This window comes from Dioscorea cayenensis, unplaced genomic scaffold (genome assembly GCF_009730915.1).
Source record: "Dioscorea cayenensis subsp. rotundata cultivar TDr96_F1 unplaced genomic scaffold, TDr96_F1_v2_PseudoChromosome.rev07_lg8_w22 25.fasta BLBR01000810.1, whole genome shotgun sequence".
In the NCBI taxonomy this organism is placed as follows: domain Eukaryota; kingdom Viridiplantae; phylum Streptophyta; class Magnoliopsida; order Dioscoreales; family Dioscoreaceae; genus Dioscorea; species Dioscorea cayenensis.
Genome location: NW_024087201.1, coordinates 84,645 through 156,733, shown reverse-complemented (window position 1 = coordinate 156,733; position 72,089 = coordinate 84,645). Strand labels below are relative to the sequence as shown.

General features: G+C 34.3%; 1 protein-coding gene, 1 long non-coding RNA gene and 1 other non-coding gene across 3 annotated transcripts in view; 1 reads left to right on the top strand and 2 right to left on the bottom strand.

The window, feature by feature from the left end:
- Window positions 1-2,807, bottom strand: part of LOC120255060 — a 5,435-nt gene extending 2,628 nt beyond the window's left edge. The window contains exons 1-3 of the long non-coding RNA XR_005534891.1: window positions 2,721-2,807; window positions 1,671-1,852; window positions 692-739 (exon numbers count right to left, since the gene is read on the bottom strand). This is a non-coding gene — a long non-coding RNA (uncharacterized LOC120255060). The remainder of the gene's footprint in view (window positions 1-691; window positions 740-1,670; window positions 1,853-2,720) is intronic.
- Window positions 2,808-15,857: 13,050 nt separating this feature from the next.
- On the top strand, window positions 15,858-15,964 carry LOC120255064. Its single transcript, XR_005534893.1, has one exon. It is a non-coding gene; the product is annotated as a small nucleolar RNA R71 (small nucleolar RNA).
- A 25,938-nt stretch (window positions 15,965-41,902) lies between these two features.
- Window positions 41,903-47,879, bottom strand: LOC120255059 (GABA transporter 1-like). Its single transcript, XM_039262966.1, has 7 exons — window positions 47,450-47,879; window positions 46,803-46,925; window positions 45,210-45,304; window positions 44,935-45,121; window positions 44,563-44,693; window positions 42,561-42,776; window positions 41,903-42,451 (listed from the first exon to the last, which is right to left on the bottom strand). Exons 1-7 carry the CDS (start codon window positions 47,676-47,678, stop codon window positions 42,056-42,058), a joined length of 1,377 nt encoding a protein of 458 aa, XP_039118900.1. The 5' UTR covers window positions 47,679-47,879; the 3' UTR covers window positions 41,903-42,055.
- Between the last annotated feature and the right edge of the window lie 24,210 nt (window positions 47,880-72,089).

Genomic DNA, 72,089 nt, shown 5'->3' with positions numbered 1-72,089 from the left:
TAAATTATCAGTTAAGGACAGAAAGTATAACTCTTAAGGCATTCATATATATAGTTGCTTAAGTAAATAATATACCAGCAAATGTATATCGGCACAAAGTATAGTGTTCCTTTTTTTTATTTTTATACCCTAAATATGATCTTATACAAATGAGCTTTTTGTATAGAATTAGTGCTATAGTATATGCAGATGGTTTTTAATAGTTAATGACCATTAAAGGTCTTTAATAGTTAATAGCCATTTTGACTCACTTCTCATGTTCTTTATCATCTAAGACTTTTATACAACCACAAAGCATGTTGTACCTATATGTATAGATATTCCCATTGGGAAATATGTAATCATGCACATTGAATATAGATTTATGATATGTTTGTTCTAATGGATTAAAGCATTGCACATATTCCAAATAATATATTAAAATGTGCTAGCAACATTACAATGGGACAAAATACAAACCAACTAAATCTATAATTTCATGACACTAACTATGTTGATAAGGTGGATTAATGGGACTTTGTTCATAGCTCTTTTAAATAATATATATGGAGCAAAATTAATACTAGTGGAAGAATGAAAAACAAGGTGAGAGCCTTGGTTTTTTTATGTTGTTTATATCCCAACTTTCATATAAACAAAAAGGAAATGAAGTAAAGTAGTGGAAATAGAGAAACAAGTCAATGATGAGTACCTGTAGATATAACAACAGCAAAGATTGTTAAACAAAGCTAGTCCCAACCTATAATAATAAAGGAAAAAATGCTTCAGGACAAGTAATCACTAAAAACATAATTGAAGTAATCTTTCACTATGCTTGACACAAAATTGTTTTAGATAGAAAATTCAGAAATCATTATCTACTACATAAGGAAAAAAAAATTAAAGATGATTGATACATAACACAACTAAATAAAAAAACTAAAACCCAAGGCAAATTTAAACAAAATAAGGATTAAAAAAAGAACAATGAATATATAGATTAAGATACCAAAAGTCACTAAAAATGCAGTCATTATCTTGAAATTTCATATTGATAAGGCACTATGTCATGCCTCAACTCACAGTCAGGCACGGGACAACTGTCATGCTAATCTAAGTGGGATGAAGAACACCTTTTCTGAATTAGCACAACGCTAACAGAGAACCTGAACAAACCTACATCAGATTACAGCTAAGGAATTCACTAAACAAAAAAGCTGGAAAGAACACAATATACGTACATATATATAACAAAAATGTGAGTACATGATGTGATCTATATAGCTAAAATATACAACTCAACAGATCCATTCTATACAAGGAAGTTTAATACACAACATGCTCCAAAAGATGTGTACAAACCCAACTTAAAACAACACACAAACAGCTGCCCAGCATTGGAAAAAGGCACACATACTACTAAACTTGAGGAGGGAAAAATAAGAGTGATGAGTAATGCTATTAATCAGAGAGTGAATAAGCCACATACTTCGAACATAATCGAAATAAAACTAATGAGTATCATTAATGTCATAGTAATATTAATCCACGTACTTTTAGCTTTAACTTAGGTATAATCACGATCGAAGTAAAAAACATATTAAGAGAATATAAGCATTTTTAGACTACATAAATCACCAACAAATCATTCTTTTGAAAACTCATCAACTAGCCTTAAAGAATGAACCTACCAAGGTTAGTTTTAAGTATAACAAAATCAATCAAATAACCCTTCTTGGTGTTGGCCTATGAGATTCTCGTGTGGTGACCCTGAGTGTCTCAGCCAGCATTTGTCACATTCAAGCTCTATACGCCTCCTGATTTGGGCAATATAATAGTCAACCATGCTGCCTCTACAAGCTAGCTGTGAGACCTTCATTGCAGTGAATCATACAAAACATGTCATCATCAAATTACATGAAAGCATTTTCATAACATTTGCATAATTTCCATTCACAAGAACTACCATATTTTCAATACTACAACCTTTCCTTTCACAAAGAAGAATAAGGATCAAAATATCTCAACCCAACATGAATTATATAACCTTAAGATTAAAATCATGTACAAGTGTAAATACTCCTATTAGTTATCATTCAAATCCTACTTGATTATGTGTTTCGACAACACAAATTCACTCACAAATGAAGCCCAAAATGTGGTCAAAGATCCCTCCAAGGCCTTGTCTTTGCTAGGAGGCTAACATCCCACAAATACGAAAGCATTCCAAATAAGAAAATATAAGAACAAAATACAAAAATGAAACAACAAATGAAATAAATCAAATTAGATGCCGAAAACTAAGAATTTTGGCTTGCACTTAAGATGGTGGAATGACGACTCAATGAGGATTAAAACCCTAACTTCAAAGATTGCCAAACACAACGCCTAATTACTACAGTACCCAAAACAATCTCTGCAAGCCTCCTTAGGATACATCCCTCATCCAATAGGATTTTAAGAAAAAAAATAAAGGGATGTATAAACAACTTGTAGAGCATTCAAAGCCCATGCTTTCAATCCAAAATTCCATCTAAAAGAAGACATTCAAAACTTTCCACATAGAATCAAGAACAAGATAAACAAAACATGGAATTTAACACTTCTCTACTCAAAACAAGGACCCAATAACCTCCATACAAAAAATAAAACTTAGAAAGCTTAAAGAATCACTACAAAGTGCCAAAGACTCAAAGAGCATATACAAGAAAATAAAATCAATAACTTGCAAAGATACTCACTCTAATCAACTTTAATGAAGGAAGATTGATTCTTTAATTTCAAAGAAGCTTGAAAATTTTTGGAAACTCTAAGGAAAAGATGAACGACCAAAGAATTCAAAAATTTCTCTTAAGTCCAGCCAATTGGAGAAGATAAAGTCATAAAGGATAAGGTTAGAGGCAAAGTGACCCTTTTACCCTCACCACTCCAAATAAATCACTACAATGCCATTATACCAACAAAAGGTCAAGAATGCCCCTAACAAACAAAGAAATGACACATACACTCTAACATTGCATGCTAGAAGAAAAAGAACATAAAGGCAATGTATCACACTCTAGCTATCTACTCTAAACCCTTCCAATATGCACATTGAGTATATATGCCTCTATTTTACAGATTTTTGAAACTATAAACTAACGAATCAAACCAAGGAAATGCTTCTATTTTACAAGTTTCACAATAAACACAACAACAAACAAAGATCAAATCAAAGAATTCAATGAAGGATTTTTCACAAACTCACAGCAAGTGATGTTCATTGATGCATACCTAGGCAACAATCTTCAATAGAAAACTAGCGGATTGAGAGCATTGGTACAACTGTCAACGATCCTTACCAAACAAATAACACAAATCTAGAGTAGTAAGACAGCTGACAAAAATACTCAACGGATCCTGGCAAGTGGCAACTACGAGGAGAGGAAGCGTAGTTTTAGGTTTTCTTTTCATTTTACCCCTTTGTAATTGACAAATGATATCACTTGTCATTAGGCAATTATAACAAGGATAAAATTGTCCATAAAATATCAACTCTCCTCAACCCTCCAATTTGGAGGGTTGAGAACGTGGAGAAAAATGGGGGGTTTTTAACCCCCATTTACCTCTTAAACCTTTATCCCTTCCCCCAACTCTTCTGCCTAAACAAGGGTGAAGAGAACCATTACCTCTTAAACCCTCCAAAACCCCTCTCAACCCTTCACCCCAAGCAAGCCCAAAGTGACACTGACTAAGAGCAAAAGGTTCTGGCTAGTGGACTATCAATTTATATATTCTTCTAATTTAGTTAAAAAAAATTTATTTTTTTGAAAATATTTATTTCCTAACTTAAAAGTACCCTTTAAATAAATAAATAAATAAATAAATAAATAAATAAATATATATATATATATGAAATAAACAAACAAATAAATAAAGGTATAATTATCTTTAAGTAATCTTTTTATTTTTTTAAACTTATATTTTTAGTCCCTCTATTTTGAATTATAAATTTTTAATCTCTTTGTTATCTTAATTGAGCTATATCAGTCCCTTTTTCTCGAAAGTTTAAAGTTAGAGTTTAGGATTTATATGACTTAATTAAAATAGTAGAAAGACTAAAATATTATAATATAAAATAGATGGATTAAAAATGTAAGTTTGTAAAAAACAAAATTATTTAAAGAAGTATAAATTATTTTAAACTATCATGTGGTTTGTTTCTTTCTCAATTCAGTACTGTAGTTTGATTGTTAACACTGTAGTATTCTATGGTTTTAACCGTTTGTCAAAAGATGCCAAAACACTTAACTTTATTAATCCTTACTAACGTGGTATTTGAAAACACATGAATTTAAAAGTTATTATTTGCATGTTTTTAAATGCCACGTCAGCAAATATTAATGGAGTTACTAAAGTGTTAGCAATTTAACCACATGTACCGAATTAAAAAAGAAGATCGCAGTTTAAAATAATTTCCCCTTCAAAAATTATACTATAAATAAATGTCCATATACGGGTTTAATAACTGGACCGGTCGGTGAACCGGTTGGGATTCGACGGGCGATTAAACATTTTCCCGTTTTAATTTTTTTTTAATAAGTAAAATTTTAAAAAAATTTCATAAAATTATAATAAATCCAAAAAGTTGGGGGGGGGGAATAGAAATTTAATAAATATAAAATGCTTCGAATCACGATTGCTAAAGCATAGATGCATCATCTTTTTTATCATATAAAATGCAAATAACTCCCTCTTAGCTATATAAAAAAAATAAAATCACCTTTTAGGGCCCATTTGGTGCTTTGCAGTGAAAGACTTTCCCTGTAAAGTCTTTCCCTGCAATTACTTTTTTTGCAAAGTAGCAAAACAATGTTTGGTATATATAATAAAAAATGTAATTGAAATGCATGTAAAGTTAATTCCTTCGTTTGGTATGAATATGTTTATATGTAAAGTTATATACATTCTCAATTTTGCCTTTAATTACTCTAGTTAATAAAATTAAATATATATATATATATATATATATATAGTTAAAATCCCATCACCAAACCCTTGTAATATCAAATGAATTCATTAAACCATACAAAAAGTTAAAATCTATTTTAAAAAAATATAAAAATATAACTAAAAAACATTAAAAAAGTAAAAAAAGAAAAAAAAAATCTAATGAGTGATCTTTGTGATTGATCTACATTAAAAATGCAAATAAGGAGAATATTAAAGTGCTTAGCCGTAGGTTCATTAAAAATGTACAACAATAGCATTCTAAAAATAAGGAGAATATTAAACAATAAATGAGAAAAATCAATGCTCTAGCAAAAGCCCAAATAAAAAAGAATTAAAATTTAAATGCGTGTATGTGTGTAAATTCACTCATGTTAACTAAATGACCACTACTTAGGTTCTTTTTATTGAGGATTTATTTATACACAAAAAAAATTGGTAGTAGCTGCACACATCCTCTAAGGTAGCTCTTTCTTAAGAGGCCTCCCGGGTGGACTTCACACTTTTGTTGTAGTAGCTATTTCTACCGGGGGTGGTAGCATTTACACATCTTATTTGATAGCTCTTTCTCTCATTAGGGTATAGCTTGTATATATCTGACTTATGAGAATAGCTTCGTGCTTCATAGGTTGTAGATCCTTCCAACCCCTATGTACAATCCAAAATAACTTCCATTTTGTTTTTTTGACTAAAAGAATGCAATTATAGTCCAAAATACTGAACTAGAGTTTTTCACAGGTTGAATGAATAAGTAGTGTACAAGGTAAGCAATCAGACAAAAAATTTCTAAGGATTACAAGTAGAACTAGAGCATAATGGTATTCAATGTTCAAAATTTCCTATACTTAAGAATACAACCCTCACACATAAGGTGAACCGCCATTGGCTACATTAGCATGTACATGAAACACACAAATGTAAAATATGTGTAATGTGAGCTCCCCTCACACTTGAGATGTACATTGCTCTCAATATACGCATGTAAATACAATAAAGATAGTAATAATAAAAATAACACGTGAAGGTAGCCAATTGAAACAATACTCCTCTGAACTCCAAATGCAGAATTTGGTGGAGTTAAACATGGGGAGTTGAGTCCAATGGGTTGTGAAGATCACATGGTAATGTGAAAAATCCACACGGCCGTGTTTATTACTATTCCTCATCCACAAGACTCACAAGATCATCCGCACGTATACAAAAAGGGGTTTAGTTAAGCTTAACACTAACACAATAAAAACGAGTTCATAGAGATAATAGGATGGAGCACAAACTCGATACAAATAAACTAAGAAAACAGTAAGATAGAACTCAGAAGATAGAACCTTTTTGAGTGAACATGTCCAACAAAAGAAAATAAACATTAAAATAGTAAGAAAACAAGAAAATCCATGAGTAGAACACCACAAGCGTCAAAGTCGTCTGCTGGTGTTGCGGGAGATGTTGCTGGTGCTCGCGGTGCAGGAGACGAGGCCATAGCAGTGTCTCTCACCATCATCTACTGTAGCACGGTCAGTCGTACCATCATCTTTGTGTGATAATCTGCCATGAGAGCAAGTACATTAGAATGGTTCACTGTTTGAGTCATACGCATAGCTACAAGGTCGGCTTGGAGGAGCCTAGAACGTTTTCAAGCCTTTCTAAGCGATCATAAGCTCGTGGAGATGTGTGCGTGCAGAGATTGGAGATATCTTTTCGGCTGTTGGGGGAACCTCGGTCTCCATAGGCATAGGCTGGGATGATGAACCAGGCTGTGTATCCTCTGGCTCCTCGTTCTCGTTCCCTAAATCATCTAGAGGTACAACTAATGCATACTTGTCTAGAGCAGTCCTTTTTACTATACCTATAATGCGTAATGTATCCAAATCTAATGGTGAAGGGATGATGACACCTTCTCGGCTCCTTGAATGGCCTCGATAAGACCCATCCCCCGGTAGTACCCTTACACGAACATACTGACCTTGATGACTCAAATTGTCGGTCAGTATGTATCCTAAGTGAATAGGAAAACTCTGCACTATAGAGTAGAGATAGAGAACGTTTAGTCTGGTTAAGACGAGGGTGTTGCCTCCTCGCCTATTCATCGACCTGCTAAGAACGACATGAATGTACCTATGAGCCAGGCGAATGACTAGGGAAGCCTTCGAGGATCTTGGCTTGTACTCAACGTCTCCACACAGCATCCTACAAGCACGGCTGTGAGTTACTCTGAATGGGTAATCGGATGGTAACTGAGTGTACTCTGTGTGAATGAGACCCTGTCATGCAGTCCAAGTGTGGCAGAGAATTACGTCATGCTTATGCTATGGTACTCCCCAAATGTACGGAATCAGATCACGTCCTCCTGGTTGTAGTTGTGCGAACAGTTAAAATCGAAGGAGAGAAGGACTTCCAATGTAAGATCACAGATGGGTGGATCCTTGATAGATAGGAGTTTGTTCCAACCACCAATAGTAATGAGCTCGCGTATTTCGTCAGCTATTTCTTCTGTCCACACATGCTTAATCGCTACCAATACTTGCAAATCAGGAATTTGGTACTATTTAAACTTTTACCCTTGATAAACGCTCAAGTCTAACTTGATGTTTAGGTACTGCAAACTCCAATAGCTTGGGAGAAGCCTCACGGGGTGCATTGGGATGCTTATAAGCGAGCTTCTTGGTTCTAGGGGACATTTATGGAAAAAGAAAACCAAAATAATCAATTTGGCTTGAAAATAAGCTTGCGAGAACTTATATGGTCGTATCGAAATTCTATATGGTTGTGTTTTCCCGAGATTAGAAATTGCTACAATAACACGTGTTAATAAAATGCTACAGTAATTACTACAGTGCACGTGTCGAAATTTCAGGAAAAACATAACATGTACGTGTGGATTTGCGGCCGCGGTGAAAAGGCCGCGATTAATCCAATTTGGTCCGCAAAAACCCCTACAAACACCTCTAAATCATATCTAAAGCATAGATATATGATTTCTTATGAAAATAGCATACTAAAATGAAAGAAACAACACCAAAAATGAAGAAAAAGATCCATGGCAAAGTGAGGAAGAGAGAGGCTTACCGGAGAGGATGACGCTCAAACTTGGGATGAAACACTGGAAGAAACCTCATAAACTATTAAACTAGTCGAGAAAATGGTTAGGGAAGAGGATGAGGTACGTCCTTTGGTGTGGAGACATTTGGGATCGAAGAGACTCTTGATGGAAAATGAAAAGACAAGCCCCTTATTTCCTAAAAAATCCACATGGGTATATGGAATTGTGTTTTCTTTGGATGACCTTTATTTTTCTGAAACAATCCACATGCCCATGTGTTTTCTTTAGATGACAAAGAAGTGGGTTGAAGTAAATCCACATGGGCATGTGGAAATTTCAATGGCTATGTGTTTTTTTTGAATTACTCAAATCAATTATGAAACCATCCACATGGGTATGTGAAAATTCTACATGCATGTGTTTTCTCTAGATCAGCAGAAAATACAAAGAACTTATCCATATGAGCATGTGGAATCAGCATGTGGAATCCACATGCCCATTTGTTTCAATTTTCAGCCCGAAAATTACCCAAAATCTGCAGTAAACTTTGAAAACACATGCAAAAGCTGCAGAACTTTGAAATTTACCAAATAGACGACAGAAAAGTCACCTAAACACATGAAAAACGCCCAAAACTTTGCCAAACACATCAATATATATGAAAGCAGCAAACGACAATGAAAATTTCACAATACCAACAAAAATAAACAAGATGATTACTCAATGGAAATTATTTCTATAGAATAAAAAAAAACAAGCTGCAGTTAGGAAAACACTTGGGTTGCATCCCAAGAAGCATTTGTTTTACGTCACGAGCTTGACGCATCTGTTACTTACCTCAAGGTGGTTAATGAAGCAGAGATGCTTTCTTACATGCAACCTTAAAGCATAATGAACATAAATTTTGTGAGTTAGGGGAAGTGATAGAGCTTGTTAGCAAACGAGGGAGTGCCGCTCTTAGCTTGTGCGTGCTCATTCGCAGAAGTGTTGGAACGCTTCTTGCTGCGACTTCTCAATCTCTTAAGCTTTTGGATTATCTTCTTTATTATCCTCGAAGTAAGTTGTACTTTATCCACCATACCAAGTGATAAAATCTCTTTGTTCTTGACTTCTTTGTCCAGACATCCTTTAAATGGGTCTAGACATAATGTTTCCTGCACATAATCATCAATTATTTCATCAGTAGTGTCAAGAAATTATAAAGTATCATTAAAGTCAAAAGAATGTCACATAGCTTCAGCGAGGCGATATATTAATTTCTTGTCTCCGATCCTCAAAGTTTTCTTCCTGCCATTCATGTCAATAAAAGCCTTCGGAGTGCGCAAGAACATCATCAAAAGTATCAATGGTACATCAACATGCTCATTCACATCAAGCACCACAAAATATGCAAGAAATATGTACTTGTCCAACTTGACAAGTACATCTTTAATGATACCTTTCGGACATCTTATTGAACGGTTAGCTAACTAAAGCATCATTTGAGTGGGTCTTGGTTCTCCTAAATCAAGGTTTTGGAAGAAAGTATAAGGCATAATATTAATACTGTCCCCTTAGTCTGCCAATGCATTTTTTTTTTACCCAAGTTACCAATGTTGCATAGGATGATGAAGTTTCCAAGATCTTTGATCTTGTTTGGCATGTTCTTCTACAATACTGTTGAGCATGATGCATATAGGATCACAACCGCACCCTCCTCCATCTCCCTCTTGTTAGTCAAGAGGTCCTTCAAGCACTTCGCATAACGCGGCATTTGTGACAATACCTCCACGAATGGAATGGTGATGTGTAACTACTTGAATATGCCCAGAAACTTCTTGTATTGTTCATCATTTTGGTTATTTTTGCAGTTTTGAAGGTTAGGGGATCCTTAGTTTGTGAGGTGTAGGTGTCAACTCCTTCTTCTTACCCTTTTCCTCAATTTCCTTTTCCCTGGGGGAGTTATGTGCAACCTTCTAAACCTGGGAACTTACTCTCAAGTTTGCAACCACTCATTAAAGTGATTTCTTTCAGCTGCTCTCTTGAGTTTGTCTCTATATTGCTATGTATTTTTTTCTGGTTTTTGTTTGTATACAGATTGTTACTAGTATGTATTAATCTGTATTGTATTGATGTATTTTATTAGCATTTATTTATAATTATCAGTATTCCTGAGCAATAGATATATTTAATTCGGTGTTTATTTTATTATGTTTGGATACATAACTAAATATAACAAATCCTTGTATTAATACCTATTTGTACAGAGGTGGTTCATCCACTTTCCCAAGTACAATACAGAAGTAATGCATTCTTCAGTGTATTGTTGTACTGGCCAGTCTTCATTTCTGGCTCATCACGGAACACTGACCATACCGGATACCGAGTGGACAGTTTAATATACTGTCGTATGTCTTCAATATACGTGGCACCTGATTGATTAATTACAATTGTTTTCTTACATATAAGCGAGTATCTAGAACGTACAGATGTACGTATCAATGCATCGGCCGAGCAGTTATCACTAATATTAAATATCTTCTCGAATTTTGGCAATGTCGTTCCTCGTGGTCTCCTGTCTTTAATTACAAATACACCAACAACGCCCTGCAGTGAGTATGTTGCTTTATCATCAACGACTATCATATTCTGTTCTGGCAATTTCATAACCTTAACGGTTCCTGTTAAATACAAAGATCTCAATATTATGAATGGTTTGTCTCGCTCATCATCTTTTATACCAAAGGATGGTAGGCTGAGATAGTTCACTGACATATTATCGGGTTTAACAAGATTTGAACTGGACTTAATAGGTTCTGTAATATACTTAATCTTCGATCTAACAAATGGTTTCTTTGGAATGATCCCAGTCGGGAGGCCACGAGAGTATTGACGCCTACCGTAGTACGTCTGCCTGGATGGATATTTGTTCTTCATACATAATGTATTGTAACGAAAGCCAGTATATGGTTGCCTGTTCCTGTGAAACATATACATGGTAGGGATAACCATCTCTTCATCGAATAATAACTGTTGGCTAGTAATTTATACAGGTATTATACATCACTGTTATTTGCGTGGTTTCAAAGCAACCTGGCTATACCTAATAAGTATCAATACCTACTATCCTATACATCTAAAAGTTAATCATATTTAATAATAATAATATACAGTATTAACGGAAACATAGTTAAATTATAATTACGTAACAGAGACATTAATTCTTTAATCTGTCTCTTAAAACTAAATATCTACAGATAACACGTAGCGGGGCCCACATAACTATTTCTACATGGAGGCTACAGGATTAATACTTTAATTCAAACTAACCAATCAGGAGTAGACACGTGGCGGTACGGAGGGGGGCCATCCGCAGTGTTCCGGTTCCAACTTCAGAAATAGAAGGGCCAATTTGGTCAATATCCTTCATTACGTTTGAACCAAGATCTGGTAGAGATCCATATGCGTTAAATTCCCTATCCTTGTATGACTCTTCTGGAAGTAGATTTAAATAATTTGAAGTTGTTAGTGCTGAATTGCTACGGCATATAGCCTTACATACCTCTCCGTATTGTACATGTTTGAAATCTACATCCTTTAGTGTGTATTTAGGAGAGTGAATCTTAACCATTGGTCCTCTAAATGTCACGTGTCTCGCTTTGCGAGTAGCTGATAATTTTAATAACCCTTTTATTTTTGTGAAATGGGACCCAACCTTGATATTTGAATCTTCAGCTCGGAAATAAGCTCTCCATGGAATAGGGTCATTAACAGAAAAATATGAAGCAGAATAATAATGTAGATCAATTGGAAAATCTATTGGAAACCGGAACTCAGCCTTTAATGTATGACCTGTCATCATTCTTTCATCATGTATTTCTACAATCATTAATCCAGTTGCATTGAAAAATAATTGCGGATTATATTCTATTTTGCAGTGATCTATCTTTAAACAATGGCCGGTTAATTTGGCCAAGCTATTTCAGTCAGTTGTGGAAAAACAAGCTGAGTAGGTTGCAAGTCATAGGATAATCTGTACTCTGATCTTTTGGAAACATGATAATCTGAAGTAAGTGATATTAGCTATGAATCCATTATTGAAGAACATGCTCAGTAAGCTAAAGATTTAATAATCACTCAAATGTGACTTCAGTTTATTAACTAGTTATGATTTAATAAATTCAATGTGCAATAGACGAAACTTGGCCACCAAGTATCTTATATTAGCTAGAGTGGCATTCTCGTAATAAATGGGTTTACACTCTTGTAAATAGTATGTCACTACAATCTAAATTTTAAAGTGTGTAAGTGTATATGTGTATGTGTTGCTTGTTAGCCATCCGCATATTAATATTACTGCGGATGGCCCCGCTCCGTACCGCCACGTGGCCTTGCCAGATTGGTTATTTTGAATTAAAGTATTTATCCTGTAGCCTCCATGTAAAAATAGTATTGTGGGCCCGCCATGTGTTATCTATAGATATTTAGTTTTAGGCGACAGATTAAAGAATTAATGTCACTGTTACTTAATTATAATTTAACTACGTTTCCGTTAATAATGTCTATTATTAGTATTAAAATTGATTAACTTTTAGATGTATATGATAGTAGGTACTGATACTTATTAGGTATAGCCTGGTTGCTTTGAAACCACGTAAACAACAGTGATGTATAATACATGTATAAATTACTAGCCAACGGTTATTATTCGATGAAGAGATGGCTATCCCTAGCATGTATATGTATTACAGGAATAGGCAACCATATACTGGCTTTCGTTACAATACATTATATTTGAAGAACAAATATCCATCCAGGCAGACGTACTACGGTAGGCGTCAATACTCTCGTGGTCTCCTTTCTGGGATTATTCCAAAGAAACCATTTGTTCGATCGAAAATTAAGTATATTACAGAACCTATTAAGTCCAGTTCAAATCTTGTTAAACCCGGTAATAGGTCAGTGAACTATCTCAGCCTACCATCCGTTGGTATAAAAGATGATGAGCGAGACAAACCATTCATAATATTGAGATCTTTGTATTTAACTGGAACCGTTAAGGTTATGAAATTGCCAAAACAGAATATGATGGTCGTTGATGATAAAACAACATACTCACTGCAGGGTGTTGTTGGTGTATATGTAATTAAAGACAGGAGACCACGAGGAACGACATTACCAAAATTTGAGGAGATATTCAATATTAGTGATAACTGCTCAGCCGATGCATTGATACGGACATCAGTACGTTCTAGATACTCGCTTATATGTAAGAAGAAAATTGTAATTAATCAATCAGGTGTCACGTATATTGAAGATATACGACGGTATGTTAAACTGTCCACCTCTGTACAAATTGGTATTAATACAAGGATTGGTTATGTGTAGTTATGTATCCAAACATAATAAAATAAGCACTGAATTAAATATTTCTATTGCTCAGGAATACTGATAATTATAAATACATGCTAATAAAATACATCAGTACAATACAGATTAATACATACTATTAACAATCTGTATACAAACCAATACAAGAAAAAAATTACAAAATTACTTAAATAAGAACTGAAATCTACTACTCTTATTCATTATTGGCCATGGAGTTGCATACATTTTTAGATCGGTTTCTTTGGTGACGTAACAATCAGATTTTCTTGTAACCTCTGTATTGACTCTGAAATAGATTTACCAATGATTAATCCCAGTTAGGCCGGTTCCATGCTTATGCTGGTACGAGGATCATAGGATGTTCCCGTTCCAACTTCAGAAATATAAGGGCCAATTTGGTCAATATCCGTCATTACGTTTGAACCATGATCATCTAGAGATCCATATGCGTTAAATTCCCTATCCTTGTATGACTCTCCTGGAAGTAGATTTAAATAATTTGAAGTTGTTAGTGCTGAATTGCTACGGCATACAGCCTTACATACCTCTCTGTATTGTACATGTTTGAAATCTACATCCTTTAGTGTGTATTTAGGAGAGTGAATCTTAACCATTGGTCCTCTAAATGTCACGTGTCTCGCTTTGCGAGCAGCTGATAATTTTAATAACCCTTTTATTTTTGTGAAATGGGACCCAACCTTGATATTTGAATCTTCAGCTCGGAAATAAGCTCTCCATGGAATAGGGTCATTAACAGAAAAATACGAAGCAGAATAATAATGTAGATCAATTGGACAATCTATTGGAAACCGGAACTCAGCCTGTAATGTATGACCTGTCATCATTCTTTCATCATGTATTTCTACAATCATTAATCCAGTTGCATTGAAAGATAATTGTGGATTATATTCTATTTTGCAGTGATCTATCTTTAAACAATGGCCGGTTAATTTGGCCCAAGCTATTTCAGTCAGTTGTGGAAAAACAAGCTGAATAGGTTGCAAGTCATAGGATAATCTGTACTCTGATCTTTTGGAAACATGATAATCTGAAGTAAGTGATATTAGCTGTGAATCCATTATTGAAGAACAGGCTCAGTACGCTAAAGATTTAATAATCACTCAAATGTGACTTCAGTTTATTAACTAGTTATGATTTAATAAATTCAATGTGCAATAGACGAAACTTGGCCACCAAGTATCTTATATTAGCTAGAGTGGCATTCTCGTAATAAATGGGTTTACACTCTTGTGAATAGTATGGCACTACAATCTAAATTCTAAAGTGTGTAAGTGTATATGTGTATGTGTTGCTTGTTGCATAAGATGATGAAGTTTCCAGGATCTTTGATCTTGTTTGGCATGTTCTTCTACAATACTGTTGAGCATGATGCATATAGGATCACAACCGTACCCTCCTCCATCTTCCTCTTGTTAGTCAAGAGGTCCTTCAAGCACTTCGCATAACGCGACATTTGTGACAATACCTCCACGAATGGAATGGTGATGTGTAACTACTTGAATATGCCCTGAAACTTCTTGTATTGTTCATCATTTTGGTTATTTTTGCAGCTTTGAAGGTTAGGGGATCCTTAGTTTGTGAGGTGTAGGTGTCAACTCCTTCTTCTTACCCTTTTCCTCAATTTCCTTTTCCCTGGGGGAGTTATGTGCAACCTTCTAAACCTGGGAACTTACTCTCAAGTTTGCAACCACTCATTAAAGTGATTTCTTTCAGCTGCTCTCTTGAGTTTGTCTCTATATTGCTATGTAAATTTCCTTGAGGTCCCTCCAAAAGTGACTTAGCAGTCTGGCCCAATTGAATTTTTAAGTTGTGTAACGAACAGTGTGGTTGCGAAGTGTGGTCTCTACACACTGAGAGTGTGTGTTGACAATCTTGATGAATTTAGTTAGTGCAGTTTTCATCTCTATCATCTGATTCTATAGACCCAACACTAGATTTGCCAAATTCGGAGCCCGTGGTTGCTGAAAACTTGGTGGTGCAGAAGGTCTCGACTGCCTTTGGTTGCTCCAAGAAAATTTTTGGTGATGTCCCCACGCCGGATTGAAATTGTTACTATAAGGGTTATCTTGCCCTCTCATTGTATTCCCCACGAAGTCTTACTTGCTTAACAGGTGCTTTATCGCCGACAAAAATAGGACAATCAGATGAGGTATGTCCACTTCCATAACCATCACAGTTCATCACCGCTGCCACTCTTGTAGAAGTTAGAGTGTTTAACTTCTTACTCAATGTCTCGACTTGGGCTGCTAGAGATGTTACTGTATCAATCTCATGAAGACTGGCTACCTTTTTCTTGTTACGTGCATTCCATTGATAACTATTTATAGCCATCTCTTCTATGAGCTGTCAGGCAGCTTCTGAGATCTTACTTCCTAAGGCATCTTCAGCTGCAGCATCAAGTAGCTGTCTTGTGCTTGAGTTCAACACATTATAGAAGGTGTGTATAATCATCCACACAGGGAACTTATGTTGAGAAGATTTACACAGGAGACCCTTGAACCTTTCCCATGACTCAAAAAGAGAATCTCATTCCATTTGCACAAAAGAAGAGATCTCATTCCTCAGCTTCACAGATTTTCCTGGAGAGAAGTATTGAGCAAGAAAAGCCTTTACCATTTCCTCCCATATAGTTATCAATGCTCAAGTTAGTGACTAACCACTATTTTGCTCTCCCCTTTAAGGAATATGAGAAGGCCCTCAACCGAAGAACATCATTCGTTACCCCATTGATCTTGAGCATGTCATACACTTCTAAGAAGTTCTCAATGTGGTTGTTTAGATCCTCATCAGCCAAACCATTGAACTGTGTGGATTGTTGTGCCATCTAGATGAAGCCGGGCTTTAAGTTGTAATCAGTGGCCTGACAATGCTAGACTGCATGCCCCGAACTGTAGGTTTTATATAGTCTAAGAGTGTACTTTGTTGCTCATTCTGTTCGGCCATGTTATCAGACCCTTCAACTTCTATTTTAACTTGATGGTTCTGTTCTTATACAGGTTCATTTCCCCGCTTATGAATTCTTCGCTCAATCTCTGGATCACTTTCAACTAATTTCGAAATGCTACCATGGGTCATAACCTGGAGCTGAAATCAAGAAAAGAAGACAAATTAAAACGATCAAAGAATAAAATATATGAAATATAGTAGATAGTGAATGGTAAAAAGAGCAAAGTGTAAATGTTTCTAAACCGCCTATTCCCTGGTAACTTCGCTAAAAACTTGACACATCCTTGTATGTGTGTATCGTAAGTGCACGGGTGTCAAAGCAATAAAGTACCCAAATAGTGGGTAGTCGAATCCATATGGAATAAACTCTAAAAATAGTTAATTTTGCTAAATAGCCAAAGTGACAAATCAATTGATGGATGCTTAAGTTGTTATCAAAATATGGAAAACAAGTAAATAGGTAAGGGTAAGAGAAGGAGATAATGAATAAGAAAGTGGGGTATTCAGACAATGCTCCCCTAGGTTTCTTGTTTGAAGTGCAAGACTAAACTACTTTTCCCTAACTAAGATTTAATGAGTCGTGGAAACCCAAAAGCACAATGTCTCAAATCTAATGTCAACCATGGCTGGTTCACTATGAGGTCTCGGTGGAGAGGGAATTCTTGATGCTTCACACTACGTATGACTGCTTAAAGTTTTAGGGATTTCAAGTGATTAATCATATTCCAAAATCTAGATCAAACCCTTTGTCCAGGCGAAGGATCCCTAATCACAAATAAGTCCTAGCGGGGAGGGAACTCTTAACGCTTCACTCTGTTGAGATTATAAAGAACTCTTGGAATGTAGAGGTAGGATAAATCACATCGGAGGGGAAAGAGGACATTCCGCTACCGCTCGACTCACCCTCTCAACTCTCTTCATCCTCGGTCAATCTAATCCTAATGGTGATGATCATTTGTCAAAAGGATAATTAGAATAGATTCTCAACCTTAGCGTCACTTTATGTAAAAATCAAGCATCAAGCACACAAAATTGAAACTCAATTAAAAACTAAAAATTAAATGAAACACAATAAAGCTAAAGAAAAAAAATATAACTTAGGGTTTAAATGACAAAGTACTTACTAAAGGTTTAGTTCTTCCATGGAGTAATACAAAATAAAAAATGAAATCAAATAATTGTGCAAACAATCCATAAAGATAACCCTTTTCGTTCTGTAATGATGGTCTGTAAGAGTCACTTCTCCTTATTCAAAGACTTCTCCGTCGAGCCTAGGGTATATCTCACCGAATAAATATCGTTGAAAGCTCTCCAATAACTCTCCTTCGAAAAAAAATTAATGTTGAATCGCCTATAAACGCTTCAAAACCTTGCAAAAATTTCCTTAAAACCCTAGTTGCGCTCTCTCCCTAAGATAAGAAGATCCCCAAAATATCCATGTGTGTACCGAAGTGTGTACCGCAAGTGTCTTTTCATGTTTTAGGAAATGTCAAAAAATCCACATGGACATGTTAAAAACTTGACATGTATGTACCGCAAGATTGGAATTTCCATATGGGCATGTGTATACCGCAGATCCAAGTTGTGGACATGTGTCAGAGTTTTCGTACCGCAAGTTTTTAACATGCTCAAAAAATCTCAAACCATCCACATGGGCATGTGGAATTTCCAAATGCCCATGTGGATTTTTTAGGAAAGAAGGGGGTTGTCTTTTCATTTTCCATCAAGAGTCTTTTCGATCCGAAATGTCTCTATACCTAGGGACGCATCTCATCCTTTTTCCCAATCGTTTTCTTGACTAGTTTAAGAGTTTGTGAGGTTTGTTTCGCTGTTTTATCCCAAGTTTGAGCGTCATTTTCTCCGGTAAGTCTTTCTCTCCATGAATCTTTCTTGTCATTTTTAGTGTTTTTTCCACTCTAGCATACTATTTTCATAAGAAATCATAGATCCATGCTTTAGAAATGATTTGGAGATATTTTTGCTGGCCAAAGTGGACCGGCCGCGGTCGTAGATCTACGTGGTCGTGTGTTATTTTTTTTCCGAAATTCTGACGTGTGTACTGTAGCAATCAACGCAGGTTTTTGTTGTAGCATGTTACTGTAGAAGTTTCTCATCCCGAGAAAACACATGGCGGTGTGGAATTTTTATACGGCCGTGTGAGTCCCTGCAAGCTTGTTTTCATGCCAAAATTGATTATTTTGTTTTTTCTTTTTGTAGGAATGGCCCCGAGAACCAAGGAACTCGCTTCTAAGCATCCCTGTGCACCACTTGAGGCTTTTCTTGAGGAATTGTAATTCAGTTACCTGAACATAAAGTTATACTTGAGCGTTTATCGAGGCTAAAGTTTGGACAGTCCCAAATTCCTAATTAGCAAGCATTGACAGCGATTGAGCATGTGCGGGCAGAAGAAATAGCTGACGAAGTACGCGAGCTCATTACTATTGGTGGTTAGAACTGGCTCCTATATATTAAGAATCTAGACTTCCGTGATCTTATATTGGAAGTCCTCGCCTTATTTGATTTTGATCGTTTGCACAACGATTACAAACCGGAGGACGCAATCCAATTCCATGCATTTGGGCACTGCTACAGTATGAGCCTAACACAATTCTCTGTGACACTTGGATTGTATGCCAGGAATTCATCCACATGGAGTACGCTTAGTTACCTTCCAATTACCCATCCAGAGTGGCCTGCCGTGTTTTTAGGATGCTGTGTGGACATGTTGAGTATGAGCGGGATCCTCGTAGGCTTCCTTACTCATTCGCCGGCTCATAGGTGCATTCATGTTATTCTTAGCAGGTCGATGAATGGGTGGGGAGATAGCATTGGCGTCTTGAGCAGATTGGACTTTTTCTATTTCTACTCCGTGGTGTAGAGTTTTTCTATTCCCTTGGGATACATACTGGTCAACTATTTGAGACATCAGGGTCAATATGTACATGTAGGGGTGTTGTTTTCAGTGTCATACATCACACGACTTATCAGGGGGATGGGTTTTATCGAGGCCATTTCAGGGGAGCCGAGGTCATCTCTTCACCATTAGGTTTGGATATATTATGCATGATGGGTATGGTGAAGAGTGCTGCTCCAGGCAGGTATGTATTAGTTGTACCTCTAGATGATTTATGGGACGAGAGCGGGAAGACAGAGGATGCACAACCCGATTTATCATCGCAACCTATGTCTATGGAGACCGAGGTTCCCCCAACAGCCAAGGAGACACCTTCGATGTTTGCACACACCTCTCCACGAGCCTATAATCGCTTAGAGAGGTTTGATAGCGCCGTGGGACTCCTCTAGGGCGACCTTGCAGCCATGCGTATGACTCAGACAGTGAATCATTTTTAGGTGCTTGCTCGCATCGCAAATTATCACATAGTGATGATGGCACAACTAACCGTGTTACAACAGATGATGGCGAGAGACACTACTACAACCTCGTCTCCTACGCCGCAAGCACCACCAATGTCTCACGCAGCACTAGCAGACGACTTTAGCACTTGAGGCGTCCTACTCATGTTTTACACTTGTGTATTTCATGTGCATGCTCATGTAGCCAAAGGCGTTTCACCTTAGTGTGAGGGTTGTATTCTTAAGTTTAGGAAATTGTGAACATTGAATGCCATCATGCTCTAGTTCTACTTGAAATCTATAGAGTTTTTTTTTTGTTTCATTGCTTATCTTCTACACTACTCACTTACTCAACTTGTGAAAACTCTAGTTGGTATTTTGGACTATAATTCCATTCTTTTACTTAAAAAAAATTTGGAAGCTGTTTTTGTTTGTACATAACGTCCCAGCCTGAAAGCTAGGCTCGCTGATAAGCTGGCTGTATCCAACAGGACTGGGCCTCACTGGGTGCAAGGCCTCAGATGTTGGATCTGGTCAGAAATATCACCAACAAATAAGAAGAAAACAGTAAAATGCAGAAATATAAACCAATAATAATACACAAAGATAATTTAATTACGGGTTTTGGCAGCCCTAAAGAGATACAGTGGCATACTTAACAGACAGAAGTCAGGAACACAAATGGAATACAAAGCTCTCACACATACAACAAACTACTGAACACGACCTAAGAACAATCCTCTGTCCTAAGCTTATTATTATTATTATTATTATTATTATTATTATTATTATTATTATTATTATTATTTTTTTATTTTTATTATTATTGTTATTATTTGCAAAGAAAATTCATAGAGTATATGAGGCACACAGGCCCAGTAGGTTTGCAAAAATACTGAAATTTACAGATATAGAAATAAAAAGTTAGACAGAGATCAGAAAATAACTGTAGATGTAAAATAACAAACAAAAATACGGAACATAGGGTAAAACATTAGAAGTGTACATTTTTCTGACTAATAAACATAATCAACAGCTCAAGGTTGGATCTTCGAGTAAGGACAGATAGAATATCAACAGCCGAAGCCGGATCTTTGACCACAGTGAAAACGAACATGCATGTCTGGTAGCGTTACTACAAAAAACATGTGCACATGACTAGGACTTACTCCTCCTAGCTAGGCAAATTGCCAGGAATGGAGATGTACTAAAACTTGTAGAAAACATAGAGTACATATAGGGAATTACCAAATACATCACTTTACAAAATAATTAAATTAAATAAATAAATTAATTAAATAACAGAATAATAATATAAATTCCAATAGAAATAATATCATAATTCAAAAAAAAAATTTTGAATCATTTTAAAATAAACTATACATCAGGAATGCAGAGTTTTACGGGTGCAAGAGGTGACCTAGTTTCGAACTAAAGAGTTCGGTTCACCAAAAGAAATAAGCATTAATATAACAATACAAAATAAACTAAAAGAAATAAGCATTTAAAACCAAGCTGATCAAGGTGGACTCAGTCAAACAATTTACCTAATCACCAAATTATCATCAAAATTTAAGATTTCAAGGCCAAACAAAGCTTTAGAAAATTATTAAAATGCATGTTTATAATTATAAATGGATTACACCATGGTTGTAAGCTCAAAACCTCAAGTTTACAAACATGTACTCATATATCTAGATAATTTAAATTATGAATGCATGATTACAGGTTCAGGCTTAGAAATATACATATATACATACCCAAAAACTACACTAGGACTGGATGGTTATAAAAAATTTCAAACCAAAATTCACATTTTAAATAAGAAGATGTTATTGAATAATGCATGCAAAGTAAAATAAACCTTCAAACAATAAACTCAATACACTAACAACTCAAAACACTCCAACAGAACAAGGCATAGGAATAACCAAGGATTAGGAAATAACTTGGGGATTTAAACATACATTAACAAGCACAAAATCTACAGCCAAATACCAAGCTTAGGAAGAGGATCCAAAACTAAGCTTTAGTTCCTGCGATCAACCAAGATGCGAACCTTGAATCTTGACGAAGAACTAATCTATAAAACTCCGTCCTTTTTCGCTGCTGGCGACGCCGAGATGTTATAACACGGTGATCTTCTTTACAACTGCCTCTTCAGTCGCTCAAGCTCCAAGGAAAGGTTGGATTGTTCGGAAGAAGAAGAATGCTATGAAGAGGAAGCTAGCCTTCAATAATTTTAGTTCAATAATGCCTTCACTAAACCAAGAATAGGCTTTGACCAGATCCAAATTTTTGGGTAATAATGGCAAACATGTGGGGGAGGGTTTGTCGGGTATCCAAAGCTTAAGTCAACTTGGTGAACACAAAGGTGAATATTACAATCTTCCCCCCGTTAAATGGAGTTTAGTCCTCTAAATTCGCATCAAGAGTCAAGATACAACTTTAGGTAGCTCTTACTCAAGTCAGCATCTTGTTCCCAAGTAACTTCGTCACAGGAGTGGTTGCTCCATCTAACCTTGCTCAACGGGGTCACTCGACTCCATCTAACCTTTTGAGATTCTGAACCTCTATTGTTAATGCAGAATGACATGTGATGGATCAGACAGATACTTTCTCAACATGGAAGACATTGTGGACTTGCATTAGGTTTGGAGGTATGGCTAAACGATATGCCACAACTCCAACTCGCTCTATAATCTCAAAATGTCCAACATAGCTTGGGTTGAGCTTCCCACGTTTTCCAAATCTCACAACACCTTTCATAGGAGATACCCTTAAAAAGACCAAATCACACACCTCAAACTCTAGGTCTGAGCGACACTTGTCTGCATAGATTTTCTGACAGTTTTGAGCAGTTTTCAGTTGTCCCTTGATCAATTTTATGTTCTCTTCTACAACCTGCAACATCTTTGGACCTTACACTTTCCGCTCTCCCACATCATCCCAACACACAAGAGATCGACATTTTTGCCAGTTGAGAGTTTCGTACGGTACCATCTGAATACTCGTCTTAAAACTATTGTTATAACCAAACTCCGTCAAAGGCAAATAGCGGTACCAAGAATAAGAAAAGTCTTGGGAGCATGCGTGAGGCATATCCTCCAGAGTCTATATCATTCTCTCAAACTGGCCGCCTGTCTGGGAATGGAACGCTGTACTGAAAGTCAGTTTAGAGTCCAGTGCTAACTTTAAACTCCTCTAGAATCTCGAGATAAATTTGGAATCCCGATCGAATGTGATTGACACTAGTATGCCATGCAGTCGACAATCTCTCCCAGGTACAACTTAGCTATCTTCTCTAAACCCATCCCAGGTCTCTAAGGCTGAAAGTACGCTGACTTGGTTAGTCATTCGACAATCACCCACACTGACTCATGCTTTCACCGAGTACGGGGTAAGCTAGTTATGAAGTATATCTTGATGTGTTCCCACTTCCACTCTGGTATTAGTAACGACTGAAGGTATTCTGCCGGTCTCTGATGCTCTGCTTTTACTTGCTGACAAATAAGACAATGAATGACGAAGGTAGCTATCTTCCGCTTCATATTGTTCCACCACTAGTTGCTCTTCACTTCTCTGTACATCTTCGTACCTCCGGGGTGAATTGTGTAACTCGAGTAATGGGTCTCCTTAAGAATATCCCTCATAGGGTATGTATACTTGATTCCCAAATCTGACGGTACCATCTTCGTGCACTCGGAACTGAGATAGCACTCCCTGTTGAAGTCTAGCACAGATCTCTTGCAATTTAGGATTCTGCATCTAAGTTGCCTTAATCCTCTCCAGCAAATTAGGTTGGATGTGCATGTTAGCCAGGCTCATCTCAGAGCTTGGCGAACCAACCTCCAACTCGAACCTCCTCATCTCCTTCAAAAGTAGTCTTTGTTCGGTCAAATCCGTGGGGGCTCTATAAGTATACCTCTTGCTTAGCGCGTTAACCACCACGTTAGCTTTACCTAGATGATAGTGGATATTGAGGACATAATCCTTGATCAGCTCCAATCACCACCTTTGCCTCATGTTGAGCTCCTTCTACTTGAAGATCTACTTCAGGCTCTTATGATCTTGATTTAAAGAAGGATATTCTCAAGGAGGCCCATTACTCGAGTTACACAATTCACCCCGGAGGTACGAAGATGTATAGAGGACTGAATACAACTACTGGTGGAACAATATGAAGCGGGAGATAACTACCTTCGTCGCTCATTGTCTTACTTGTCAGCAAGTAAAAGCAGAGCATCAGAGACCGGCAGAATACCTTCAGTCATTACTGATACCAGACTGGAAGTGGGAACACATCATGATGGACTTTATAAGTGGCTTACCTCATACTCGGTGAAAGCATGAGTCACTATGGGTGTTTGTCGACTGACTAACCAAGTCAACGCACTTTCTGCCTTAGAGACATGGGATGGGTTTAGAGAAGATAGCTAAGTTGTACTTGGGAGAAATTGTCAGTTGCACGGCATATTAGTATCGATCACATTCTATTGGGATTCAAGATTTATCTCGAGATTCTAGAGGAGTTTAAAGTCAGCACTGGACACTAAACTAACTTTCAGTATAATGTTTCATCCCCAAACAGGTGGCCAGTCGTAGAAAGTAATACAGACTCTGGAGGATATGCCTCACGCATGCGCACTCGGCTTTTCTGATTCTTGGTACCGCTATTTTCCTTTGACGGAGTTTGGTTATAACAATAGTTTTAAGACGAATATTCAGATGGCACCGTACGAGACTCTCAACGGGCGGAAGTATCGATCTCCTGTGTGTTGGGATGATGTTGGAGGGCGGAAACTGTTAGGTCCAAAGATGTTGCAGGTTGCAGAAGAGAACGTAAAATTGATCAGGGGACGACTGAAAACTGCTCAAAACCGTCAAAAGAGCTATGCAGATAAGCGCTACTCAGACCTAGAGTTTGATGTGGGTGATTTAGTCTTCTTAAGGGTATCTCCTATGAAAGGTGTTGTGAGATTTGAAAAAACGTGGGAAGCTCAACCCAAGCTACGTTGGACCTTTTGAGACTGTGGAGCGAGTTAGAGCTGTGGTACATCATTTAGCCCTACCTCCAAATCTAGTGCAAATCCACAATGTCTTCCATTTTGAGAAAGTATCTGTCTGATCCATCGCATGTCTTTCTGCATTAACCAGTGGAGCTTCAGAAGCATCTGTGCTACGAAGAGCAAGTAGTGGAGATTTTTTGCTATAGAGAGCAGCAGCGAAGGAGTCGAGTGATCCCATTGATCAAGTTTAGATGGAACAACCATTCCAGTGACGAAGCTACTTGGGAATAAGAGGCCGACTTGATGAAGCGCTACCAAGAGTTATTTACTGACTCTTGATATGAGTTTAGAGAACTAAACTCCCTTTAACGGGGGAAAGATTGTAATACATCTTTGTGTTCACTAAGTTGACTGAAGTTTTTGATACCCGACAAACCTCCCCCACATGTTTGCCATTATTATCAGAAAATTTGGATCTGGTTAAAGCCTAATCTTGGTTTAGTGAAGTCATTATTGAACAGAAATTATTGAAAGCTAGCTTCCTCTTCATAGCATTCTTCTTCATCAGAACAATCCAACCTTTCCTCGGAGCTTCAACAACTGAAAAGGCAGCGTAAAGAAGATCATCGGGTTGTAATATCTCGGCGTCGCCAGCGGCGAGGGAGGACGGAGTTTTTCCGATAAGTTCTTCGTCAAGATTCAAGGTTAGCATCTTGGTTGATTCTAGGAACTAAAGCTTAGTTTTGGATCCTCTTCCTAAGCTTGGTATTTGCTGCAGATTTTATGGTTGTTAATGTATGCTTAAATCCTAAGTTATTGTCTAATCCTTGGTTATTCTTGGGCCTTGTTCTGTTTGAGTGTTTTGAGTTGTTAGTGTGTTTAGTTTATTGTTTGAAGGTTTATTTAATTTGCACGCTTCATTCAGTTACATCTTCTTGTTTAAAATGTGTATCTTGGTTTGAAAATTTTTATAAGCATCCAGTCCTGGTGTAGTTCTTGGGTATGTATATATGTATATTTGTAAGCTTGAACCTTTAAGCATGCATTTTTTATCTAAATTATCTATATATATGTATACATGTTTGTAAACTTGAGGTTTTGAGCTTACAACCATAGTGTAATCCATTTATAATTATAAACATGCATTTTAATGATGTTCTAAAGCTTTGTTTGGTCTTGAAATCTTGAATTTTGATGATAATTTGGTGATTAGGTAAATTGTTTGACTGAGTCCACGTTGATTAGCCTTGGTTTTAAATGCTTCTTTTAGTTTATTTTGTATTGTTATATTAATGTTGTTGTTTAAGTGAGTGATTGTTTAAAAATTATTATCATATTTTTTTATTCATCCTCTTGGGTCTTAATTGTTTTGTTATATTTGTAAGTTCTAGATATTTTTTTAGTCTTGTTTATTAGAGTTGTTGATTGCTTAGTGTGATCCTCTGTAGGCCATGGGTTTTAGTTGTAAGTTTAGGCCCAGCCTAGGATTTGTAATCTAAATATAGTTTTTTTTCTTAGAAGATCCTGTAGTGAGCCTTAATTCGCTACTTTTGGTGAACCTAACTCCATAGCCCAGAACTAGGTAGGCTCTCGCACCCGTATAATTCTGCATTCTTGGTGTATAGTTAATTTTATAATGATTCAAAATTTTATTTATTTTTTGAATTATGATATTATTTCTATTGGCTTTTCTATTGTTATTATATTATTTTTTAGTTATTCATTTATTTAATTTAATTATTTTATAAAATGATTTATTTGTTAATTCTTTGTCTGTACTTTGTTTTTTCTGTGATTTTTAGTACATCTCCATTTTTGGTAAATTGCCCAGCTAGGAGGAGTAAGTCCTAGCCATGTGCACATATTTTTTGTAGTAGCCCTATCAGACATGTGTGTTCATTTTGACTGCGGTCAAAAATCCGGCTTCGACTGTTAATATTCTGTTTGTTCTTAAATCAAATTCGAAGATTTAGCCTCGAGCTGTTGAATATGTTTATTAGTTAGGGAGGTGTACACTTCTGGTGTTTTACCCTATTTTTCGTATTTTAATTAATTTATGTATTTTTGTCTGTTATTTTACATTTGAGTTATTTTTCGTTCTCTGTTTGTCTTTTTATTTTTATATATGTAAATTTCTGGTTATATGTATTTTTCAGTATTTTTGTGATCCTACTGGGTCTTTGTGGCTCATATGCTCTGTGAATTGTTTTTGCAAGAAAAGATTGAGCTTAGGACCTAGGGTTGTTCTGAGGTCGTGTTCCTGTAGTTTGTTGTATGTATGAGAGCTACCACCTATGAAGTATGAAGCTATTCTCATAAATCGGATACTAGGTATGCCTTATTGAGAGAAAGAGCTATCTAATAGAATGTGTGAAAACTACCACCTCCGGTAGAAAGGGCTACTACCTCAAAAGTGTAAAAGCTACTCAAGAGGTCTCTTGGGAAAGGACTACCTTAGAGGATTTGTGCAGCTGCTACCTATTCTTTTTTGCATATAGATACTTCCTCACTAAAAAGTACTCTAAAGAGTGGACACTTAGTTGACATGAGTGAGTTTACATACACACGCATTCGGATTTTAATTCTTTTTTATTTGAGTTTTTGCTAGAGTATTGATTTTTTTTTCTTTATTTAGTGTTTGATATTTTTCTTTCTTCTAGAATGCTATTCTTGTATACTTTTGGTGAACCTAAGGCCAAGCACTTCAAAGTCTCTTCCCTGTGTTTTAATGTGTTGATTTTGTTTGAGGACAAGCAAATGCGTAAGTGTGGGGGAGTTTGATAAGTGGTTGTGTATACATATTAATTAGTATGATTTACGTACATTGAGCATTAATTTTATTAGGTTGTATGGCTCATTCTTTTGTTTTTGTGTTCTTTTGTACATCCAGGGTTGTGAGGACTTATTGAGAAGAGAGAATGCAAAAATTGGTCATGAACGCAGTTTTTGGGAGTATTCTTGCATGGAACAAGTATCAAAACATAAGTCGTGATCATAAGCATGAGGGCATGTGCCGACTTCCAGGAGTGCTCAAGTCATTTCATGTGGTGGAAGGGCAAAAGGGCAATTGTACACTCGTGTTCTTGCTTGTGCAGAAATCTCAAAAGCTGTCTCAATGCGTTTGAAAGACAAAATACGACATGATCTACCACACGGGTGTGTGCCAGGCCGTGTGACCTCAAAGGAGGAAAAAAAGATTTGGGTGGTACTATTTAGGTTTATTGTAGCGAAAGACTGTTCACGGGTTACTGTAGTAGTTAATGTTAATTGGGCCAAAACAGAGAATCCACACTATCATGTGGATCCCAAATTTACAAGTTTCAAAGGCCACTCAAAGGGATTTTTGGGAATCGTTTTCCTATCTTGGAGAGTGCGCAGCTAGGGTTTTGGGGATGTTTTTGAGAGGTTATGGAGCGTTTATAGGTGATTCAACATCGATTTCCTTCGAATGAGAGTTATTTAAGGGGCTTTCGACGACATTGATTCGGCAACATGTGCCGTAGGCTCGACAGAAAAGGGGGTATCTTTATGGATTGTTTGCACTATTATTTGATGTCATCTTTGATTTTGTATTTCTCCATTGAGAGCTAAACCCCTAGTGTGTACTTGGACATGTAAATCCTAGGTTATACTTATTTTTTTTCCTTTATCGTGTTTCCTTTAATTGAGTTTTTAATTGAGTTTTAATCTTGTGTGCTTGATGCTTGATTTTCTCTTAGAGTGACACTGGGGTTGAGAATATATTCTAATCATCATTTTGACTAGTGACCACCACTATTACGATTAAATTAACCGAGGTTGAAGAGGGTTGAGAGGGTGCGTCGAGAGATAGTGGAACGTCCTATTTCTCTTCTGATGTGATTTATTCTACCTTCACATTACAAGAGTTCTTTGCAATATCAACAGAGTGAAGCGTCGAGAGTCCCCTCTAGGGCTTATTTGTGATTAGGGATCCTTTGTCTGGACCAAAGGGTTTGATCTAAATTTGAGAATAGTATTTATCACTTGCATTCTCTAGAGGTTTAAGCAGTCATACGTGGTGTAAGGCGTCGAGAATTCCCTCTCTACCGGGACCTCGTAGGAGACTAGTCGTGGTTGATCTTAGATTTGGGACTTTGTGCTTTTGGATTTCCACGACTCAAGAAACCTAGGGAAGCATTGTCGGGCTACCCCACTTTCTTATTGATTATCTCCTCTTCTTGCCCTTACCTATTTACTAGTTTCCATATTTTGATAACAACTTAAGCATCCACCAATTAATTTGTCACTTTGGCTATTTAGAAAAATTAACTGTTTCTAGAGTTTATTCCTTGTGGATTTGATTACCCACTCTTTGGTTACTTTATTACTTTGACACCCATGCATTTGCAGTACACACACGAAAAGGTGTGACAACTTTTTTGACATGCCCATGTGGATTTTTTGACATTTCCTTAAAAAAACACTTGTTGAACATACACGTGCATTTTTTGTGAATCTTCTTCATATCTTGGAGAGAGAGCACGGCTAGAGTTTTGAGGAGGTTTTTGCCAGGTTTTGGAGTGTTTATAGGCGATTCAACATCGATTTCTTTCGAAGGAGAGTTTTTGGGGGAGCTTTCGATGACATTGATTCAGCGAATTGTGCCTTAGGCTTGACGGAGGAGTCTTTTGGAGAAGGATAAGCGGCTCTTGGAGACCATCATCATCGATAGAAAATGGGTTATTATTATGGATTGGTTGTACTATTATTTGATTTCATCTTTGATTTTGTATTGCTCCATAGAGAGCTAAACCCCTAGTGAGTACTTGGACATGTAAACCCTAAGTTATACTTGTTTTTTTTACTTTAATGTGTTTCCTTTAATTAAGTTTTAATTGAGTTTCAATCTTGTGTGCTTGATGCTTGATTTTCTCTTAGAGTGACACTAGGGTTTAGAATCTATTCTAATCATCCTTTTGATGAGTGACTATCACCATTAGGATTAGATTAACCGAGGTTGAAGAGGGTAAAGAGGATGATTCAAGATATAGCGAAATGTCTCATTTTCCCTCTGATGTGATTTATCCTACCTCTACATTCCAAGAGTTCTTTGCAATCTCAATAGAGTGAAGCTTAGAGAGTTCCCACTCCGATGGGGCTTAGTTGTGATTAGGGATCTTTCGCCTAGACCAAATTTTTGATTTAGATTTGGTAATAGGGTTTATTACTTGGAATGTCCAGAGCTTTAAGTAGTCATATGTTATGTGAGGCGTCGAGAGTTCCCTCTCTGTCGAGACCTCAATTAGGATTTGGGACTTTATGCTTTTAGAGTTCCCTCTCTAGAGTTTATTCGCTGTGGATTCGACTACTCATCCTTTGTGTACTTTATTATTTCGATACCGGTGCACTTGTGGTACACACACATAAGGGTGTGTCAATCATGCTACCAAATTAGTTGATTATAATTGTCCCGATGATGATGATGAGTCTTCTCTTCAATTTTGTAGTGCTGAAATATATTTTTAAAGCAACGAAGATGGAGGCAGCTAAATATTCTAATTTTCGTTATGGTGAGTATGGTGATTGTGGTCATGATGAAGTGTGTTGAATTGGATTTTTTTTTCCCAACCATCATTGTGTTCTTGTTGGAGCACACCAATAGTGGTGTCGAAATTTTTTTGCCTTTTTTCTACTTAACCCACAGAGCAGAGAGTAGGGCAATATACTAGACGTCTCATAAAGGTAGATTTTTAATAGCATGTGTTTTTTTTTTGCATATATAAATATTTAAAGTTGAAACCACTTGCTTAAGTGATTCAAATCTCTATTATTTTAGTTTTTTTTCTTTGACATTTTTTTAAATGTTGTACTTGTGATTTTGGGATTTATAATGGTAAGCTATTTGACAATTATCTGCGTATTGTAAACTATCATATTGTTAGTGAGTAAATTTATTAGATATAATATTATAAGCTATCAATTTATTGTTCTCATTAAAATGTGAGAAATGGTTTAGGTATGTGGGCATGCAACACGTGTATATATATACTGTGAATTGTAAGAATCTCCTATGTGTTATTTACAAAGGAAAAATACCTTATTTATACATGATTATAGCATACTAATGACTGTCATAAATAGAGAATCAATCAGCTATAGATAGAGAATATTCACATATATTTTGAATATTTTAATGCTCTCCTTGAAGCTAAAGCATAGATATTATATACACCAAGTTTGTTGCATATGTGCTTAATTTGAGATTCTCTTGGGGCCCTTGGGAAAACATCTATAAGTTGATTGTTGGAGCTAATAAGCTCAGTAACAATAACTCAGTTGGCCAGTTAAGTGACACTTGATCTCAATGTGCTTGGTCTTTTCATGAAAAACTGGATTAGAGGTAGTGTGTAAGGCAGCTTGATTGTTACATATGAGAATCATTGGAGTAATTTTACATAACCTCAGTTTTTTTTAGAAGTTGTTTGAACCATCAAAGCTCACATGTTGCATTGGCCGTGTCTCGACACTTGACCTCTGCACTTGATCTTGCTATCACATTTTGTTTTTTGCTCTTCCAAGATACTAAATTATGTTCAAATAAGACGCAATATCCTGAAGTTGACTTTGATCAAAGAGACATGTTGCCTAATCTGCATCTAAATAGCAACTAATCTCCAAATGCTTTTTATTCTCATAAATTAAGCCTTTTTCGGGTGCGCCTTTGATGTACTCTAGTGTAGTGCAACTTCTTAATGAGAGTATCACATCGGGAGTTTAAAAATTGACTCCGCTCATAGAAAATGAGATGTCTAGTCGAGTTACTGTGAGATAATTAAGTCTACCAACCAATCTCCAATTTTTCCCCTAATCTGATAGCGGCTCCCGCTATTATGGTAGAAGTTTAACATTGGGATCCATTGGAGTGTCAATTGGTTTAGATTATAATAAGCCAGCCTTATCAAGAATGTCTAATACATACTTTTTGTTAAGATATTGAAACCCCTCTTTTAGATTGTGCAAATTTAATGGCTAAGAAGTATTTGAGTTTTTCCATGTTTTTCATCTGAAGATGTTTGAACAAATGATCTTTCACTTGTTGGATGCCGTTATTATCATTTCCAGTAATTACTATCTTCTATATTGAACAAACCCTGTTTTCAATTGGTACAAGGATTAGTTTGCATAGTTTTCATAGTAAGAGAGAGCACAAATGATCATGTTGGCCTTGCATTCACAATCTCTCTTAACTCATATGGACAAAGTATGGTTTTGGGTCAATGTGACATGACTCCCACAATAATAAAAATTCAGAGAAACCTGTTAGTTTTTCAATCCCAATTTCTATCATCACAGATGGACGAGTCATTGGTTCTTGTTGTCTTAAATAATTTTCTTCCTCAATTTGTCTTATATTATTTTTTATTTTATTTTTTTGTCTCTTTTTCCATATTATCTATTTTCTGAGAATTGGTTAATTTCTTTTGTTAATATTACTGGTGGTATCTTCATTATTTTTCTTATTATCCTTTTTTCAATTTAATCTATCATTCCTTGTAAATGTTCTACTATTCTAGTTAGGGAATATGTCATTGTATATTTCAATATGATTTTATCTAAGTAATTTTTTCTTCCAAATTTGTTAATTTCTCATCTATTAATTTTAAATTATAAGTGTTTATTAAATTAGAAGATTTACTTTTAAAACTAAAAAACATATAAGCAGAATTGAAATGCTTCTATCACCAGAGAAACAAGTGGAAAAACTTAGGAATAACAACATACAACTAATTCTAGGAGAGCAATTATATCAACATGGAATTTTAGATTTCCAGATTGAAATTTTATAAACATTATGATGAAGTAGAAGTTTGTTGTCCAAATGACAAAGCACAAGTTTTTTTTTTAGACTTAATAACATATGATATATGTCAATATGTTTATCTATTAACTCTAAATTATAAGTGTTTAGTAAGTCTTTCATTATTTGTTCCAAATATGCCTCAATTTGTTCTTCCAAACAAATCATTTTCTTATCATATTTTTCTATTCTAAAGCTTTGACGACTGTCACTATGTTTATAATATCCTGTTTATAATAGAAGAAGAAGCTTTTGTCTTTTTATGGGTTTTATTTACCATTCTTTTCGAGCTAATATTTCTAAGACATAATAATTTGTTGGTATAGGTTTTATGCCTTGGCTTCCTTTCTTTTACTTCTACTACTTTTGCAGATTTTAAGAATAAAGTGAAGATCATAGATATATGGGACCCTTCCAAGGTTTGTAACTCCCAGTGTTTGAAGCTTGAGAGTGAATTTAAGTAGTGCTTGATGGGGTCCCTGGGGAACATTGGGGGCTTTGAGAGGGAACCATTAATTCATCTATTGGGATGCTTGCCCTCGAGTAGTCACCAAATCAGTATCCTCTAGCTCTTGTAATAATGCGCTTCATGTTATATTCTGTAGTAGACATTTGTGAAACCAGATGGTATATAAAGTGCTTAATGATACTAAATAATCTAGTGTTAGATAAACTATTTCTAAATTATTATTCATATATGCTTCCATAACTCCTATGATAACCTTTGGCATTGAATTTATATGTGTGTGTATATATATATATATATATAATTTTTTTTAATTAACGTACATGTTGTTTGACGACAATATCTATTTTGGTTGGCTTTTGTAAAAACTCATTATCATATTATTTTAGAGTTCTTTTATTATTATTATTATTATTATTATTATTATTATTATTATTATTTTTGCAAATTAACTAATTTTGTATTTAAACGAAACTGTTTTTGCGTTCGCCGCAAAATACATACTCAAGTGTCTTTTATTTGACATTCACAAGTACAGAATTTAATCCAAACAACTTAAGATTGTCACATATAGTCTTATATAAAATAAAGGGTAAACAACCTAAATAGTTCTTTAGTTTTTCGTATGTTTCTATTTTGGTCACATAGCTTTAAAATGTTACGATCTGGTGCCTTATTTTTAATTTTTGTTATGATTTGGTCACCCGAGCATACGCTGTTAACGACATTCACATGTGGCGTATACTAGATTAGATGTCAGCTCAGAGCAAAGATATGCCACGTAGTATAACACATGTGATTGCAGTTAATGGCATATGTTCGGGTAGAGATGGGAATCTGTACTCTATCCGACGGGTATATCTATACTCGATCAAAGAGGGTATTACCCTTTTTGACCGAGTACGGGTAAGGGCATTAACCGTTATTTTTTGAGTGGGTAGGGATCGGGTAAAGGTATGCCCTTACCCTACTTGTACTCTTACTATTGAAGAGGGTACATGTATAACCCGTACTCGTACCTTCATATATATAATTTTTTTCTTAAGCTAAACATTTACCCTGAATTTACCCAAGATCAATTTTCATGGTGATTAATTTGAAAATAATAATTTAAATTTTCGCTTAATATTTTATTTTGAATTTTATTTAATTTTTATATTTATATTTGATAGAGCATATTATTATCAAAATTGAATTCTGGATTTATATTAAGAATCATAATTAAATTAAAAAAGAAAACATTACAAAACAAATATTAAAAAACAATGTCATAATAATTTATTCTATAAATTATACCCTAGAAAATAAGATGCTAATAAAAAATCAATTGGATATATAAATTAATCAATTAATTTACAAACTTAACGAGAATTACTTAATTTACAATTGCACTTCTATTCACAATCTCACTAGACATTTATAAAATTTGAAAATATATAAAATTTAAATAGTAGATATATGAAAAAAAATTTAAAACAAATATCGAGATAGTTAATCAAAAACAAAAAAGGTAGAGATACCTTTGAGTCATAAATAGATGCCAATGAAAATCAATCAACTTGTTATTTTATATAAATCAATTTGTTAAATATGATTTTTATATGATTATATAGTCTAAGACAAACAATTATGTATTAAAATAATTTTTTAAAAAACATTAATATTGACTATTAGCATTATTAAAAAAGAATATGTTTTTTCCTTTTTGGTCAATAAATATTTGATTTTAATTATTTTAGAAATAATTTTAATTGCAATCAGTTAGAAATAAATAAATAAATTATTGTAATTATAATATTTATAATTATTATGCATATCAAACAATAATATAAATTTCATGATTCAATTTATAAAAATAAAATTATAATTGTTTATCTCCCCAAATTTTAAATATTAAACACAACTCCTTAAAAAAAAACAAAACCTTCCAAATCCATAATCCCCTATCGCGGTCCACCTCCCGGCTGATCTCATTCTAGTAACCCACTTCTGTTTAGGACTCACCGAAGTCGCCACCGCAGATGTTGCCTCGAACCTCTCTCTTCTCCTCTCCCTCCTCCTCTACATCCACCTCTCCGGCGTCGCCAAGTGCCTAAGACATCGCTTCGAGGCTCGTCCGGTTCCTTTACATCGTTAGTGCCGGCGGTATGCTTCTCTCCTCAATCTCTTCTCCTTTTCTCCATTGCCGATTTGCTAAATGAACTTAGCGATTCCTTTAGTTTTCTTGGTTTTTAATTTGTTACTATCTAAATTTGATAGTTTTCACTATCCTTGGGAAGACGCGAAAGGGGCTGGAGTTCATCTGAGCTCGAGAGCCCGCTGATTGTCCCTAATCCTTCTCATTTTCATTCAATAGGTGTTGGAACCTCCTTAGTAGGGGTTGAACCAAAGGATTTAGGGTATGAATTCATATTCTTTTTAATTTCACTAAATTTTCTTTGATCAATTTCCAATCTTTTCTTTGAATTCATACATTTAGCCTTAATTTCTTCACTGGATTTCTGATTTCTTGTTATTATTTGTTATTATGCACTGTTTTTAGCATGCACTAAAATATCACTTTTTCTTTGATGCTTCTTTAAGATGCAGATAGTGGCATTTATGCTGACCAATTTCTGTTTTTGCCGATATTTCCCCTAGAAAGATAGCATAATGTGAAATACTTTATCAAAAAGATTTTTTTCTTATATGGTTTGTTAATATATTTATTCACTAGTTAGATGATGGTATGCATAATTTTACAAAGTTTTCAAGTTTTATGAAGGTATTCAGCTAAAAATTCTGCCATGCAATTATTTTTACCAGAATTAGAAAATTCTAAGGAGCATTGGTTTTCTTTTTTTTTTTCTTTGAATTGCCACATCTATGTAAAATTGATTTCTTTCACTTGCTAAGATCTTTCAAACTCCAAAATTTGTTAGCATTAAGCAATGCAATTATTTATTAATGGTACTCAATGTTACTCCTTTGAATAACAAGATAATAACATTTTTTTTACCTTTATTCTGAATGCATGTCCAACCCTTGGTTCTGCTCCACTTTTGTCTTGCCAAGTAGATATCTGAATTTGGATATGCAAGTGAAGTTGTTTTTGTTATTATTTAGTACACTTGTTTATTTTATTATTCACTAATATTATATATATATATATATATATATTGCATATAGTTGTTTTTCTCCTCTAAATATCAATGTGAAATTTTTTATAATTTGTGAATATGTCAAAAAATGAAAGTACTCCTCTCACTCAAGTAGAATTTGAATCGCAAGAGTCAGCTCATACTCCAATGGAGGTTGAAAATCCACATAGACATAGTCCAGTTCCAGTGCCTACTGAAGCTTATAATATTCAAATTGCCAAGGAAGGAAACTACAATCGAAAAGTCAGCAATGTTTGGCAAAATTTTACCAAGAAGATAGTGAATGGGATTATTAAGGCTGAATGTAAGCATTGCAAGAATTTGTTGGTGGCCTGTGCAAAGATGGGAACAAATCATTTTTGTTACCATTCAAAAACATGTACTAGGAGATACCGTATGGACATAAGACAAAGGATATTGACAAAAGATGTTATGACTAAAGATCTCAAAATCAAGCCTTTGATCAAGTTGTGGCAAGAAATAGGTTGGCTTCAATGATCGCAATTCATGATTATTTTCTCTCTATGGTTGATCATCATGCTTCTCAGGAGTTTTGTAGTTCTCTACAACCGTTGTTCAAGTTTCCAATGCGCAATTCTATCAAAAGTATTATTTTGAAACTATATAAGCTTGAAAAAGCAAAGACAATCAAATTCTTAGAGAAAAATGAGAGTAGAATTGCATTAATAATGGACATGTGGACTTCAAGCAGCCAAAAAGAAAAAAAATGATTTATGGTGGTTACCGCACATTTCATTGATAACTCGTGGATATTACAAAGTTAACTTTTGGGGTATATTTTATGACTTATTAGATAATTAATTAATTATCTAGTCAATTTTTACTTACAATGTTACTTGCTTTTGTAAATAGGTTTATTTATGTGCCATGTCCTCATATAATGTTACTTGCTTTTGTAAATAGATTTATTTATGTGCCACGCCCTCATATTAGTCAAGTGTTAGCTCAAGTGTTGATTGAATGTATGTTGGATTGGAATATTTACCGAAAAATTATCGTCTATTACGGTTGACAATTGTTTTACTAATGATACTATGATTGTTGAGGTTAAAAATAAGTTAGAAGAAAATCATTTGATGTTGTCTGATTGCTTCTTGAATATGCGTTGTTGTGCACATGTTTTGAATATAATTGTTAAACATTATTTAGATATTATTAAGGATGGGATTGATAAGATTAGAGATATACTTTTCACAAATACACTGATTGTAATAAGTAATAAAGTGGTACCTTATGAAGGTTAAGGTTGTTAAACCTCAGGGATTGGGACTTCTAGTATTAATTTTTCTTCTAATCTCTAGCCAGTTAATAATGGGTTGGAAATGATTGAATTGGAGATAGATAAAAGAGAAAGATGGAAAGGACAAGTGGGAAAAGATAGAGTTGTTACAATCAATGAGAAGTAATGCCCTGGACTAATTCCTAAGTGCATTAGTGTATTGACTTGTTTCCAATGACTATCAGATACATTTTAAGGCTCTTGCGTGTGCTCACAAGTAATGACATATCTATGGCTCTCTAATACGTCAAGTTTTACAATTGTAACTACGGGTCTCTTACACATCAAGTTTTGCAATTTTCAAATCAATTACAACTATGACAAATGATTGACACATCCCTTGTGTGTGTGTACCGCAAGTGCATGAGTTGTCGAATTAATAAAGTACCTTGGTGGGTGGGTAGTCGTATCCACAGGAAATAGTGATTAGAAACACAAAAATTGCTATTTAACTATAGTGAAGATGATTCAGAGTGGTGTGAACAATATCGATGCAAATAAAAATAAAGAAAATAAGAAAGAGACATAAGAGAATAATTAGAGAGGCAATCGATAGAAAATGGGGCACCCGGACGTTGCTCTCCCTAGGACTATTGTTTCAAGTGCAAGACCAATCATTATGTCTCTTAACTGATGTTTAATGAGTCATGAAAATCCTTTAACACACGGTCTCAAACCTAAGGTCAACCGTGACTAACGCTATACTATGCCCCGACGAAAAGGAGTACTCTCAACGCCTCACACTGTGTGGGTTTAAAAGAATCTCTGGGAACTCCAAGTGATAAACCTTATTCCCTAATATAGATCTAACCCTTTGGTCATAGCGAAAGACCCCTAGTTACAATTAAGCCCCAGCACTAAGGATTACTTTAACGCTTTATTCTGTTTCTTGCGCAACTAAGCCCCAGCGGAGTTCCTCTCTTAGCACTTCACTCTATTGTAACCACAAAGAACTCTTGGAACGCGGAGGTAGGATAAATCACATCGGAAGGGAAAAGGGACGTTCCGCTACCTCTCGACTCACCCTCTCGACCCTCTCCAATTTTTCTTTCTCTAACCCTCATGGTGTGTCACTCATCCACAAAAATTACCAAGATGGATTCTCAACCCTAGTGTCTCTTTAAGGGAAAATCAACTCAACAAGCATTTAAGATTGGAACTCAATTAAAAACATCAATTAAAGAAATATAATAAAAGGTCAATGAAACAAAATATCCTAGGGTTTATAAGACCAAGCACCCACTAGGGTTTAGCTCTCCATGGAGCAAGATACATTTAATAGTGAAATCGAATGTAAAAACATGCAATCCATAAGTAAAACCCCTTTATAGTCTATATCGATGGTCTTGTGGAGTAGCCTCGTCTTCTCCAAGGGTTCTCTCGTCAAGCCTAGGGCACACCTCGCCGAATCGATGCCGACGAAAGCTTCCCCAATAACTATCTTCTGAAGGAACGTGGTGTTGAAGACCGTAGAACCACTCCAAAAACCTTGCCAAAGCCTCTCCAAATCCTAGCCGCGAGAGCCTTCAAAGTTGGGGAAAAGATGAGAAAAAGATGGGAAAAAACCCTTCAAAACGTGTCAAGTCACGGCTTAAATAGGGCTGGAATCGGGCATCCACAAGGGCGTGAATCTCCAGGAATTGAATTTCTGCGAGCTATGAATAGTAACTATTACAGTAATTTTGCTACATTAATTTGCTACAGTAATTTCTTCGCATTTGTTCACTCTAATATTTCATTAACAAAAATGCATCCACAATCTACTTTTGTTTCCTTTCTTCCATACTTGTCTCCGCAACCCTAAATGTGCAAAAGAACACAAATACACATACATGAGTGATAAAATCTGAGAAAAGTTATGCTTAATATAAGAAAAGAATACTTCGTATTACTAATACGCAAGCACTAATCAATGATACATGTTAAGTTTTACAATTACAAATATGTAATTTAAGCACACAAGATTTCACACAAGAACACAATAAAACTCCATAACCATTGAAAACAAGTAGGTTAAAGTACACTAAGAATCATAGTTCATAAATTCGAGGCACTGTGGAATGGTTAGCCCTTCATGAGTTCATACAAATGAGAAAGAGAAAAAGATACAAAACAATGAAAGTTCATGATTCCCTCCTTCAAACAAAATCTTCTCAATTGAGCTCTATGACCTCCCTTGAATGGTTGAACTTCACTCCTCAATTTGTTTTTAACTCTACCTTGATCTCTCTAGAAAATGTGGTGAAGTCTGCTCATGGCCTATGATGATCGGCCAAGTGGAGGAGAAAACCCTGGCCAAAAGTACCCTTGGAAAACTTATATCTGAGCATAAAAAGGCATTTTTTGGGTCGAGCACGGCCCAAGAACGGTTGTGCTTTGGCCGTACTTTTCTCTGGACTTTGACAATAATTGGCTAAGTGTCCAGATAGTGAAAACCACGAGGAGAGCACGGTAAATAAAAATATAACTTAGAGGTAAATAAAATAACGATATGAAATGCACTCATCATCTTGTTTATTGGTCTGCTACACCTAAAAGGGTTGAGAAATTTTAAAAAAACAATGACAAAATAATTGAAGTTCTCAAATATCAAAAAATTGATTTTAGACTGCCCAACAAGATGGAACTCCACATATATGATGTTAGAAACCACTATTGTCTATACAGATGTTTATTTTCGTTTAAGGCAACACGAATCTCAAAATCAATGTTTGCCAAATGCGACTGATTGGAAGTTTGCTAAGAAAATATGTGAGAAGCTAAAAATGTTTTACACAACCATTGAAATCTTTTCTAGCACAAAATGTCCAACTACAAATTTGTTCTTTACAAAAGTTTATTAATTAAAGATAGCTTTGAACCAATGGTACTTGGATTATGATGATGTTATGATAAGTAAAATTGGCTATGTTGATGATGGAGAAGTATGACAAGTATTGGGGTGCAGTATATGAAATAATGGCAATTGCTTCAATTTTAGATCCTCATCACAAGTTTGATACAATTGAATTTTGTTTCTTCAAGATATTTGGTTCAGAATATGATGAGAAAGTTGAGAAGATTCGAGATATTCTATTTGAGTTGTTAAAGGCTTATGATACTTCTAAGGATAAGAGTACTATAGAGAGTGATGCTTCTTCAAAAGATGTTGATGCTAATGTTGATGAGGAAGAGTTTTTAGCATTTAGGCAATGAAGGAAAAATGTTAAAGTAAGGTGATGACAGGGTTAGATCATTATCTTGAAGATGATGTGGTGATTGATTCAAAAACTGACTTTGTTGTTTTGGTATGGTGGAAGGTAAATGGGAAAAAGTTTCTGACCCTGGAGGCTATTGCGAGAGATATTCTTACCATTCATATATCCACAGTTGCTTCAGAGTCTGCTTTTAGCATGAGTGAAAAAATGTTGACTCCTCATCGAAGTCATCTTCAGCCAAATACCATTGAGGCATTAATGTGTACAGAAAGTTGGTTATAGGATATCCTCCACGTATGTTATTTATTATTTCATTTGTATATAAATTATTGTTGATCTTGCAATTAACATTTTGTTATTATTGTAGGAGCTGAAACTCTCAATGATCCAACCGATAATTTGGACTATCCTGAAGATCTAGACACTATAGGTATTTTATCTTTTTAATTTACTTACATTATTTTTCATACCGATTAAATTGTTTATTTATTTCACTTTTTTTTTTTTGTTAGAATTGTTGGATACAAATGATGTAAGCATTGGTGGATTTAATTCTTGAAGATTTTTCACATATAATTAGTAAATGTGTAACTAATATTTTTCCTTGAATTTATTGATAGTTTGATCATATCACTTAATATATTTTTTTATGTTTTTGTATGTACTTACTTTCTTCAAATAGTCAATCGTATGAAGGACATTCTAATGTCATTTTTATTACTTTTTATGATATGTTGTGTAATTTTAAATTTATAGGGCATGTGTTTAAACATTGTATTGTAATGGATTATAGATTTATTGTTATTATTATTATTATTATTATTATTATTATTATTATTTAAATTTAATTAGGTAATTTGAACAACATGTAAACTGGTACTTTGTGGATAAGGATAATGATATGATTTTTTTTTACCCCAGAGGCTACGGGTATAGGATAGGAGTTCTGAGTACAGGTAAGGGTTTTAACATATACTATCTATACTTTACTAATTGTCATCAATGTTTGGGTGACCAAATTGTAACAAAAACTAAATATATGGGATAACATCATAATTTTTTAAAGTTGAGTGACAAAAATAATAATACACAAAAAGGTAATCATTTAGATTGTTTATCCTATAAAAAATGTTTCAAGGAAATAAAAGAGCAAAGAATACTTACAGTTTTAAAAAAAGTGTTAATTTAAATTCAAGAATATATAATTAGAAAAAAAAAATTAAGATGCTTGACCATTATTCACCCACTAGTCCACTAGACAAACACACCAAAAACGAAAAAATGAAAATGAAGCCAAGAAGGCTTCAATCAAACCTTATTCCTATAATTTTACACTGTACAAACAGTTATTATTTACTTAACACAATAAATTAGAAAAATAGATAAATCACTATATTGCCGGTTGCATAAATAAGCTACAGCCACAAATCACATATCATGAAAAAACTTGTAGGTCTTTATATCAAGAATGATGAACCTGATTGCACCAATGCAACCTAACAATGCAACAACAGAGAACCAAACAGAAATTGAAATATTAAGAATCTGCATTGCAACTCGCAGCTTCCTGTTCTTCAAAGTTCTACCAGATCTTAGAAAAGCCAAAGACGGGAATACGAAATCGAGTGGGGTAAAGCCGATAGCTCCACAAATGGCAACAAAGTCCCCGAAAAATGGCATTGCTGCGGCAATTAGAGTAATGAGAGACATGTAGGAAGTGGTAAGACCAAGTCTTCGGACAAAAACAGAGACTCTTGTCCTGTGGTTTGCATTTTCCGACAGCAATCTACCCTCAAAATATGCGTACGATGGTCTGCAATATATCTAAATATAGTATTGATTTCAGATGCTTTCAGTAATTAAAATTATAAATTTAAATTAATGAGAGGAGATGTAAAACTAAGCAGTATTGTCTAAAGGTGGGAATTAGAACCTGAAAGCATCCTGATATCTGAATTACGGCGAATATGTTCGCCATGACTATTGTCCATCTGGGAATGGTGAGGGAAGACAAAATATATGGTTGAACTGTCGATCCAAATGCCCAATAACCACTGAATGCCAATGACCAGTAACTCAGAACTATAATTCCGTATGCGGCAGATATGCCTTTGTACATGTTGCATTTGGCAGGATCTTTTACAGTGCTCTGGTGAAGAAACAAAATAATTGTCAGTAATAAATAATTACAGCTCGAAATTGAAAGATCGAAAACTTGTGAATAATATACTTGGTTCATAAATTGCAAGTGAAGAATTTGTTTTTATTTTTTATTTTTTTCTTCTAATAGCAGTTTTGGCGAGCCAGTTGACAGCATGTACACCAATGATGAAATAACTTTTTCTATGAAATGGTTCCAAACAAGATTAATTGATGCATGTAATACTTCTTTGTTGAAAATTTCAGGTGCAGTGAGATTATCTGAGAAGATGGGGAGTCCATCAAACTTGAAATGGCATCCTAATGAAGAAGTTCGAGGGATAATAAATTTATCGATAAAGCATTTTGTCCCTTTCCTCATATTCAGTTTATATCTTTCATAACTTTGATAAGCCTTTGTGACAGCAATGCTTTTCTTAGTTTGTCGTTGTTCTTGTTGTTGTGAAAGAGTTTGCTTGGAAGGGTTGAAATTATTAGAGTAACTAATAGTCCCACCTTGGTTATATTAGTAAGTATGGGGCATGGATATATAAACTAGGTCTCTTGTTCCATAAGCCTACCCTTTTAGGTTGGATCTAACATAGATAATATAATGGTTTGCAACTCTAGCACCTCATTTTCTATTTTTGTTTAGACATTCTTGCCAAGAGTTTTGCTATTTTAATCGATACTAAAACAATGTTTAGTTAATATTGGGAAAAAAAATGTAGATACTTATTTTCTTTTGTGATATTTGGTCCAGGTAGAATAGTTTACAATAAGTTTGGATAAGAATTTTTTTAACTTGAAATTATCCAACTTATCATTAATTTGACTCTTATTAATGCTAGTTAACATGAGAAATTTTTTATTAAAGCTACATTAGTTCAATTGATAGTCAACACTAATTAATGTAATTCATGGTAAAATTAGTTCAATTAATCAAGTTCTATAAGAAGATTTAATCTTATTCAAAGTGACTACCTTGATGTTTGGTAGTTGAATTTTTGCCATCTCCAATTAGCAAAAGTTTGTTATAGACAACTAAAATTTAATTAATACTAATTACACTCATTAATTAATCATGATAATATTTTAATATATAGTTGAAAATACAAAGTTACTCTTGTTCACCAAAACTCAAAAGACTAATGTTTTAGATCACAATTCGATACACCTATACTACCAACATGAAGGGCATTCTTGCCATTTTGAGAAATCCATGTATAGCTTGGTTAATGGTTTCTAATCACACTTTAATTCAACAGACAAAATAATAATTTGAATATGTTGAATATGATACTACTTGTTTGTTAAACTCTGTTAATCATTACTTAACTGAATTGGTTTAATTTTTCCCGGCAATATATATATATTTAACAGGTGGACAAGTTACACAGATATTGGGCTACCCTATTCAAGGGCTGTGGGCAGATGTTAAGATGCCACCCGCCCTCATCTTGTGTGACGGGAGCTTACATCTCGACCATGCACAGAGGACTCTATGGCACCACCATAGGTGTGTTTGAATCCCGAGTGTTGAGCTTCCCCGCTTGTTGTAACTTACGCGATGGAGCCGGTGGGGCCAGCCGGCAAAATAAATTTAAATCATCAAAACCCAACCCCAACTTATTCCAGCTCCAACCAAACAATTAAAAAACAATGTTGACAATGGAACTCAGCTCCAACCAAACAATTAAAAAACAATGTTGACAATGGAACTCAAGCTACCAGAGGTTTCATAATAAAGTACCTAACGAAATGAAAAACCAATATATATTTAATCATTGTTATACCTGTATTTCTGGAAGCATTGCATCACCAAATGAAAAAGCAATCGTCCCAAGTGCATTAAAAGATTTAAATATCTTAGACGAAGAGCTGCCAACCAACTTGTGATTCATCGCCTTTCTATCAGTTCTTTTTCCTGCATGAAAATGAAAATTTTACTTTTCAGAAATCTTTTCCATCACACATAAATCTACAATTTCAAAACCATTAATATGAAATAGGCTGGAAAATATGATCAACCATATATTCTATCTATATCAATCTTGAAAATGAAGTTCTATATAAATTAATTAATACTCGCAAATAATTCAAGCATCTACTCTTTAACATCGAAGTATAGATTAGAAACAAAAAAGAAAAAGGGAAGTTCACTTTACCGTTGTAAATGGTCACGCCAATGGTTGTTCCGGCAAAGCCGATAGTACTGAAGGTGCAAATGGCGTTCACCCATCGCAAAGAATGGATATCTGGAAGTTGTGACAGAACAAGCTCAAAAGCACCGAAGAAAATAATAAATTCTTGCAATGTTAGAGAACCGTTTGGATAATAGTGCTTGTAAATTGCCTGTTAATAATGGTCAGAAATACCAAAAGGTTAGTTTTACTTAAATCATGTGCGAAAAGGTTGTTTAAAGAAGTTAAGAGCTACATACCTTAAGGCTACTTCCTGCAGCAATTTGAATAGCAATGTTGTTGCCCACAGAAGCAATTTGCTGAAAAATTGTAATAGACCAGTAACCTCCAGGTCCTTCATGAAAAGAAAATAGATGCTGAAGTTGAACATAATCTGGTATTGCTTTAAAACAACTAAAAGAAAATGTTAAATTAAACTCTTTGATTTCTGACTGGTTTTAGTTTCAATCAAGGTAAAACTGAATTAAGTTTTGACTTTGATTACGCTCTAAATTGACCTCATATCAGTTAATTTTGGCTCAAATTTGCTCAAATTCAATGGGCCTCCATGTGTCTCTGTTTGGATTTAGAATAAAACATATGGCCCCTTCCATTACTGAGAAGGAGAATGTAACATTTATTACGATCGGAAGTGAAAAACAAACAATAATTTTGATAGATATAATTCCTAACAAGTGTCTGAGTTTTTAGTCTTAAATTCAGAAAATTGAAAGTAAAAACTTATCATAATTAAAATGATTAAAATGTCCAGAGGAAAAAAGGAACAGTTTATCATATAAAACTAAGACAACTAAATGATATTGATAAAAAAAGTAAGATATATGCAGATTGTGGAAGACTCGAACATCTTTTCTCTTTGATGAGAGCATTAAAGTGAAGACCCAGCTTGACGACAATCCACTTTGTGTCGTATAGAAGAACATGTCAATTCTTTGGAATGATTAAAAGTTCTCAGAATTTCTATGACATGGTGTACCTGTTACCTTCAAAGAATATGGTTGAGAATCATGATCACCTTACTGCACTTTGGATTCATAAGAATTCAGAAAGTCGATAAAAGTCTGCCTCGAATAATTTGACCATTTAGCTTTGATGGAGAATAAAAAGGTTTGCGATGTGTTTTGATATAGCATATCATTCTTGGGATTCTAAATACTGTTCTGTTAGTGTGTGTTTGGATTGACACAAAATGAAGGAATAAGGGAGGTAAAACTATTTTATTGTGTTTGGTTTGATAATGAAATGAAGTTTCGAATAAAATTAAAGAAATACATAATAAAAATTTTTTTTGCTTTACATTCCATCATTTTCATTGACTTTTGGATTGACGGGAATATAGAGGATAAGTGAAGAGAACCAATGAAAGAATGGTTGAAAGTGTAAATAAAGCAATCAGAGTATAGGCTTGATGCAAAGTTTACTGTGAGAAAGTATAGAGATCAATCAAGCATAACATAGCTCATGTGTTAATCAAAATTTTTTACATGCTGTCTATGAACATGTAACTTATTTGCATGCAATTTATCAACTGATATCATCCAGATGTTCAATTTAACGTAAAAATGCTCAACTCTAATAAGCAAAGACTGTAAAATCCAGAATATCACAGAACATCAACTTGTAGTGAGGATAAACATATTAGGGTGATGTTTTTGCAGTTAAAACATTACATTTACACCCAAATTTATGAGAATATATATGTTGTCCTAATTAAGATGCAAAAGAAACATGAGTGTGCACCTGGTTAAGCATTATACAAATAGCTTTGCCAATGAACTCCATATAAGCTAAGTAATAACTAAGTATGAAGATACAAAGAATTAAATACTGACCGAATAAACTATTTGCCAGATGACGATAAGTCGTCTGCTTCTCTCCATTCCATCCCCACAAAGATGCAATTAATAAACTCGAATACCATGTTGCCAGTGTTCCACTAACAAGACTGAAAACTCCTGAAAATGAGCAACAAGATTTAACTAACTTTACAATCGAACCAGCAAAGCATCATCATCCAAATGCCAAACCATTTATGTACCAAACTCTAGGCATAAGTAATGCTTCAATAGGTAAGAAAAAAAAAAGCATGCAGAGAGAGAGTAGGAAGGAACTAAAAAGACTTTGTGTTTATACTAATTTCTTACAAAAACCAATAATTTATACTCATTTACAACAGAAATAGCAGAGTCATGTCACTTGAATGCACACCACAAATTCAGAAATCCAATTTCTTTTAATCAATCAAAATGTGCAGAGCAAGTTAAGTTTGCACACAGATAGCATAGGAAGGAATCAAAACATCTTTAGTTATACTAATTTCTTACAACACTCAAGTATTTACACAAAGTTTATAACCGAACTAGTGGAAATCTCAAATGAAGAAATCTAAACACAAGTTATAAATCCTTCAAATGCAGCGCAAGTAAAGCATGAATATAAGGGTAAAGAGAAAGAAAAAAAGGGGAGAGCGAATGAATACCAAGGGGCCATCCAAGAGAGGCAAGGGCAGAGGGCAGAGGTGCATAGGCAGCAGGGGTGGCAATGGTTGTGGCCACATGGAAAGCTGCATGCTTCCATGTACCCCTCCCTTGTGCTCCTTCTTTTGTTGCAGTACCATGAAGAGGAGGAGCTGTTGCTCTCAACTCGACCTCCTCTTCTTCTTCTTCTTCTTCACCTTCTCTGTGCTTCCAAGCTTCTTTAGAAGTCATGGGAAACAGTAATAATGATGATGATGAACAAGAGGATCAATTTTCTTTGGAGGTGGCATGCTTTTGAAGAAATATCATTTTGGGTGGAGGCATCTATTGTTGACAATTGGGTTTTGTATTGTACGGTTTGATTTAGTCAACAGATGTTACATATTCATTGCAATATGCATCGAGCAATGTTTGTCTACGGCTCTGAAACTTGAATTTGAGAATAGGCTACTTCACTAACAAATGACTGTACTACAAGGAAATATTCAAATAAATAAAGTCATAGACCCGAAGTGTTTAAATATAAGAGAGCTAATATTCTAATAACCAGTTAACACAATGATATAAGATGCAAATACAGATAACAAAGAAAAGTCAACAAAACCATATTAGCCTTACATCAGCAGCCATGCACAATACTTGGCCTCATTATTGTGTTACATCTTATCCTTCAAAAATATACTTCCAAAACATACTTCCAGAACGATAAGAGCCTATATAAGAAATTGAGGACTAGATACACAAAAATATACTTCCAAAATACATAAAATAAATAAAAAAATTTAGATGATGAGAATGGTGCTTGAACAAGATTTCTCTTGGTTGTTTAAGGTAATGACTCGCTACACTATAATGGGTCTTTAGCGGCATTTTTTTAATATTTAGAACGTTGCTAAATATCATAACTGTGTTTTCCAAAAACGCCAAAAAAAATGGCGGCAAAGATAGTGTTGTTGGTAATGTTTTAGCAATTAACAACGTTTATCTTTAAACGTCACTAAATTAGCGGCGTTTTATATCTAAAAAAATAATTAATTTACTAATTAAATTAGTGGTGTTTATTTGTAAACGCCGCTGCATTAGCGGCATTTTTGTAACTTTTAGCGCCGCTTTTTAAAAATAAGGCTAATTTTTTTAACATGATTTTTTTTAAAAAAATAAATCCGCTCCTCTAATTATTATTATTATTATTAATTATTATTATTTTCTCTTTTTTCTCTTTTCTCTTCTCTCTTCTTTTCAAGTATCCCCTCCTACTCCTCCTAACTTCTTCTTCTTCTTGTCGCGCCATCATCATCATTATCCTCATCACATTCTTCATCTTCATCTTTTTTTATCATCTTGGTCTCCTTTTTCCACATTCTTTTTCTTTTCAATATCAAAAGGTATTTATAGAAAATAAAAAATGATGGTATTTAGCTGTGTTTTTCTTAAAAAAAACACCGCTAAATATAAATTTTAAAATAATTGGCGCCAACTTCAAATCCTTTCAAATAGATGCCGCTAATTTTAAATTTTCAAAAAATTAAAATTTAGCATCTTTTTTATGCATAAACAGCACTAAAGTTTAATTTTTTATATTTTCATGGCATTTTTTGGGATAAACACCGCAAACTTTTAATTTTATGAGTTTAAAATAAAAAAAAATTATATCATTAGCGTCGTTGTATAGAAAACGCCGCTAAATATAAAATTTATGACTTTGAAATTTAATAATATCATGAATGTAGCGCCGTTTTTAGTCTGAAACACCGTTAAATTACAGTACTTTTGTGGCGTTTTGGAAAAACACTGCTAGATATAAATTTTATAACTTTGAAATTTAATAATATCATGAATGTAGCGCCATTTTTAGTCCGAAACACCGCTAAATTACAGTACTTTCGTGGCGTTTTGAAAAAACATTGCTAAATATAAATTTTATAACTTTGAAATTTAATAATATCATGAATGCAGATTCATTTTTAGTCATAAATGACTCTAAATTACAGTACTTTCATGGTATTTTTGAAAAAACGCCGCCAAATATAAATTTTATGACTTTCAAATTTAATAATATCAAGAATTTTGTGGCGCTTTAGTAAACAACACTACTAAATTATAGTACTTTTATGCCGTTTTTGGAAAAACGCAGCTAAATATAAATTTTATGACTTTGAAATTTAAAAATATCATGAAGTTAGCGGCGTTTTAGTAAAAAACACCATTATATTATAGTACTTTTCGAGGCGTTTCTTGATAAATGCCGGTAAATTGTTATTTTACTGGCGTGTATGGGAAAACGCCACGAAAATATTAAATATAGTGGCGTTTGGTAACAATGACGCAAAATAAACACCACTAACGACCCATTATGGTGTAGTGACTTCTATTTTTACGGATTCTTCAAGTTAATTTGTTATGATTATTGTACCATGGAAGTTTCTTACATATATATATTAGCCCTTATCTCAGAGTGACTAGTTGATAAACATGGTGGGGTGGGTATTTAGCAATTTCCTCATGAATGAATTTTGATTTTGTGATCCTCGCTACTAAGTCACCCTAGTCTAGAGAGTTCTTATCATTCTAACTATGAGGAATGAATTCAAACTATTTCAATTGTGGGAGATCATTCATACACTCGTACTATCACTAACTAAGCATGTAATCCATCATAGATTTGGGCTTTCGCTAACTAAACCTATGCCCATATATTTGGGCTCTCACTAACTAAATTCGTCCACCAAACATTGCCACAATTGAATCTCAATATCAAAATGAATTAGATCAATAGAAAAGCAGTAAAAAAAAACATATTACAACCAAACTCTACTAATCCATATACCAAGAAGGTGTTTAGCTATTCATGGATGGAAGTATCATATAAAATACAATCAAAGATGAGAAAACAAGAGATCCATAAAGAATTCCCTTGAAAATCTGAAAAAAGAGTTGATGAGACGTCTCAATCCTCTATAACGCTTGATCTTCTAGCTTCTCAATTTGTTTCTCAATCTTCATCTTCATTTGGAAATGAGGATGATCCTTGCTAATGTTTGAGGTGATTCGAGGTGTTCAATTCCTTCTCCAAGAACCTAAAAGGTCACCAAAAAATTCTCGTCTTTTCTCTTCAGCATCTGTTTATAGGATCTATGAACTACTAAACACGGCCACTAAAAATGGGTTGTTTAGTGGCTGTATTAGGTAGTTAAGATTTTTGAAATGGCATCTTCAAGCATAACCAAGGCTTGGAAACATGCACCCATACAACCAAAACACAGCTATGTTCTTTTGGAACACAACCCCATGGGACAATAGACAGGCATGTTTCACAGGTGTATTCATGTCATTCACTTTATTTTCTTCTTCAAATAGCTCAAAACTTGCTCAAAAAATGATTTCTTTTACTCCAATATCTTAGAAAGAATCTAAACATAAAAAATAACTTGATTGGGCATCAAACGTATCAAAATTCTCAAAGATCAAGCAAAATGCTATGGAAAATACTATGAAAATAATGACTCATTAAACACTTATCAGATATACAAGAAGAATCTAGAAAGATATAAAAGTCAATAGAATCAATAGAATCAATAGCTTAATCAACATTAGAATATGTTCTAAGATTCAAGGAAGAGGTTGAAAAACATAAAGGAAATAGAGAGAATTCCCATGTAGATATATAGTAAAGAATATGCAGCACTATTGCATAATGAATAGATGAGAAGAACGAACAAATTTCCTAACAATGTTTACCATATAAATTATATTTGATTAAAAAATTATTAAATAAGTAACAACACCTAATAACTATCTACAGCTATTAAGGTTAGTTGAGAAGCTTACCATTATCAAGAGCAAGGTTTTAATGAAGCTTAATGTTGTGTCAACATACAAACAAGCCCAACCAAGCAAATAAGAAATATACTCTTGCTATAATGACAAATATCCATACTGAGAAAAGGGACCAAGATCCTTCATCTCAAATTGACACCAAAGATGTTTTTCAATTATTGAATACTAATAGAATCATCACCCATGACGACTATATCATCAACTTATAATAAGAGAATAGTGATACTTTGAGATGTGCAAAAACTAGATATAAAGTAGAATCAGTAAAGCTCCTTGTATAACCAACCTGAAGAACAACTTATTGAAACTACTTAAAACAAGCTTTAGGAAGTTGTTTGAGTCTGTAAATGGCAAGTCCTAAACTACAAACCAAACCAAGTATATGAGTATAGCCATGTAGAAGTGACATGAAAACTTTTTAGTAAGATCATCATCAATATTATATAATTGCAATAACAAAAAGAGTCTAAATAGATGTGATCTTGGTGTAAGAGCAAACGTCTTATAAAAAAAAGTTGAGAGTTGGCTTAAAATTGGCATGTGCTTAGTTTTAATTTGACTACATCAATGACATTTAAGTTTCTACTTTTTGCTCCTTACATTTCTGGTTTTTTTGTTAATCAAAGCAAGTAGTAGATTATGGTAGTAAAATCTAAATTATATGAGAGTTTTTGGCTCATTTTAGTTACTTGTAAGCCTAATTATGGGAACTTTCATTTCTTGAATATTATAACAAAAAACACAATGAATCCTCTACATTTTTTCCATTGTTTTCTACTCCTGCAATTGTTTGTCTTTTAGTTCACTACATTTGTTTTATTTGCTACAGTGTTTCTAACATTTATGGTATCAAAGTTAGTTCTTTTGTAACTGAGCGTACAACTCATGGTAACTAACAACAATCTCATGAATGTGTCTCAATAATCAATTCCAGTCTTCAAATTAAGGAGAATGCTATAAATTTTGAAGAATTAAAATGAAAATCTTGTTCAAGTATCAAGAGCTTTAGGAGTAAGTTGGGAATTGGTATGATGATCTAGATGAGGAGGAAAATTTGAGTGAAAACAAGAAAAGGGATTCCAAGGCATTATTTTTATCCAATAGGTAGTTCATGAAACTATTTTCTCAATTACAACAACTACAACAAAAGAAACTTGGACAATTTTGTAGAAGATGTTCCAAGGCTTTACGAAGGTAATAGCTATAAAATATGAGTCACATCTTCGTGATTTGAAACTCCACATATAAAAAATGGGAAATTTATCCATGATTTTCTTTTGTGAGTTTCTGCAATTGTGAATCATGAGATCCTTAGGAGAAAACATTTTTGATCAAATTCTAGTTGCTAAAGTATTGAGAAGTCTTGCTCCAAAGTTTGACCACATAGTTACTACAATTAAAGAGTGAAAAGATTTCTCAACATATTCATTTAGGAATTAATGAGCTTTTTTGCTTTTTCATAAAGAAAGAATGAATAAGAAAATTGAGAAAACTGAAAGGAAAGCATTTCAAGAGATAGGGGAATCATCTAATCAGCCAAGAAAGATAGCTAGTAAAAGAAGTGGCAATGGAGGATTGCATGATAGTGGTCATCTTGGTGGTCAAGGTAGAAATGGTCATTACAAATTTGGAGGGTGAAGTAATGATCAATACAAGAACAACAAGACCACACAATGTTATCATTACAAGCAATTTAGGTAAGTAAATACAGATTGTTGAAAAAGGAACAGGCACTCAAACTAGCTAAGGAAGAAGAAAAAGAACTTAAGTTATCATGGCTTATCAAGAAAATGAAATTGTTCATAGTGACATTTGGTTCTTGGAAAGTGGATGGTTTAATCACATGACTGGTATAAAGGCATCCTTTAAAGAGCTTGATGAGACATTCAAAGTAAAAGTGCCACATAGAGATAAAAAGCAAATGCAAGTAGATGGCAAAGATACCTTGGAAATAAAAAAAAAATGGCCATGGTAATGTGAACCTTCTTTATAATTTCTATTTTATTCCTAGCTTATCACAAAATTTGATAAGTGTTAGATGACTCATGGGTAGTGGGTGTTCTACTCTTTTTGATGATGTCTCTGTTAGTGTAAGTCCTAGCCCCAATATATTGTATGAACTCTTATTATTTGGATAATTATTATTAGGCATCGTTTTATCTATTATTATTATTTCTATGCATAGTTAATAAGATAAAATATCCTTGAATATTGGTTCTGCTCAAGTTATCAAATGTGTGATTTGGATAGTAAAACCTTGAAGCATAAACTAGAACAATATTCTAAATGTCCCTAGTCGATTATTTTCATGGAAATGAAAATAAATTAAGACTAGTATGTCTTTCGTAAGATGGCCTTGTTTTACGAGTCATAGGATATGGGATATCAATCAAAGGGCATAGATACATGTTAGGGAACAATGTACTTAGATCGATCCGCTCTTGAGAACACTACATGGTTGTAAAGTCAGAAGTGTTTTTCTCAAGCAATTCTTGTACTTGAATCCTTCGACCTGAAATCACTATAGATCTCGGATGAATCTTTATATGTTTTAACTTCCGCCTAACGTCATTCATAACTGATTGGCAAATACGGGTATGTTTGGGCATGTCGCGGTTTATGCTAAGAGACATGAGTGAAGTGAAGGGATTGTTTCTCTCTGTAGAGAAAGTGAATATGTTATCCAACCTAAAAATTTCATAATCAATGGCAAAGAAGACAAGATTAACAAGCTGTAAAAGGCACTCTATGTATTAAGGTAGGCTCCGTTGGTATGATGTAGCAAGATTAATTCTTATTTTCTATATAATATTATTAAATGGAGGGAAAATAAGCCTACACTACTTGAAGGACCAAGGTGACAATGATCTTCTTGTAGTTTGCCTATAAGTTGATGATATAATTTACATGGGCTCAACTCACTATCTTGTAACTGAATTCAAGTCTAATATATGAGTAGATTTGAAATGTCAGACTTGGGTTTGATGCATATTTTTTTTCTTGGACTTGAAGTGAAGCAAGGAGAATGTGTATTTATTTCTCAAAGGCAATATGCAACAAACCTGTTTAAAAGATTTAATATGGTTAGTTGCTAGGTAGAAGCCACACCCATGAATATGAATACAAAATTACAACTTGAAGATGGTACTAAGAAAGCTAATGCAAGAAGTTTCAAAAGTCTAGTTAGGGTTTTGATTTATTTAGCTCACACTTGGCCAGATATTTCTTTCTTAGTTAGTGTTGTTTCAAGATTTATGAGCAATCCCTCATGGTAGCATCTTGGATCTGCAAAAAGAATCTTGCATTATGTTGCTAACATTGAATTATGGAATTTTTTATACTTATGTTTCAAATTTTAAATTATTTAGATTTACTGATAGTGATTGGGCAAGCTTTTTTGGATGATAAAAGGAGAACTTCATGCAATGTTTCCAAATTTTGTTTAGTTGTAACTACATGGTGTTCAAAGAAACATGCTACAACATCATTATCTTCTTTAGAGCAATAGTATGTAGTAGCAACTCTTGCAGCTTGTTAATGTATATGGGTAAGAAGACTTCTTACAGATGCTCAACACAAATGAGTAAATGCAACATAAGTTTTTTGTGACAAATCCACGATTGAAATGACCAAAAAACCTATACTTTAGGGGAGAACAAATTATATATGAATTCTCTTGCATTTTATTTATAAGATGGTAGTAAAAAAGATAATATATTAAAGTTATGCAATACAAATAAACAAGTGGCAAATATATTAAAAGCATACTTATTTCTTATCACTGCTGGTTTGTGCAATTTGGAATCAAGGGGAAGTATTGAAGGTTGATTCAAAATTGACTTGTGCTTAATTTTAAGTTGGCTTAATCTATGAAGTTGAAGTTTTCACTTTTGTGCTCCTTAACTTCCTAGTTTCAAAGTAAGTAGTAGATTATGCAAACAAAATCTAGATCAGTTGAGAATTTTTGACACATTTTAGTTGCAGGTATGCCTATTTATAAGCATTTTTAGTTCTTAATTAATGTAGAAAAAAGATTAAATCCTTGTTCTTTCCTTATAATTTCCCAACAAAAGATTAATTAAGCCACAGATAATGTATATGTAAGAAAACATAGTTTTTGCATGGTTATATTAGTAATTCTAATTTGTGTAAGGATATGCAAGCAAAAACGCTATTAACTAAACCCATACTAAAACTTGACTAATGTTGCTTCAAACATCATGTGATCAAAACAAAAGTAAACCATATAAATTCTGCATATAACTTAAAATAATTAAATAAGCAAATCTATTGAGCATTCTATGCCAATAATCATCACTAGATTAAATAAGATAGTGCTTGTATGATTATGACAGTCTAGAGTGACTTTAGTGGTGTAAAATAAAACAAAGATGTTGGTTGTCAACTAAGACATAGGCAAGACTAGTTTGGCATATTGAGAGAAAAAAAAGGTTGGAATGAGAAGCTTGAGGGAGAATTTTAATCTTACATAAATTATATTTTATTGATGATATAAGTCTTTTTCATAACACCTAGTTAATTTGCACAACGCAATAACTAGATCTAACTAGGCTCAAATCAACCCCAAATAAAGGGCAATGGCAGAAGGTGTATACATCTAAGATCTTAATTATGGCTTTCGGCAACTAATGTTGATGAGAGCAAGCCATGTCTTGAAGGCGGCGAGGTTGAAGCTAAGATGAGGAGGATGTTGATGGTGAAGATGAAAGGTTTTAGGCACCGGTGGAGGGCTTCTCTGAGTTAGTGATCCTTGCACCATGTTCATCGGCCTCAAACTTGGCATCGACGGCCGTAGTTGTGAGCACTGAGGTGGCGACATTAAAATTGTGACCGTCAATAAGGACATGGTTAATCAAGGATTTAAAAACCAGACTGGACCGACCGATTCAACTGGTTCAACATGGAACTGGAGCCAGTCCGATTCACTTATATAATTTAAACTGAGTCTTGATCGAACCGGTCATGAACCGGTTTTGAATCGAGAACCAGTGAACTAGTTCAACCCAACCAACCGAATTTTAAGGAAAATTTATCTGACCCACGTTTTGTCATCACCTCCGGAGGTCATTCGGGTTGTAATGGAGCATTGACGTCGTCAACGGAATCGCCGCTGACCCATCATCCTTAATCACCTCCTACCCACTCTTCGCCGTCGTTGTCGATGATAGTTTCACCACTGCTGCTGGTGCCTTCGAGGTCGGGAAGTTGGTCACGGCCTTATCCCACTTCAACCTCACGGCGGCGTTGTTGCAGATGAAGGCAGCCTCCTCTGATTGTCAAACATCCCCAACCAAACCATTTTTCCCCTATAAACCTTTTCCTCTCAACCGGCTCCACGCCCTACCCACCTCCCGCTTTGTCACTAGCCTCCACCTCATCAGCTGCTCCTCAGCCATTTTCGATTCCGATCTCATGCACGAATCTCCTCCTCTCTCTTTTCTCCTCCTCCCTCTCCCCATCCTCACTTGAAGACTCCTTTGTTGCATTAGGGTTTGCGGATCTCGAGACAGCTTTGCGTGTTCACATCCTCCTCAGCGCCGAGATCATGTATTCCCCAACCTTCTTCTCCAGCTCGCCAGCGTGACCGCAATTCCGATTCATTGAAATCGTACAGCTGAGATCAATCCCATTTTTTTAAAAAAATTTTATTTATTTAAAAAAAATAAAAAGGGGAAATTGTGAGACAGATGGTCGAACCGGTTGGCCAACCAATTCTCTAACCGGTCCAATTATTAAATCCTTGTGGTTAATGATGATGGCAAGAAGAAGGTGGATCTCGGAGGTGGTAAGGTTAAAGTTAAAGGGAATGATGAGGGCATCGATGGTGAGGATGGAGGTTTCAAGTGCCAGCAAGGACTTCTCTTGGGTCTTGGAATCATCGGGGAGGTTAGAGCTACCAAGATATTGTGCTGAAAGAGGAGAAAAATAATCCAGTGGACTCGGTTCCGTGATAGTTACCATGCTCAGATAGGTTGTTGCCCTTTATTTTAGAAATCATTAAATTATTTTAAAGATGTTGCCCTTTACCAAGATATTGTGCTAAAGGAGGAGAAAAGATTGTTGCCCTTTATTTTGAAAATTATTAAATTGAAGCAATTTAACGGGTGAGGATATGCCACATCTCGATTCTATCATAACTACCATAAAACCGAATTCATGGAATCATTTCTCAAAGGAGGAAGAAAAGAAAAAGGTAAAAATATAATTTTGTAAAAAAATTTAATCAATTTTATTAAATATCAGTGTCTAAATGGGATATGAAACATTAAGGTAGTGTTTGGTTGAATGTAATTCTAAATGCAATGGATTTTCTAGTTACAATGTAACTGGAAATACTTAGTTTTCAAAATACAGTATAGTCAAATTTTGTGTTTGGTTGGATGTAACTGGAATTACTGTATTATAAAATTTTATATTTGTTTGAAAGAATTTGTAAATATGTAATTGGAAAACACATGTGTATAAATGTATGTATATGTCTGTGTATGTGCATATATGCATATATGTATATGAGTATATATATTTGTATAAATACATGTATATGTGTGTAGTTGTGCATATATATGTATTTGTATACTCAAACATACTACATATAGGTATATCTAGAGAGTGTATATACATACATGTATGTATGTATATATGTAAAAATACCTATGTATGTTTATATAAATATATATGTGTATATGTATGTGTGCATATATGAATATGTGTATGTGTATGTATATGTGTATATGTATATATTTATGTATATATATGTGTATGTATGTATGCATATGCATATACATTGGTTTTGAACTCCCGGGATTTGGTTTTACTGTCAATTGACCGTAAAACAAAATCGCTCAATGATGGGATTTTAAAAACACATGAAAAATGAAATACTTTAAAACAAATACCTGAGTTTAAAAAGATATGGGATTTGGAGTTACATGTAACTCCAAATCTCTTAAAACAAACACCATCTAAAAAGGGTTAGAAAGTATGTTGACCTTTTTAAAAGTCTGAATAGTCAACTATAGTTTTATGAGGGACTTATTGGTACTTTCTTACTCTTATTAATTGTTTCTCAACATAATACTCGATAATGTTATAAGTCTATTTTTGGTTTAAGTGGCGGATTTTAGATTTTTATTTCTAAAAGCGTTTGAATGTGAGAAATTACATTAAAAAAAACATGTTTAAAAACTATCGCATTGAGTTTTTTTTTTTTCTCTTTGTAGATAAATAATTTTTGGATTAAAAATAATTAAAACACAAAAAAAAAAAACTTCACAACATTAAGTTCCATTTGGATTCACTCAAAAGAAAATACTTAATTTATAAATGGGTTTTCATAAGGGTTTAATTCATATTAAATTCTTTTTATAATCATGGAAGTGTTTTTTCTCATGACCACTAATTCACTGTCTTCTAAAAGCCACAAAAATTATTTCTCTTTATTCTATTTTGTCCCATAAATGATCTCAAGGTGTGAAACGGTGCAGACTGGATAGAGTTGCAAGATAGGGCCGGCCCAGTCCGGCACGGCCCGGGACGCAGTGCGGCCCGAGACAGCATGCGTGCTCGGGGCCGGCCCAGCTCGACTTGCAATCGTCTGGGGCCGGCACGGCCCACCCGTCTGAGTCGGGTCGACCAGTGGCACTGCAAGCCAGTTTGAGTTTGGGCAGGGCGGGCCGGGCAGGCTGACCCACCTTTTTATTTTAAATTATAAATTCTTTAAAAATATTGTAAAATTTGTAAAAATTATATAAAATACTTTAAAAATACTAAAAATTAAGGAAATTTTTAAGAAAAATCTAAATATCATAAAATATAAGTTTCTTGATTGTAAAAAATGTACAACACATAAAGACTATAGAAAAAATAATTAAAAATATGCAAAAAATTTAAATTTACATGAATACAAAAAAGACAATTTTTTAAAATTTAACATAATATTAGAAAATAAAATTACATTGAAAAAATAGAGATAAACTAAAAAAATAAATTACAAATAGATATAGGAAAAAAATTGCCATTTATTTAAAAACTATGAAAACAACTTAGAAAATTACAAACTTGAAACAATTTAGAAAATGACAAACTTCAAAAACAATTTAGAAAATTACAAACTTCAAACTTCATTTGATTAATGTATTTCTTCATCAACACGGGTTGAAGTTGAGCGCTTTCGGATGGTGTAAGGCCCTCTCCGGTATCACTACCTTCTTCATGTATTTGTTGTTCTTCTAACCTATCTTCTGCTTCTAACCAATCCTTCAGACATATGCACATTTACACTTTGTTTCTTGGTTCATGCGGTTCCTCTTATCATCGAGTACCCTTTTTCCTGCACTAAAACAAGACTCCGACGCTACTGTAGACATCGGTGGAGTTAGTAGATCACGTGTCATGGCGGCTAGCACGGAATAGTTATGTTCTTGTTGTTTCCACCACGAGAAAATATTAAAGTTATTAATTTCTTCGGTAGTAAGAAAAATCATTAAAAATTATTATTTAAAAAGATTTAATTCATGCAAAAAAACTAGTGCTAGAAGAAGAAGAAGAAGAAGCACTTGTAGATTTTCTTCTAATCATATTTATAAGATCGGCCGGAGATTTAGTTTTGGAAAGTGAAGAAGAATTTTCAAAATCTCCGGCAAAAGTAGAAGCTCATCGATTTCCATATGTATGGTTATATTCATTATACATATCATGAAGCAAAGAGCGATATTCATCTTTGAAAATTGAATGATCAAGTCCCATGTTTTCATCATAAGAATCAAGCATACAAAAAAAGTACCATCAATTTTAAAAGCGGGGATCAAGAAACATAGATAAAAGCGGGAAGAGGGTTGATTTTTTTGCAAAAATATTTTTTTAAATTTTAATTCCATAGGAGCAACAATGGGAGCAAAAATTAGGATCACATCTATATTTTGCAAAAATTTCACTAATGTAATATAAATGAGAAATAGTCATAAAAGTAGTAGGATAATAAATACCGGAAAAAAAATTAGTTGCGGAATTAAAAATTTCCAAAAACTCCTTTATCATATAGCAAACTTCCCAATCATAATTAGTAATTCCAAGGTCGGGAAAAAACTCACGGCAATACATTGTAAGAATATCTTTGTAATCATAAGCACAATTCAACATATTATACGTTGAATTCCACCTATGAGGAACATCGGAAATAAATTTTTTTATATTTTTTTCCCCATTTTGCCTACAAAAATCTTTTTGAATTCATGCCTTCGTGAAGAAGCTTTTGTTGCATATAAGATAGCTCCTCTAACTTTACGAATATGAGGATCAATAATTTTTTTAAAACCATCTCTAACACATAAATTTAATATATGGCATATACAACGAACATGAAAAAAATTTCCGGAAAACATAGGCTCTAAATGCAATTGTAACATATCAACGGCACAATTATTTGCCGAAGCATTGTCAAGAGTGATTGAAAATACAAATTTCTCAATTTTGTACTCATTAATAGTACGCATGATGTAACCGGCAATATTACATGCGGTATGTTGGTATTCTAACTCAATAAAACTCAAAATACGTTTTTGCAAAGTCCAATTATTATCAATATAATGAGCGGTAACACAAAGATAATCGGAATTATTTTGAGAAGACCAAATATCGGAAGTAAGAGAAATTTTAAATAAACCTTTAGACATTTCGGAAATTAATTTTTCTTTATATTCTTCATAAATAATAAGACAATACTTTCTCATAGTAGTCCTTGAAACGGATTTAAAATTCGGATTAAAACCCTTAACTTGCATTTTTATAAATGCGAGATTTTCAACAAGATAAAAAGGTTGTTCATTTTGAACAATAAATTTTGCAATCCATTTTCTTGCATTTTCATTGGAAAAAACAAAAGTTCCAATACTTGAATTTGCAAAACTAATTTGTGTTTGGGAAGGATCATTTTGATTAGTAGTATGTTTGTCGGCATGCCTTTTCAAATGACCCGTTCCACCCGAAGTTTGACAAGAAAAATCTTTTTTGCATTTTTTACAAATGGCACGAGTCCCTTTGTTTGGAATTTCAACAATATTATAAAATTGCCATACACCCGAAGTTTTTTTCTTGTGCTTGTTTGAGGCTTGTTACTAGATGCTCCCATATTAGGGGATTCAGTAACAGGCTCAGGCTCAGGTTGTGAATCATCAAAATTTTCGGAGTTGTTTTCATTAAAAATGGTGTATCGAAAGGAAAATTGGGAGAGCCGGCCATTATAAAAAAAAAAAAAAAGGGTTTAGGGTTACCTCAACCTTGATGATGTAAATTTAATTCGTGGATTTCTTGAAAATTCGAATTGATGAATTGATGAAAAAGGTGGGGAAATTGCGGATTGATGAAACACTTGAGTCGAATTTGACAAACTTCAAATCTTGAACTTGAAGAGATTGAGAACTAAGAGAGCTTGGAGACTTCAATGATTGAGAGATTAGAGCAAGAATGAGTAATTTGGTGTGGAGAAATATGTAAGTGTTTGAGGGTATTTATAGATTTTTTTAAAATCTTCTAATTCCCAAAATACCCTTGTGAACTAGCCGTTTATTGTTGGTAAAAAGGGTAAAAAAGTAATTACATTTTAAAGTCTAAAATAGCCTTTAAAACTAGCCGTTTTATAGTTGTTAGAGCGGCTACAATAGTCATTTTCCAATATTTAAATTAATTAAAAAAATTGGCGGGTCGTCTGGGCCGGCCCATCGCGTAACGTGTGGCGGGGCCGTGCTAGGCTGGCCCGCGTGCTCGGGCCAGCACGGCCCATGGCGGGCCAGCGGGTCGTGCCCGCATGGCCACGAGGCATGGCTCGCACGCAGTCTGTAGTCGTCCGTGCGGAGCCGGGCACGCCCAAACCCGTCTTCGGGCCGTCTGCGGGCTCGAGCACGGCCCGGCTTTGCACCTCTAAGACTGGATCAACACTAGTTCTATCTAGGATGGCAGTAGTCACCCAGCACAAGAAACGACACGAGCCTAGTAGGGTCCACACCATGCCAAGCCAGTCCATTTAATTTTTATTATTTATTTTTAAAGAAAAAATAAAATAAAATGTTGCAAAATTTTGAAAATTATAAATAATAAAAAATAATATTTGGAAGCATTTAAAAAAATTTAAATAATTATGCACCTAAAAAACTAAAACTAAAACTAAAACTAATGTAATTAGACCTATTCACTTAATTATATATTATTTTAAATTGGGCCAATCCATTAGTATATATAGCACAACGCACATGCCACACAAAGCTCGGTTGACCCCTTGAACATGAATGTATCAATTCAGTTGTATTTGATTTAAACAAGAAATAAATAAATAAGTAAATAAATAATAAGTTTCCTGGCTCAGAATAAGTGATTTCAAAGGCCCTAAACCCATTGACAAAGAATGATAGAGACACTCACAGTTTGTCATCCTTTCTTAGTACTTGATTCTCACGGCAACAAAACAGTGACAATATACTACTTTCAAAGAAATAGTATTATAATTTATTAAATTATTACAACAACAACAACTAAAAAGCTATTTGTTTTAATTTTCACAGTTAATCAAATTAATTTAGGATCAAAATTTTCTTACAAATTTTAAAAATCTTATTTAGCAATATAAAAATTACCGATTCTACTTTTATAACTATTTTTAACATAAATCTTACAAGTAATATTTATTGATTTATTTATTCAATATACAAAGTAGCACATGCTCAATGCTGCCATATTAATAGTTTACTAGTCCCACACGCCCACAATACTATAAGAGCAATGAAGACAGTCCAAAACAGCATTCAAAATAATAATTTCACCTTGGGATTCGAATAGTTTTATTCATATTTATTTATTTATTTTTATAAAATCAAATACATGGTTTTGGTTGAATTGGTCCAAATGGAAGGAAGGTAAAAGGACTTGGAAGTAGAGAGTAGGGCTGTTAAAAAAAACGTTTAAACCGTAAATCGGATCGGACCAGTTTTTTAAATCACCGGTCCGGTTCAACGGCTTTTATCATTAACCGGTCAGTCCGGTTTTGGAACTGATCCGGACCGGTCCGTCCGGTTCCGATTCGAACAGCGGTCCAAACCGGACCGGACTGGTTTATTTATAAATATGTAAATATGGTTTTACGTTTTAGGGTTTATTAAAAAATTGATTTGATCTCCAGTGTGAAGAGATCAAACAGGACAAATGCGAGGATATATAGATAAGTAATGTATATTAATTAATTTAATTTTAATTTATAAAAACCGGGACTGAACCGAACTGGTCCAAAACAGTCTAAACCGGAACCGGACCGGACCAGACCGGTCCAAAACTGTTTGGGCCGGTCCAGATTTCTCTCTTATTTGGTCCAGTTCGATCCTAATAATAAAAAAATTGTTTAACCGATGGAGTCTGGTTTTTGACCGGTCCAGTCGGGTTTTGAACCGTGCACAACCCTAGCAGAGAGCATGCAATGCAAGACCTTGGTGTTGCATTCCAAACAAAAGCACATGCAAAAGCGTACTCCACTATTTGACCCCTTTTTTAGTACTGTGTTAACACAGTATGGTCATATATGATTATTCTACAATGTATGAATTGGACCAAGTCTTAGAATTAAAATTCAACTTATGTTCAACCTAGTCATGGGAGTTGTTGATTTTTATGATTATTTGGAATTAGGGATTAGTTTTTACTAGTAATTTAATTCTTATATGATAGCCATGGGTAATTTGCCATATTTTAATAAAAATTAAAAATTCAAGTTTGTCGAATAAAAATATTTATTTATTTTTCAATCCAAATCAAATTTTAATGATGGGGGGAGTGAATGCAGGCACAAGTGGGAGCACAATGTGAATGGGCGAGTTAACCCCCTTTCACACCTACAAGCCTATTGGTGCAGGCATGAAACAAAGAAGTCGAGCTCTCCTCTCTAGCACTTCTAGCCTAATGACCAAGTGGTTGAGTAAGATAAAAGCTATAATTTTAATTTAATTTAAATTTATAAATAAAAATTTTAAAAATAAAAAAATGTTTTGGAGATATGATAAATTTAGAAGAAATTTTTTTGAAAAATTGAAGGGTTTGGAGACTTCCAGAGATTAAAAAAAAATACATATTTTCCGAAATATATGTATATGTCCTCAATAATAATTTTATTTTTTTAGTCCAAGTATTATGCTATATTTAAATTGAATAAAGTTATTTGCTATCCCAAAAATTTTGACTCCAAAATATATATGTATATGTGCGCAATAATAATTTCATTTTTTTAGTCCAAGTATTATGCTATATTTAAATTGAATAAAGTTATTTTGCTATCCCAAAACTTTGACTTTCCGCTTGATAATATGGCATAGAAAATAATTTTCTTTAAATTTAATTAATAATATTTAAAAATGTTAATTTAATATATTTATTTTAAGTAATATTAATTAAAGCAAAATTAGTTCAAAAAATTTTGAATAATCAAGATACAAATTCAACTTAACTCATATTGTCATAACTCATTCTCGATAAGAATGAGATTGAATTTACATTAAAAATATTTTTCACTTTCTAAATAAACAATCAACATTTATTAAATTTTTTAAAAATTAAAAATTAGTTATTAAATTTATTTATTTAAATGTTAAATTTTTATAAAAATATATTTATAATTTACCCAAGGGCGTCTAGCATTCTAGTTCTTGCTAATTAGGAAGTTCAGACCACCTAAAACTTTAGCTATTCACATTGATAGCACAAAAGCAAAACAAAATAGGGGCACTGAGCTCACCAAAATCAGAACTAACTTTTACATGGCGAGGCAAGCTTATCTAAAATAAGGTAAGCGCTAGCTCACTCAAAAACCAAGAGCTCATCGAGGAAGAATTTTTAAAAAAATATAAAAGAACAAAATTAGAATTTCTCTAAACTAAATTCAAAGGATTTTTTTTACAAATATAAAAAATTTTAAAAATTTACAGCTGTCAACAGGTTATTTAAAAATTTTGCTTTTTAATCCTAAACATCCCATTTTTTAGCAAGCGCAGCCATGGCTCATGTCCTCATTCTAAACCACACATCATATTCCCAAAATAATATATATATATTAAATTGACCAAGTCCATTACTCAACGCGAAATAATTTTTTCTTTTAACTAGAAAAAAAGTTCACACCAATGCACATTGAAAGAACCATTAAAGAAGCGAATGTGCGGCTAAGAACCCAGCAAGAAACCAACAATTTTCCAATGTGCTTTTCAACCCAACACATCAAGTATTAAACTCTTGACATTTGACCTTGAGTCTTTACTAGACTAGTGCAAAATACTTGACGCACATCATCATATATAAATAAGTGCATAACTGAAATTTAAACTTCTCATACCAGTTATATTAACAAGGGGTTGTAAGAGGCATCCATGGATCCCTTCTCTTTCCAAGATGAAATTATGCAACTACAAGATATAGATTTCTCAACCTTTTCACCGGACCCATTTGGTCTTATCCCGGTTACTATCCAAACCAACATTCAATCTTCGGCCAGTGTTTTGCTGTCCAAAAAGGAGAGAGCAAGGTGTATTGCACCATGTTTTGTAAAATACTCAAGATCAAGCGGTGAGCATGTAAGAAGTTTAGAATTAAAATCTAGTGCGCAGATGAATGTTCATCGAAGAGTGTTTGAGTATTTGAGGAAAATTCCAAAGCCATACAAGCCAATGACAGATACGAGAGTAAACAAAAAAAATAGTGAGTTATTTCAGCATAGGATGAAGGAGAGGTTGAGAAGAGAAAAGATTAGTCAATATAATGGAGATTTGCACAAGATTATCCTTCCTAGACCTAAGGTATTTTGAGTTTTTTTTTTAAAATTTATTTTTTTTATCATGAATTCATTTGTATTGCATTTATTACCAATTTAGTATTTATTTATAAATGTTAAATGAAATCGGAATCATGATGGAGTAGTTATCTTACATGATATTTTTATTTTATTTCTTTTCTTGTGAATCCATGATTTAGGATTAATTGTTTATTAAGATTTAGCTTCTAATCTAATCTTGATTGGCCAAATCATACGTTTGAACAGCATACAAGTCAATTAGATTAATTTTTTAAAAGTCACAAGCATAAAACTCTTAATAGATACTTACTAATTAGGAATAACATAGAAATTACATGGAATCATGATATGTCACGGATGGCAATACATCACTTTCTCTTTTTATTTTCTGTTTTTCCTTTTATCTTTTAGGGTATTGGAACAATCACCATTTGAGTTTGGATCACAAGTGTATTATTTGACACTCAAACCATTATATTTATTTATTTTCTTGTCAATAAGAGGCATTTATTTATTATATATATATATATATCACTTGACCAACTTTGGATGAGGCAAGAGTCCTTTGTAAAAGTTAGAATATAATTAATCAAGATGTTTATTGTGCAAAGTTGCTAGACCAAATCAACACATGGCATAATGATTGTTTAAAAGCTTTTTAAATTATGTATATTTTTATTTTAACTATTCTGATGAATGAAAAAGACAATTGAATATATGTACATATATTTTTTATACATATGGACAAGCTATAAATCTTCTACCACCGTTGTGGGAGAGAATTAAATTTTTAATCTTTCAATTGAAAAGAAAATGAGTTATCCCACTCTTTATGGAGGTAACATATATATATATAAATATTACATAAATTTATGAAAATTATAAATCTATTTTTTATGTTTATAAACAGAATTTTCAATTTTATTTGATGATCAAAATTTATTTTAAATAGCAATTAAAATTGCAGAGACTTGCTATTGGAGGTCACCATTTAAGACTATATATATAAATTATATTTTCTTTCAAGCGACAAAAACAACCTCAGCCTAATTTTAGAGAAATTTCAATTATAACTTTAATTTATTTATTTTCGTTGAACTCATTGGCTTGAAGTAAGTTTTTTTTTTGTTGAACTCATTGGGCTTGAAGTAAGCTAGCGAGCACCCAATCTTTGATCAAATCTACCTCAATTAAAACCAGAAAGAACCAAATATCCCGCAAATTTAGGGGTGTAAACGAGCCGAGCCGAGCCGAGTATTAACATGCTCAAGCTCGGCTCGTAAGTAAAGCTCGAAGCTCGAAGCTCGGCTCGAGCTCGTTCGAGCCTTAGTTTGCTTTGCTCAAGCTCGGCTTGTGTATTACTCGAGCTGCTCGAGCTCGGTTCGTGAAGCTCGACATCCTATTAGCTCTACTAGGCTCGAATCAAAGCTTGTAAATATAAGCTCGACTCGAGCTCGTTTAAGCTCATATATAAGATATATATAATGTACTTATATATAAAATTATGATATAAAAATTATAATATTATATATATATTTATTTATTTAATTTATATTGAAAGCTCGATTAGGCTCGCGAGCTTATCGAGTTGGGTATTTTGAGGCTCGAGCTCGACTCTTAAAACTATTCGAGTAGCTCGAGCTCGAGCTCGGCTCGCAGAATTTCGAATCGAATTCGAATATTATCCGAGCCGATCTCGAATAGCTCACGAGTAACTCTGCTCGCTTACACCCCTACCCGCAATACTCTATGCATACATCTCAATGGATTTGTTTTTTCTTACAAGAACAGCTTCTTGAAGGGCACCTCTCTACTATTTATTCTTCAATCTTTGCCTTGACCTTGGCTTTTCAAAGGTAGTTTACGCCTTTAAATGCTATTAAAAAATCATGATGACACTTCGAATGTTCATCAGAGAGTCATTAGCTTTTTGAAGAGTATTTGAAAATCCAAGCTGTACCCTAAAATTTATAGAATATATGATGGTGGTAATAGGGAGTTTCCGCATATGATGAGAGAAATTAAGACATTATAGAGCATAGCTTTGTAAAAGTTATTCTGAGTTATACTCTATTTTGGCGCCTAGATCCAAGATTTTTTTTGTCGTTTTATATAAATTTATATAAGTGTTTATTTATTTAATTTTTTTTTATAATTTATAAGTATGATTTTGTTATGTTTGTAGGCTGACAAGAATTCTATTGTTCAATCTGCGGCAGCGTACCTCAAGGAGTTGAAAACAACTAAAGAAGACCTTTATAAACAAAACAAAAATTTAAAAGAAAGAGTTGACACTGAAAATATTTTACTATCAAAAGGATTGAATTTAAGAACTGGACACAAGATGGAAGATGAAAATATGAAAATAGATGAGGCGAAGATTAACGTTCAGTTAATGAATCCAGTATCTACTATTGACTCAATGATTAAAGCTTTGCAGTGTATGAAAGAAATGGGAGTGATAGCAATGAGTATCCAATCAAAATTCTCCGAGGACGAGTCTACTACTATGATGACCATAAATACTAAGGTATTTTCACAATTTTTAAGTGTTACACTAAAATTTATCTCGAAATAATCAATATATATATATATATATATGTATAACCCTAATTATTAATAGTTACTAATATAAATATGTAATCAGAGTTTGATGGAGATTATTAAAGATTGATATATCGAAGCCAAGTATGATATGGTTTTGGAAAGTCAATATTGGGTGTGTGTGTGTGTGTGTGTGTGAAGAGGCTTGAAGGTTCTTGTTGCCGTTGTATAGGAGTTCAATTGGTTAATGATTTGGTGAAAATCAAAAGGATTCAACAGTGTTTTGATTGAACTCAATCTGGCGGGTTGGAAGCATCCTAAGATCATGTTGTAACCTAAAGTTGTAACCCAGCCAATGTTAACTGGTAGGCTTCGTTGTAACATGGATGCAACACAATTTGTAATGCCAAATTTTTGGAGAAAGAGCTCAGAGAGCTGATTTTATTGATTAGAAGGAAAAATACAAAGCGTTTAGGGATTACAAACCAAGAAGCAAAAACAATACAAAACAAACCCACTAAGAAACCCGAAGAAGACAATACAAATAAACAAAAGCAGAAAAACTAAATTAGAAATTAAACCCAAAATCTGAAAATAATTTCATGATCCAACGGGGCAAGTCTCGGCCAGAGAGGAAAAGACAGAGAAGATGATTGTTGCTCGCCATGAGAAGCAAGACCAGTGCGAGGAGCATTCCGAGGAGGGAGGGATGAAGACCAAAGGAGGATTTCCGAGCAAGGTGAAGAAAGTGGTTGAGGACGGAGATATCATGATCAACACGCCAACCAGCGAGGATTCGGCCAAGCGGCAGTGAGTGGAGAGAGCGAGGACAACAATGTAATATACGCTTGATGTCAAATTGCCGGTCAAGAGAAGATCTGATGGCAAGTTGGAGAGCTTTGATGGATGCTTCAAGGCGGGGATTCGAGAGAAAGTGCGAGCAACCTGCACAAAAATGGAATAAGTATAGTTGGAGCGAAGAAGCCCAACCTACTGTTTTTAGAGTTGTGCCTAGCCGAAAGCAAAGAAGAGGATAAGTCCATTGATGTGAGAGAAGTTATTTAATAGGAGCTTCAGGCCAATGTGAGAAGAATTCTCTCGAGAAAACTCAAGAACATGGGCAGCGACTTTTAGAAGCGATAAGATTAAAGCTTGGAGTCACATTGCTAAAAAAATAGCATCACAGCGAGCTTTCCAAATAAGCCAAATACAAGCCGCAATGACAGACATAGTATAGATAGAATAATTATACTCAGTAAGCCAACAACCAGCAGAAATAGGATCTGGGAATGATATATGAGTACAAAGGTGTTGATTAAGCATATTCCACACAATCGGGTCCAACGACAATCAAGGAAAAATATGATCAATAGATTCATACTCGATTTTTGCAAAACACACACGAGAGATCTAGGGGCCGATATTGATCGTTTGTTCAAGAAATCGTGAGTAGAGATTTTACCATGCAACATGAGCCAAATAAAAATGTTTCACCCTTGGAGCAACACTTAGCTTCCAAATTTTTGTCCAACCATACCACTCGGAGGTACCAGCGGAATGAAGGTTCAAGTGATGGTAGATAGTAGAAGAGAGATTCACATTAGATGACTGAGGAAACCAGACCCAAAAATTATCATTAGAATAATCAGGGGTACAAGAAGTTGGGATCAAAGGACCGAGGAGATCACCAAAGATTAAAGCAAGAAGATTTTGATTCCAATGGTCATTAACAAAAAGCTCAGTAAACCCAACATCATTAGATACAATGTCCATATTCAAGAAAGTAGGTTTGAATGCTAGAGGAACATCAAATAACCAAGGATCAAGCATAAATGAAGTTTGGATTGGATTAAAATTCTTAATCCAAAGGTTATGTTTCAGAATCATGGCCGTACGACAGATACCACGAAAGATCCAGGAACAGTTACTAGGAATAGCATCAGTCCAGAGATTCAAGCAACCATACTTATGGCGGACAATGTTGACCCAAAAAATGCTATCCGAATTAAGATACTTGAAAACATTTTTCGCCATAAGAGAAATCTTAGCATGAATGAGGTTGCGAAGACCTAAGCCCCCCTCAGATTTATTATCAGTGATACAACTCCAATTCACTGCATGGATGCCCTTTCCATTGCCCCCTTTGAACCAAAAAAAATCCCTGACAAGCTTAGTGATTTCGTGAAGGATCGAATCAGGAACAGGATAGGCAGAAAGAATATAGTTTGGGATTGAAAGAATAGTGGAATTAATAAGAATGGATTTGGCAGCAGAGGATAATTTATAAGTTTTCCAACGAGAGCACAGAGTCTTGATTTTATCAATCAATGGTTTGTAAGAATGGACACTAATCTTCTTAGGAGAAATGAGAAAACCTAAATAAGAGAAGGGAAAGTGGGCTAGAGAGAAGCCGATGAATGGAACAAATCTTTGGGACGCGACCCTTTTATTAAACCAAGAAGGAAGATAGATATGAGTTTTGGAATTGTTGGGGACGTTGGCGATTAATCGGGTTATAAATAGAAAGGCAAAGATTGATATTACGAGCTACTGGACCTAGTAGCTCGAAAGTTACCAATATGATATCATCGATGAACATCAAATGATTGAAATTGGGGTGAATATTCGGTCAAAAACCGGGGGATCAAGTTGATAGAAAGGGCACGATTCAAAAATAGCGAGAGAAATTTTGGGCAACTAGAATAAAAAGATAAGAAGATAGGGGATCTCCTTGACGAATTCCCCTAGAAGAGGAAAACCAAGGAGAGGGAGTTCCATTCACAAGAATAGAGAAAGAAGAAGAAGTAAAAGTAGCTCGAATCCAAGAAATCCACTGATCAGGGAAATTCATTTTAGTGAGGGTAGCAAGAATTGCACTCCAGTTAATAGTATCATAGGCTTTTTCAATATCAAGTTTAACTATCATCCTAGGGGGACTAGAAAGGTCAGTCTCAAGAGAATGAACCACCTCCTGAACAGCTATAGCATTATCAAAGGCACCTCTGTCCGAGATAAACCCAGCTTGCTCTCTACCTATAAGCATAGGGAGAACAGGCTTGAGTCTATTCGAGAGGACCTTTGAAATGATTTTATAACAAACATTGCAAAGCGAGATGGGACGATAATCCGAAACCGACCTAGGATTGGAGTGTTTAGGGACAAGAGTGATATAGGTTCTACCCCAAGAGGGAGGGAGACGAGAAGTATGGAAAAAGTGTTTGATAGCATCAACGATGTAATCACCCACATCATCCCAAAAAAACCGAAAAAATTCAGTATTGAAGCCATCAGGACCAGGGGACTTACCTGAGGGGAGATCGAGAAGAGCAAGAAAGATTTCTTCTTTAGATACTTCCCGAATAAGGTGAATACCAGTCTCGATAGAAACCGAAGGGAGATCATCAGGCAAAGCATGTATGAGATTA

Coding starts and splice junctions, on each gene's coding strand:
- LOC120255059 (XM_039262966.1), bottom strand. CDS start 47,678: ATGACTTCTAAAGAAGCTTGGAAGCACAGAGAAGGTGAAGAAGAAGAA. Junction 42,777..44,562: donor CAATGCTTCCAGAAATACAG/GTATAACAATGA, acceptor TTTCTTCACCAG/AGCACTGTAAAAGATCCTGC. Junction 42,452..42,560: donor AGATATCAGGATGCTTTCAG/GTTCTAATTCCC, acceptor TACTATATTTAG/ATATATTGCAGACCATCGTA.